Below are 71,938 nucleotides of genomic sequence, written 5' to 3'. Positions count from 1 at the left end.
AATGACTTATTAAAATAAAAAAGTTAAAGTAGACCCTTCGTGTCTTTTGACCCCTGCACGGCCACTGCTTTTCATAAGTATTTCGGTTAAAATACAAACACTATAATAAAACACGGTTCCGCCCCTGAATTAGTTTATGAGACAAATAATTATGGGACTTTTAGTATTTTCGAGCCGGTCGCCAATTACGGCCCATATTGTCAGGGATAACCGTTTTTGAGCACGCCACTTCTATTATTAACCTTTAAAATGTTCAGTGTTACATTTTAAGGGTCTTGAGCAAGTATAAGTAAAGTTTCACCCTTGCAATGCGGCTATGATTGCGGGAAAATAAATTTGTTTAAATTATTAGTACATTTTGGAAGAATATTGAGAATGGACAAACGGATAACATAGCCGTGGAGGCACGGAATATCTCAAAAATACATAAAAAGAACGGTTCAGAAGCAGATTCAATAAAAAAAGATCTTGGAAAAATTAATTTCAGTATTAGAACGAACTTGGCTACAAATTACATATATGAGTCTCGAGCTTTTGATATTGAAATATTGAAGAAATTAATACCTCCTCTTCTCTTTCTAAAATAATGTTGAAAATTAATTGAAATATAGTGTCACTCTTAATATCCAAGCTGTAAAGTAACACTTTTACTACCTAGGCATTAAACACATATATTTTCAATCAGAACAGATATGAGAGATAAGCGACAGTAAAAGTGTTTTACGGCCTAGGGCATAAACAATTTTTGTACAACTTAAACGCCATACTTAATTTCTATATGTTCCCCTTTACTAATTTTTTTATGTTAAATATTGGCACAACTGAAGATATCGAAAAACCTTAAAATGGTACTCTGCATAGTAGGAAGACGAAGATAAAGAACTAAGAGAATTTCTGAGCTGGCCAGTTTCGCATTCGCGGCCGCGACCTTCTCAAGGGTTTCGAGTTCCCCCTGGTTCTTCGGCCGGTCCGGGCCACCCGGGGCCCCTTTTGCCCCGCACACGTCCAGACTAACCACGACCCAGTGCAGTGACGGACTTGTGAATATACAATTCCAAGATATGCTAATCTAATAATTTTTTTTATAATTGGTAAGCATCAAATTATTAATGGGCTGTTAACTTTAAAGCAAGGTATTTTCCACAGAAATGAACAAACTGGCCAATACCGATTCTTCATTTCAATGAATTTATGGAAATTTGATTGTAATTCAAATTGACAGCACATTAATAATTTTTTCCCTATAGGGCGAACTTAATCATCCCTAGAATGGATCACAACTGTTACCTAAAAAATCTGTTACAGGTAAGTTTATCAGAATTTCAGTGTAATATGCCTGTAACATGAGCATTAAGTCAATATGAGTAATTTTCGTGGTGATTCTGAGATTAACCGGAAATAATTTGAAGTGATCTGAAGTAAATTGGGTTTTATTCGAAATTCATTCACGAATTTAAACTATCCTGATTAGTTACATAAATATAAAACTAAACTGATTTTTTTTCCCACACATTGAATAACTTGAATGTGATATGATCTGATTTTTTCCACAAATTCCGGAGTAACCTGACCCGCTGATTTTTACACAAAATTGGAAGCAAACTGGCAGACCTATTTTTTTCCACATATTTTAATTATATCAGAATTAATATGATATTTTTTTAGCCAGAATGCACTTATTTTGAGTTCGTATCAATTTTGGTCTTTCAATATCCTGTAACCTGAAACGTCCTCATACTGAGGCCTCTTTTTGCGCATTTTAAGTTCTTTTTTTAAGCATCAACAAACCAAGCTGCTCACTGCTCCACAAACCATCTCAATTAATTATTTGATTTACATCAAACATGCAAATTAAGCATTTGAAACAAGAAGCTAGCAGATCAGCTCCCGCTGCGTTGGAGTAGCAGTTCCGAATGGCCCGAAGCTAGAACGGAGCAGTGACCGTATCGGCCTCGTTGGCGCCAAAGCTACAATAATTTACCGACGATCTTCGAACAAATTTTACATGAATAGTGAACCAAATCAATGTGACTCAGATCAGGGAAGTGGGCTGGCTCATCCGTTCTAATTTGTAGCACCCGGAGCGATAGCTGATTGATATTTAAGAACGAACAAACGAAGGAGGCCTAACAGTACCCCACGTTGATCATAATTAAGGTCCGCCATTACCAAACGATACAATAACTACAAGAATTTTCCGGGGCGAGAATATACAGTTAGGAAGCGATATCAGAAGCTCGAAGAACTTAGAAGACCTGAGGCTCGGTTTCTTCCTCTTAACCAAATCACACATCACGATAATGATAGCTTATTTTGCACCGTTAGGTAGTTGCAGCATGATGAATATGCTGTAGTTTGTTGGTATCACGACAAAAACCACTTCGAAGTGTGACAAAGAAGCTGATACAGTCCTGATGCATCCCCTACACCAAAAATAAGTTCCAGACCGTGTTGCCAACCTTATGAGGTCAATTAATCACCGGTTTGACAGGACCGGCGGTCGAAGAAGTGGCACTGACCTGCTAGGAATAGCTACGCTTCGCAGAAGCCTTGGAAAGCATATAATTTTGAGAAAATGGCTTTGATTAGAGGTGGCTTCGCACCCATTGAAAAGCTCCCGATTTGCTCGCTTCTATAACTTGACTGAACCACGAATAACGCCCGCAGCTCGCTCTACAATTTCAAGTCAGCAATCACAAAAAATCGTGAGGAAATGTGCTCATTTTGCATTACAACCGGCAGCAAAAACTCCTGCTGCTGGAGCAGCAGCAATGCGAAAAAATCAGCAACTTACGGTTGCTTCGTTAGCACGCGAGTGGAAGAATGTGCGGAATAGTGAAGAATCGTGATTGGGCCTTATTTGCGTGGCCTGTCCGGTTCAGCTTCATGATAATTTGATTTTATATAACACTCAACTGCCCAATCAATTACTAAGACAAAGATTCCTGCAAAAACCAAAAGAATTTCAAAACTATAGTGCGAGTGTGCAAACTGCTTCGAAGTCGAGCATTATGAGGCAAAAACTCTAAATTGCGTTTACAAGTGATGTGAGGAATTTCTGTTGCTGCACTTATCGCAAGACAGTGTCGCATTACATTTGTGAAGATGGTTAATGGCTTTATTAAGACATTTCATTACAAGTTAAATATTTTGTAGAAGGATGTTGAATTGTGCACAGAATAGGTGAAAGGAATGATGCTTGCAGGAAAATAACTCTGCTGATTTTAGAAGCTGAGTAAAGGGGGACTTTCTTTTTTCTTTCTTCTTTAAAGTTACTGTCTCATCAATACTTATTTCGTTTTTTGGCCTTTTCTACGTTTCACGCGGTCGCAGAAGAAGTGTGTCAAATAATCTGCATTAACTATTGCTAAAGATATTTAATATTGATACAGTTATTTGCACAGCCTCCATCTATGAAAATTATTAGGATTCTTATTTAATTTAATTTTTTTTTGTATTGGCAACGTAACTACAGTAATGGATTTTATATTTTTTTACAATTTTAGGCGGCATTAGGCAATGCAGTGAAACTAATTTAACGATATCTATAACCGCATATTTCTGTAAAAAAACACGTAACGAATCGGGGAAGTCTCGTAATAAATTTACACTCCTGGCGTGGCCAATAAGAGCGCCTGCTACACTGCTACCGAGCAAAAATTAATGTAGCAAACCAGATTCAATGGATTTATCGCTTATACTGTACTAATTTGGCGTGGAAACGCATTTTTTTTCTTGCTTTAACAAGGTACCACCTACCTAGATTAATTTAACCAGATTTGTGTTTTGGACCCGCGTTTTCAACCCCCTTTGTCCCTCAGCGAACCCTTTGACGTCGCACGATACCAGACACAAATAAATCGCAGTTCTAAAAAACGAAAACTTATTTCCCTTTTGTTCATTATTTTCACGTTCCATAAAACAAATAAAGCCCATCACACTGCCCTTATGGGTTTTGCAAGATACGCTCAGAGCTATCACCCTTTCCATTAGTTTGTATGCTCAAAAATTATTTCAGATAGTAAGATCAAACGTTAAGTTATCGTTCATTTAAACACCAAGCAATCGTTGATGATAAACCCTTTCGACATCATAAGTAAGTCTCTTTGTTCTCGTCGTAGCCGATTTGCATAAGATTCGTTTAATGCGAAATCTGACAATGATACTGCCCCCTCACAATGCACTGCCCTCTTCTGTAAAGCACCTACCATCGCATACTCTGCATTATTAACAACTGTTTACCCCATCTTCATATAGAAGTGCTGATGGCAAACGGGAACAAAGAGCGGAGACGGCTTGACATTTTTTAATGATTAGTCCTTCTGTTTTGCTTCCCCGCTGTGCAGGAAAAGCTTCAAAGGGCAGAAAGTGTATAGCAAGGTACAAAGTATCAGGCAAGATTAAGTTCAGGTTTCGTCTGAAAATAGGTAGAGAAGAATGATGCTAAAAGGGGAAAAATGTGAATTAATAAGTAGGGATTTTAAAATTGTTTTAAAACATTTTAAAGGGTGTTTTTAGGGAAAAATCTCAAGTGTATTTCATGAAATTGACCAGAAATTTTTCGAACAAATATCCCCCATGTTCAGGAGTTCCTTCCATAGTCACCGTTTTGATTGCCTTGGAACATATGAAAGATAACGGTAGAAGCCAGTGCGTTCAATTGCGAATTTCCTCGTGACTATAAAAAAAATTCCAAAATTCGAAAAATCGCAATTTACCCTAGATGTTTTAAACCAGGCTAGGCCTTTCCGGTATGCGGTGAACGTCAAAAATTAACCTCTATAACCTGAGCGTGAAGCTCATTTGTTTAATAACGAACCGCGGAAGATTGATACACTTTAAATAGACTTGAAGATGACTAATGACCGTAATTCTTTGTCCCAGGGCTAAAGAGTGAACTGCTATAGAAAGGAGGAAGACCTGTCAGCCTGCTCGACAAAAACTGGGAGGAAGTTCGTCATATATCGTGGCGTTTATAGCTCGAAATGAGCGGCGGCTCTAATCTTCCTCGCATAATTCCATCCAGATTAATTATTTGTGCAATGGCGGCCATTTGTCCATGCCACCGGCTACCAACTAGAAAAGCGATGCCCCGGCAAAATGCATATTTAAGACTTTGTTATAATTGTGTACACTCGCCTCGGAGAGCCAATTACAGCAGATGATTTGTCGAATTAACCTATGCGAAGAAGGGTACCACTTGACAATGAGTTTTACTTATTTAACTCTTCTAATTGAATATCTGCTTTAATCTTGTTTGTTTATACAGGCAGTTCAATTAAGTCATCCCAATAGTGGGGCACCGATGATAGGTAATTGACAAAAACACACTAAAACTCCTGCAAACGACCCTTTAGCTCATTCTGCAGTATTTTTCCCAATTTATGGGAGTAACAAACGCTGTAGCTGCAGCGCTGTAAATTCGTCACGTATTGTTTTTATTCGAGCCTTCGATTATGTTTAATGCCCCAATAAATATTAGATATGCCTTGTTGTGTTGAGGACGATGCGACATCGGCCCCCGGTGACATATTTTATGCATTTTGGTCTAAAAATAGGACAAAACGACCAGAACGCCGGACCATTAACCAATTATTCTAATGGGACTCCGCAATTCGCTTTCGCATCAAACTGCAATCAGTTTGATTCTCTGATCCAATTTTGAGCCATCTGCCCCATGGCTCAAATGCTCATAAATCAAAACCGCGACAAACCCAGCAAAAACCCGAACCCTTCAATCTGATGATAAATGATTTCCTATTCGCAGTAGCAAGAACCTATTACTTTAGCCCGCTACTTCCCCTTAGAAATAAACAAAACAGCAACTGAAGAAAAATAGACGAAGAAGAAGGAGAGGGCAAAAAGAAGAATTGGCGATGCGTGAAGATAGTAGTGTAAGCGGAGTTGATTGGCTCTCAGGCCTGGTTCGAGCAATTAACATTGACCTTATTGCTAAGGCCGGACTTTCGCAAAAATATAACGAGGAGAACTCGCTTCTTCAACGAATAGCAAAGCCGCTTTACGGCCAAGAAGAGGGGGTGGAGGGGGCAGTGTGCTATGTGGCCAGCCTTGAAGACATACTCTGTTCTTTTAAAAAAGCAAAAAGTGCATTAACACCCTTAGAGAAGCCAAAGGCCGAACCTGTATGATTGAATGCACTTAAACTATAATTAATGCCACCACACGTAAGTTAGTAGTAGTGAGAAACCAAGAAAACAGGGAAGGGGTTGAAAAATTGCAGGTGTCGGTGACCTGCAACTACTTCCCTTTAGTCTCCTCTTACTTTTTCTACTCTCACTTTTGCCTCTGCTCTTCCAAGCTTCAACTTTAATCTTCCTCTCTCTCCATGTCAGATCTTAAGGAAGAGGCTATAGTGAACAAAAGCAGCATCAGCCTCTCACTGGCATCGCCCTCGCAGGAGATGCAGCGGCGATAATTTAGATTAAGCCGCCGCAGGATGAATGTATAGTATGTGCATGCAATATTTGACCTTGGCAGGCCATATAATGTATCTGAGGCAGCTGCAGCCAACACGCACCGGCCCTGCTCCCTCTGGGTTTGGGCAATGTGCGATTTATGTCCGCTCGAATATGGTCCCGATTTTTGCCAATCCCATCGCAAGTTTTGTGTCGGGCCTGCATTGGACGCAGTTTTCGAGATACAGAGAGAAAGAGATTGAGGATTTAATTAGTTCCTTTGGCGCAGGGAGCTTTACGTGCAAATCAGAAATGTGAAAATCGGGAATCAAAGGAATATTGAAATGGGAAAATTGCGCCTATTTGAGTTCGCGTTTTGGGAAAGCTCCAATTTGCAATTCTCTCAACTTGGGAGGATTGCAAATTGGAGTTTTGATGGGCCAGGAATGATTCTATACATTTCACCTCCAATAACTTCTAGGGTCAGAAAGCTCAACCATTATCTAGGTGCTGGAATCTGAATCTGGCAATTCAACTCGTATATGTATGTACAAGGTGTCCCATATTTGACTCTCAACATGGAGATCTCGGAAACCGTAAAAGAGAGAGAGAGTCGGTTAAATGAAAGCAAAGTTGTGTCTTTATGAGAGGAGTACTTTGCCTTTTTAATTATTTAAAAATTCCGATTACTTTCAGAGATATCCGAAAAAAAACGAAAATTGCTATTTCCTTTTTAGCCTTTTTCTGTCTTAAATTTTAGAGAAACGTAGAAATGGAGAACATTTTCTAAAGGCGCTCTTTCCCGCACCTCGACATGAAAATAGGTTTTCAGACATACGAAGTTTCGGTTTTTCAATGCCATCATCAACTTTTTTCAAATAGGAGCCTGTATCGATTCTGTATCTTCTACGGTTTCCGAGATCCCCATGTTTAGACTCGAATATGAGACACCGGTACATGTAGAAATTAAGAAACATTCCTATGAGCATAGGTCAGCAACTACTTCGTCAAACACTTTTTTTCTTACAATTTCTCTCTCCTTCAAGTATTATTAGAATACGTCAAAACTCCATCTTATTTTTCAGTTTTAGTACAGGAGGTCTGTCCACATCTAATATTAACGATGTGAAAATTTTATCCCGGCAGGGGAAAATATCTTGTCATTTTGTAATATACAACAGGGAAATTTGCATATAGTCAGGGTCGATGTGAATACATCATAAATGAACTTTAGAACATTTGTTGTTGAAATCGTATTATAAACGAAACGCCATTAACAAAAACCAACATCTGTTTTGAATTTGGAACATAATTATCTTCCAAACTCAATTAGACCACATTTCCTAATAATTAATAATATAATAATGTCATCCAAGCGTTCATTTCCAATTGTTGCCGGTGATCTTGAAAACACAGGAAACAGCGTTTCTTTGGAATTTGTAATTTTAGATCTGGTAGCCCCGGAGCACTGCAGCATCCGGTACCGCCGCTTCTTTGCCTCGGTCGACAATGTTAAATTGCCCCGCTACGACAAATGGGTATTTATGTCCCATTCGGTCGCAATGGCTTTATTAAACATAATTTAACAGTTTGTTTTTCAGTAGTAGTTGTAGGTACCCTCGGTACCAAGTTAATTATTATTAAGAATTACTTTAATTGAAACAAGTCTTCCCCTCATCGACGTGCTCGTGAACGACCCGACCTTGATAAACAAATAAAACAAGATCGGCAAAAGTACCCACGATGACGAAACGTAATTTGGAAGTAAACTTTGTGAGGCAGGTCATGGGCTCATGGGGCAATAAGAACAACCAGACTTGTTTATGAGGTGTTTTTAATTTCATTGCCGTCAACCAGGTCAGGCTTTAATCTCGAGATGAGGCGATATCTCGAATTTTGTTGTGTCTCTGCCTTTCATATTATTAAGTTATGCAAATTTTTAGATTCCTAAATGCTGCTAAAGTAGACAATGTTATAACACATAATATATTCTATAGAGGAAACCGTGTATAGGATCGTCCCCGTCTAATGGGCCATTTAACACATTCTACATGCAAAAGTACTATGATTTGACTAAATTTGATAATTTCCGATATACAGTTTCACTTATTTTTTTTGTTTTCAATACATATTGCTTGAATAGATATAGCTCTGACAGTTCTTGAGATATTTCCTTCCGAAGTGAACGGTCAGTGCCGTTCTACGAGAAAGTTGTAAAGGTATTAGTGGCTCTGACCTGGTAATTAATTCTGAAGTTTTTTAATGTGACTTTCGCAAAATTTCGGGATGTTCCATAGATTTTGCAAGGATTTTTTATATCTAAGTCAAAGAGATTTTCGATTAGTTCCCAAGCAATTCTGGACTGTTTCTATGCCTTCAGTGTTTCCCGCAGTTTCAGAAATGTGACTGGATATCTTAAGATTCAAGAAAAAGTCCAAATTTTCTATGGGCCTCGCAAGATATCTTGGAATGAAATTGTTTCATATGAACTGAATGTCTAAAGAGGTATTAGAGAATTTTTAAATCTTTCAAATTTTTCTAAATAACAGCATTTTATATGGGTTTGTGGGTTTCTGGCAAATTGGTTTTTATAAATTATCCAGGAGTGGATGATTTGGAAAATTTTGATATTATCTGAGCATTTTAAGGAATTTCTGTGGGCACCTCGGAAATTATGAATCGTTTCTCAAAGTTTCTTGAAATTCAAGGAAATTGTACAATTTCCTATGAATTTCCAGCAGGAATTCCTGCAATAAGTTTCTGATGTTAACTAAAAATAAATAACAAAATGAAAAAACTAAAAATAAAATTTATTTGTTATTCTCAGTAGTTTAATGTTAAAAAACTTTTATGTAAAAAAAGTCATGGTATAATTGTCTTTAAGGAAAGTATAAAAGTAACCGACCTGGGAAGTCTTTTTAAGGATTGGTGTTGGTACCTACTAATGGACATCGTATGGTTCAGCGTGCAATTTTGGTGAAACACTTTCAGTCTCGTAATTAAAAAACCTTCAACCTCGCAAAACCTGTTCTCGGCTGGTGATACCCAAATGCCGTGCGATTTAAAAAGTATTATACCTGCGGTACTGCAGGGTTATGGACTTCCCATGCATTGATTTTGCTTTTTTGTGGTATTGTATCTGATATATTAATATTTCGCATTCACTTTCGAACAATGAAAAGGCGTGGAACAACTATCGAGAATTTTCTAAGATGCCTGGATTATTAAGGCCCACCTGGAATCTAATATCTCAAAATTTGACCGGACCTACGTGAACAACTTGTTTTATTGGACCCAAGCTACAACTCTGTATGTACTAGAACCCCTGCTTGCCGACAACCACTCGCCGTCCTAAATTTCACCGTATCTTCATGTATAGTGTGTAGTAATTGTGATCATTCTGGATTGCAGCATGTTTTATATCAAGTTCGAACTAGTCAGTTCAACCCCTTATGTTTCAATTGCATTAACTGATGTATCCGGAAGTATTATTCATAAGTACACTTTTTGCTATAAATAAATGCAGAGTGTTTAGGTAAATATCTGATTAAATAACTGATAAATTCAACTCGGCCTTCCGGCACCAGTCTGGAAGTGTTCCAAGTAGTTTCGTGGTTAAAGTTTCTTCACTTTAGTTCGTTTTTCGTATCGTCTAATGTCTCATATTTTTATTCACTGATATCATAAACTACAACGTACAGCTCTAAATTTTACCCCCCTCCCCCCTTACTTTTTTACAAATTATTATTTTTTGAAAATTCAAAAGCACTCTTAAATAAGACAAAAAATGCTCTCTTTTGACATTTGTTTATTTTTTTAATCTTACTTACGTCACCGGTAGCACAAAATGGCCTATTTTTAAAAATTAAAACATGGGTCAAATGGCACCTCAAATCAAAGGTCTTTCAAAGTTACATTCAAGGGAGTATTGCGACTCAAAGTATATCAAATTGTTTTTGAGCAAAACGGGTATAAATTAGCTTAAAAATGCAATATAAACTCAGTTAAATAGTATGTATACAATGAAAAACCTATTTGTTAATAGGAAAGTGGTTTGTTTTGTGCTCACAAAGAGCCTGTGATTGTTTTTATTTATGACTTTAGTTTTTTATTAACAAAAACTTGTTTATGAGTCCAAAATGAAAAACAAACTAATTTCCTATCAACAAACATGTTTTTTCATTGTTTACGTACTATTATACTGAGTTCGTATTGTATTTTTTATTAAATTTATACCTGTTTTTCTCAAAAACTAATCAATGGATTTTGAATCGCAATATATCATTGAGTATAGTTTTGAAAGACCTTTAATTTGATGTGTCACTTGACTCATGTTTCAATTTTAAAAAATTGACCAGTTTACGCTACCGGTGACGTAAGCAACATTTTAAAAAATAATCAAACGTCAAAAGATAATTTTTTTTATCCCATTTAATACTTCTTTTGAATAAAGAAATAATAATAATTTGATAAAAAGTTAACAGGGAGGGGGGGCAATTAACAGCCTCACGGTATTTAATTGAATAGGCGTGGAAGGTACTTTTGAAAATCGCCATAGAAAGGAAATTAATATCAACGAGTGCACATTTCTTCTCCATCTCATTCAGTGACTTTTTCGAAAACTCGGATGATAACTTATTGACACGACAGTGGTTACGAGCGGTAGATTACTACCCTATGAGAAGACACTCTAGAGCATTTAAGCAATAAGCAATAAAAGTTTTCAAATTTACCGAATAAATCCCATGATTTAACAGCTTTCCAGAAGTCCTTCCGATAACTTCGATTGCGGCCTAGAAAATAAACACGAAACGGCGGTCATCAGATTTAATGCCGGCTGCTGGTAGTAGCCATTAGTGACCATGTGATTATTCAGATAGTTGCATTTTTGTTTGTTCGATGTGATTAGAATCTAAATAAGAACTTGTAAAATGAGATGGAAAGGTAGTAGCCCGTCGATCTTCCGAACTGACGTATGCTCCTATCGTTTTATTTGCGAATCGTTGCGTAATGCTCGTTGCGGTCTTCAGATTTCTTCCTTTTGAAATCGATTGCTTGAAATTGCTATCCCAATTAAACAAGACCAGAGGTATCTAAATGTTAGTAAAAGTGCGCACTGCAACGGATGGCGTTTAGGTTTCTATATAGTTAGGTCTATACAAGGTGTTTGGAAAAGTTAGTACGAAAAAGAAGGGGAATGTATAGCACCGTCACTGAGATATGGCCCTCCAAAGGGGTCCTATCATTTGTATATCTGTTAAAATAACTTTCTTTCTGATTAAGATAATGGAATAAAAATTGTAGGTAACAATCATATCATAAGAATTTTCCAATATCATAACTTTCATCAAAATCGATTATAAATAAGGGTACTTATTAATTACCCTTGACAGAAATTTTTTGATTTTTTTTATTCCTTTGAATTACCGAGCAAATAATATTATTTTTTAATGAATTAGATTTTTTAAAGAAAACATTTATCCACTTTTTTTTTCGAATTCTACGTAATTTAGTCAGAAATAATTATTTTTTTAATATAAATGGTTCAGAACAGTAACATTTTCACATAATAGGCATCTATCACGGTGACAGTTTCATTGTAGTGATTGTCACTTTCGTGTGGTACCATCTAAATTTTAACGTTCCTTCAGTTCCTTAGTTTTAATCTTCGTGCTTGACTTTGCACTACATTTGATTTTTTTACAACCATGGACCATGAAGCTTTTAGTAACTGTGAATATGAAATATGAAACATTTATTAACAATATGAAAGTGACAATCACTATAATAAAACTGCCACCATGAAAGATGCCTACTGTGTGAAAATGTTACTGTTCTGAGACATAGACCATTTAAAAAACTATTATTTCTGACTAAATTATACAGAATTCGAAAAAAAGTAGAGAAACTTTTTCTTTAAATAAGTCCAATTAATAAAAAAATAATATTTGTTTGGTAATTCAATGACATATAAAAATTCGAAAAAATTCTGTTAATGGTAGTTAGAAAACCACCCTTATTTATAATCGATTTTCATGAAATTTATGATAGTTAAAGTCCCTTATGGTATGATTATTATCTACAATTTTCATTCCATTATCTTGGTCAGAAAGAAAGTTATTTTAAAAAATATCCAAATGATAGGACCCCTTTGGAGGGCCACATCTCGGTAACAGTGCTCCGTCGGACTAATGTTTATAGGAATTTTTTTACTATTTTTGGCTCTACATTCACCTCTTTAAATTCAGCACCGACTGTTCCAAACACCCTGTATGTACGTATATATCCCCACATGGGCGTGGGACAGGCAAAGGGGTTTGGAAAGAGAGGGAAGGGGGGTTTGTTTGGGCAACTTCGCGACATATAGATCGATTTCCAAATGAAAGTTTAAAAAAGACAAAGAGCACTGGCATGCCGAATGTGCTTGTCGGGTTGTTAACGTTGCGCCCGCCAATAAGGGGCTGCGTTTTTATGCATTCGCCCCCTGTCTATCCCCCAACCCCCTCTCAAATTTTTCAGCCCCCTTTACCACCGCGCTGTTGCCATATGTATTTACGTAATGTATCATTTTTTGTCTCATTATTGATTCGATTGATTTGAGTTTGAGTTTCTGCCACCTGTCTATTAAGGGTTTTGACGTGGACTTCTGGGAAATAAAACGAGCGAGATAAACGCGCTAAATAATTAATGGTCAATTTCGTATACATGTGAAGGCGAATGATAAGGAAAAATAAAGTAGAGCAAATAATAATCACGTATCTGATCGTTGGACTTGATAAGCGGATTCTTTATCTTGAACAGGATATCTACATATCGAGCAGTAATAAAATGCAAATCCGGAGGATGTTGCTTTAAATTGAAATTGCGAATTATAACTAAAGGGGCGTGGTTTTATTGGAACTAATAACGTTTGATTAATTGGCGCAACTGTAATACGCAATAGGCATATTAAGGCTCAATTACACGCGAAACTATCACATATTCTAATCGTTATAAGTACTGAACGAATATTTCACATCAGGTAAACCAGACGTTGGCGAAGTAAAAACGTATGTAAAATTGGCGGGTACTCCTGCGGTACCGAACCAAAACAGGTTTGAGAGTTAATATTGTTGTGTCTGGGGAATTCAAGGGCGAGCAATTTAGCAATAATCGTTCAATAACAATAACTTTAGCCTTGAGTAAGGTCAGGTGATGGGACTGCAAAGATTTGTTGCAAAGCAACGAAAGAGTAAAGTTTCTACTGGGATTATTAGTAAGCTGCAATGTGCTAGGCACCATTGTGGCCGAATAGTTTCATCAACATGCGCATTGGATTATAAAACGTTCTGCAATATTTATCGGTTTTATACACGAGCTGCATTTCCATCGAATAAACTCACCTCTAATATGAATGTATGTAACAAACTGAAAATCGATGAGGAACGTATTTATTATGCAGAAACAGAAATGTCGCGCACAAAAGTTGAAAGGTTATTTTTCTTCATTTGCCTGGGACCTTGATGAATGAGATACCACAGGAAATGTGGTAGACCCAATGTGAGTTTCAACGGCTAAAAATTCCGTCGAGAAACAAAGACTTCTTGCCGCTATCGTGATGGCCTAGAAGCAACAGCTGAAATGAAGAGTTGAATAAAAGAATCTTGGAAACAGCCACAAATTCGCGGAAGGATCAAGATAAAATTTGGCATATTATGAAAATAATTAACATGGCGCCAAACAGGAATGAAAAAGAGTGGTAACTTGCGATGAGTAGAACATTCTTTTCCTACTGTTTTGTTCTTGTTTCATAATGAGCCAAGGAGACTGACGGAAAATAACTCTTATTAATTTTTTTCTCCTTCTTTTGTTTAAGAGTTTAAGTTTCGATATGGGTTTTAATGAGAAAGGAGTTATTATCAGGCTTTTCTCAAAACACTGAATGCTAATTCCTTTGTCATTAAAAATGTTGAACGAGAGATCGAAAGATGATGAAAGAAATAATGAGTATGACTGCGTGATTTCCTCCAACTTCTTGGCGCAACGAACGTTTTTGACAGATTTTTTTTCGCTGTTTCAATTTAACATTTCAAAAAGAGTCAAGAAAGCCACTGGAAAATTCCTCTTTACGTTTTGGGTTATTTATTAACAACACAGTATGCACACAGCCAAAATAAACGAAACTAATCTGAACTAATGTAAATTAATCCTCCACTTACATAAAACTAATAATAATTATTACTATCCGCAGAACAAAAGAACCGCTCAGTCCCTCCCCAACGTTTCTCCAAGACTCTCTACGTCCCCCTTTCTCATTACCGTCACATTGCGAAAACACTTCAGCTGCGAAAACATCACAACCATCAAAACAATTGTCAAGAAAAACGCCACGAAGAAAGGTACCATCCACCAGCATATCCCCATCTTGGGCCGACCACTAAGGTACAAATATCTGCCCACCTCGCCGCCCTCCAAACTTGTCTTCACCGTCACCGGATCAAAATTGCAATGGGGATGCAATATCCTCATGGTCAACGACTGATTCTCGGGTACTTTTAAGTGGAAGACGCCGTAAGGGTCAAGCTGCAAGTCGACTTCTAGGTGAGTATCCAGTAAGGCTTTAAGGGGGGATTCGTAACCGTGTTCGCACTCGATTTGGCCTGTTATCGTTAAGGCAGTTGGGGGATGGATGGGTTCTAGTAGGCGTACCACGGCAAGAAAGCTGGGGATGGCGAGGACGCCGAAGACGCCTTTGAGGAGTGGCATTTTGATTTTGAGTGATTATTATTTGACAATTTGAGACAAGCACCATTAAGTTAAATTTGGGTTAAGTTCTGTTGGGTTGTTGCACCAACGGTACCTGGCGAGAGCTTACCTTTGTAAAAGGTTTATTGTCTATAATTACATGACACTTTTGATCAATTCAATAAACTGAATTTCATCGTAAACTTTTGCCTGGTTTGCAAGTGTAAGTGTGAATAAATTTAACGGATCATGGAATTGATATACAGAGTGGCCATTATCTGTTGCATTATATGAGCGGCATTTTTATTAAAGATACAAACTCGGTCAAAAGAGTAAATTTTGGTAGAATTCATTGAAATTTTAGATTTCATTTTTTTTTGTATGTTCAGTAGTGGCACGTTAGTGCCTAAAAATCAAGGTCCAATTAATTTTACGATAGGAGATTTTGCATCGAAACAATAAAATAAAGGCAGCGCGTTAGCCGATTCCTTGGTCTCCACATAAATTACCTTTCCTGGTAACACTATTATGATACATGTTGGCCTTGCGAGCCGAAAAATTCAAAATCTAGGTAACTTTTCCAGGAGCCGACATAGCCCTCATCTAAATGTTAGACGAAGCAATTTCAGCATATTAATTTACATACACACAAACATAAATAAATCACTAAAGAAACTCCGCAAATCGGTATAATATGTAGGTACGAACAAGCTCTACTGGTTTGATTAAGTCGCCATTTTAGTTCAGGCATATGATAAAATATATACAGGAGGAAAAAGAAACAGGGCCCCGTTAGAGACACCGTTGTCAGTGGTTATTTAAATATATAAAACTTTATTAGACATTAATGACGATGAAATTATATTGCTGCGCCAGTATCCTGATTGATGCAGGTTCTTCGCAGGCCTTGGATTCGCTGTCTTCGGTTTAATAACCTGCAGTTAAGATGATAAAGTTGGTTGATAGGAGATGAGGGCACTATATACGGGCATATCCTATGATCATCATTTTCGTGCTCTTTTTGTGGAGAAAAATGTAAAATGCTCCTTATGATTTCGAATCTTTGGAATCTTCATATATGAGCGCTAATGATTAGGTCTCCTTTAATGCGTATCCATGATTAGAAATTCAGGTTGTAATTAGGAATGTGAACTTTAACTGATATTCGCAAGAAATAGTGAAATTTGAATGACTTATCTGGAACGATCCATAGCATTAATTCGTTACGTCCATCACTTCATTACTTGCACGGAATAGATTATTTAGAATTTTAGAGAGAGAAAAAGGTATATTTGTTACTTTGGAATATGTAATGTTGCGTTTAACAAAGTTGAGAATATTGCCTAAGGCATTTGGTGTCACGTCACTTGCAATATTAAAATATGCACCGAGATTATAGAATCTTGTGGCTAAATTTTGATAATGCATAGGGTGATAATTTGAAACCAAACCGCTCCTGACATATTAAAAGCAAAGCAAAAAAATTTGCCGAAACCCCTAATCGTCCAAAAGTAAAGTTCCAGAGAATTCAAAAATACAAAAAAAAAACGTTTTTATTTAGTTTTCTGAAATGTAAAACGAAATTCAATCTTCTAAATTCACTTTAATCAATTATTTTCAATGGTAAAAAAAGATGTGTATTAAAATTCTGTAATTACAACATGTGTAAGGTAAACAAGGGCCAACTACTCATGATTATAATGTATGTAGATGAATCTTTATCACGTACGGTGAAGGCTACGCGTGCGGTATCAACGGCACAAAAATGTATATTTGTTATATGACTTACTGCTGATATTATTTATTTCTCACTAAAGTATCACACATGCAAAACATTTTATAATGCCTCTTCTAAATTTTTTTTAAACGATGAAGCTATGTAACCAAAAATGTTGGACCATAAAGACGATACATAAATAGCGTACTTGGATTTCTCCTTCTTCAACCTCGTGCGTTATTTACTTATTATCGGCCTTGTAACATTAATGGGCAGTTAAGGCCATTCAGAACACTTAAACGTAGAAAATATGCACTGCTCCTGCGCAATAGCAATTTCACCTGCCACCGTAGCGAACCGAACTACCTACGTAACTACCCGATTTACGCCGAACGGCAGTGCCTATATCTGTTTGCATTCACGTCGTTTGAATTTAAATTAAATGGTGCTAGAAGGATTTGATCCATTTCAACCAAAAGTAGTTGAGAAGTACTTGTTTTCACGTCACATCTTGTACGTAGCGTTAACCGTCTAATAACTACACTTGTTCACGTAAAACGTCTTCCTTTCGCATGTGGTTCTGCTTATGATTGACACATGACGAATTGGGACATCAGCACCAGTGTACGATCGGTGCGACAATATGATGGACTTTTTCGATTATCCTTGATTTATTATGATGTTTGATTACATGTTAGATAGGCGCAGAAAGTTTTCGCCTCCCGTATTGCTGTACTGTGCGGATGCTCGAATTCGCTATATGTCAAGCCACATGAGGAAAAAACTTTGTATGTATTTGTATAAATTAGAGGACCCTATAATAGGATATGTCATAAACATCAACTGCCAATGTTATTTACGTCACGTGTAACGTTTATTTTATGATAATTGAAGTGTAATGCACAAATCGGACGAATTCTCTAATATGGACTCTGGAGTGTAGGATGATCTGATGAACGACATTGACATAATCTGGCAAAAAAAATCAATAACAAATACGACGAAACGTCTTATAGTTGACGAGATTCCTGGAAAACGAAATCCTCACACAAAGAGTTACTTATGCAATCAGTTAGGAGGAAATGCATAATATTTATAATTAATAATAATATTTATTTTTAATTAATATTTAATAAATAATTTTGTGTAAGGAGAAGGACTCATCGTGGCGACGAGCTACACAAAATAGTATTGCCTAATGAGTTTCATACATAATTTACGATGTCCGATGAAGAAACTGCAGGAGACAAGGCAGATATTTAAAGAAATTCAATCTGTAGAACAAACGGATGATCAAATACAAAAACCTCCGGAGTGCTTCGGAACTCATTTGTTCGATGTATTTTAAGTACAAACTTTTGTAGCACTCTAGAGGTTTCTTTTATTTGATCGCAGGTCACTTCGACTATTTTTGTCACTGGTTTCCATCAGAACTACTCTTCCTGCGAGTGCCGCCCCTGCTCTGGCCCCCGTTCCCGGGGGTATAGAGACAGGCACATTCATCATCATCATCCGCGTTGCATTGAGACAGGCCTCCCGGTCGAGCCCCCCGAGTCCCCGCGCGGATCCTGGACTTGATAACAGCAGCAGGACGTCTCGCTGCGTTGCCAAACCCCTATTAATGTATCGTGGCTTAGGGAAATGCGCAAATAATCAGAAATTTTATTTTTTCAGGATTTTTCTTTGGATTCCGGTATAGTGTCGTTTATCGGTTTTAGGGCAATGTGGTGCGAAAAAATCGGCAACATTGCCAAAGATATCTGCGAGATGCATTGGCGGCGTTGCCCAGCCAGCCACCCGCAGCCGCATCACGTCATCCATCGCTCACGGGATGCTGCACGGATGTCTGTCGGGAAAATAATTGATGAAGCCCTCGCCTGATGCAACTAGACAGGGGCGGGTAAGTGTCTTTGTTTTCGCTTTTGTTTTGACTTATTGTGGCGAAATCAGACAACTCAAAGAGTGTCGAATAGAGGGTACACGGACTAACATACATACGCGAAAAGAAAAACGGAATCGCTCACCACTCTCAACAGACCGCGAGCGTAACACAATTTAAAATGTTATACTTATTTTTATTATTAATTACGTTAAAGGTGCCTTCAGCTACTTAGAACACCTGTACTTGCATTATCTGTGAATCCCCGGGAATGTTCTCGTAAGCTTATACCGGGCCGTCTCCATAAGTAATCACATAGGTTCTCTATAGGTAGCATGCGAAGCATACGTAGCTACATGGATGTCTCCGTTATTTGCAGGCCTAGAGGAATACGATTTGACAGTACAGGAAATTGAACAGTCTCTGTTCCATGTTTATGACTTGAAGTTACAAAGAATCAAAGTTATAACCTTCCCGTTCAATCATAAATTGATAATCCTACACTACGCCTTGATGAAAGATTGATTATTAACGTCACTTTCTAAGACTGCCAGAAATTGAGGCAATGTCAAATTTTTCGCATGCGCACGCAAGTTTCTCCCAGGGAAGTGCTCTTTTGTTTTCAAGTGTCCTTTCCAGACATTTTAAAAATTGTTTTTATATCGAGTTGGCTTTGTAGTTCTCCTCTAGTGCATTTTGCCTAAATCAGCTGGGAAATACCTTTCCAAGGCACGTACCAAAGGTTTTTCTGCAAGTTTTAGGCGACCGCGTGACCCGCAAGAGGTTTCTACTCCGTTGAGACCTTTTTACACAACGAATGTAAATTTACACGTAAAAAATTCCCGCGATTATCGCAGTAGTTTTCGTCCTAACCGACGCTTACAAAGCGTTAAATTGGAAAAATAGGTTTATGAAACTTTTTCTCAACTACTTTAATGGATAATTGATATTAATTACAGTGCACGCTTCAATTGTTTTACCATATCTTGCGGCTTATTGCATTTTTTAGTCGCAGAATGATCTGTTTGCAGTGAAACAAACCAGTATTGACGTTTAAGATTGGTGAATATCGGTCGGTAAGGCAAACGGCAACAAGTTAACCAAAAACGAAATAAAATCTTGAAAGAAGAACAAGAAGAGTTGGGAACGGGTGTAGTAACGGGTCGGAAAAAAGTCCTTTATTTGCGAAAGTGAGTTTGAAAATAAAGGCAGCAAAACGTTTTCATTCATAAGGCCGATCGTGAGGCAAATAGACGACCTGAACGCGAGGCTGCTGCCGAACCAAAGTTTCGACTTTAAGTTGCTCTTGCCGCAAAAACAACAAGAAAATAAGGGGAGCCACTTGGTTGGAATAACAAATTTATGTTGTGTGAATTTTTTAGATATTATTTTTAGAAACTTTTTACATAAGGGCACAACTTTCCGTTCGTTAAAACGACTCTGTATCTTTAATAGTTTTCGATATTCTCGTGTTGAGAGTCGAATTTACGAGGTCACCCTGTACACGAAATTTTACGTTAAAGTCAATTATTCTGTCGTTTCTCTTGCCTTTGGTTCTTCTCCCGTATCTACAAAGGTTTTGCAATACCGGCAATCTCTTACAGAAATTTTCTATAGTACGTAGGTACTAAATCATAAAGAAGGTCATTACTTTATGTTTGTTTTAAAAAACAAGACCAGCCTTAATTGGAAAGTCAGAAAATACATCCCTGTAAAACGCATTTAGTTGAATATCTCGGTGACTAATTTAAGACAAACTGTGAGGTTGCCGAATCGTGACCTCCATAACTGGAGAAATTAATGGACGTAATATGTAGATACCTATATCTATCTATGAGAAAACTGGGATTTTGACAATGGTAATGTGGAAATGTAGGTTTATCAACCTGACCATTTTGGAAAATGAAGAATTTGAAGGCTACTGAGCCAAATTCTTCACTTTCAAAATATATCAGTTTGACCCTGCGAATCCAGCCTAATAAAATAAAAAAAGAACTTCAATAAATATGACTGTATTACACCAATAATAAATACTTTAAATCTGTAGTGTAAATAACGCTTCAAGAAACCTACAATTAAAATAATTAAAACACATATTAAAGCACATTAAGAAACATTCATAATTTACGCAAATTATAGGCAAGTTTAACACATCTTATAATTAAAACACTTTTTTTTCACACACACAATTTTCCTTCTAAAAAAGTATTCTCTCACCAAAATTTAGAATTCCTCTAAGATCTGAAGTTAATAAAATGCAACAACCAAAGGAACAAAATAATGTATAAACGACCAATAAATAACTAGACATCTGGCCTAAAACCTACTTAGTGTCCCTAAAAATAATAATTTAGTACAAAAATTGATATTCTCAACAGTTCACTGATTATACCAACTACCAAATGCAACTCTTGTTTTAATTGTTAACAGCTTTACCTACTACATTAGCTATAATTACTTCTTATTATATTTCTAGTCATATTCCCATTATAAAAATGAAGTACATCTAAATGCTATTAATTCAACATAAACGCAATATTCTAAAACTTATGGCACTCGAGATTTCAATAATCAAGTCCATGGGGATTTTTTTATTGGAAAAATAATTAAATACTTTCTTTACAATCAAAAAAGGCGCCTGAACTTGATTATTTGAGGATTTGTTAACGAAGTAACATATTTGTACTTGCAATAAACTTACAAAAACTTACAATCTCTGCCACTGCAGATTTGATAATAATAAAAAAATCACAGTATAAAAAACAAAAGTATCACAATAATAAGTACTACAGCTAAGATTATAATAACAGTCCATTGGCTGCGCTCTGGAATCAGACCATAATTCTTTATGTTGTATTTAAGACCAGAAATTGATTAAATCTTACCATTAGAGAGCTTCAGAACCTTGGCCATCTTCTTCATTGTTGTATCCAACCGAGACTCTGTATGCTCTAGTTCAGTTCCAAATTCATCCAACATTCTACAAAATCCAATTTTATTACTTCTACTTGCAACATACTGAAGTAGAAATCTAAAGCAAAATGTCAAAACTTTGTTTGGGGCTTTTGACACTTAGGAACCCATTTTTTTTAATATCTCAATAAAATAAAGTTGATTATCATAAGAATTATTACAAAGACAATTACTGAATGAAAAAAAGTTGTTGACCATATTTAAACATTTAATGAATTAAGTATCACATACAAGGTGTTTCCTATCTAATGGCAAAAAATTTAATGGTATCTTCCTTGGTTAAGAATAAGGGCACTTTCTTCTAGAAACATGGGGATCTTAAGGCTTTCATTTCTGACACAATATGTTCTATTGGACAAAGCTGTCAGATTTTATATTTTATGGTACCTACTTTAAATTTTAAATTCTTACCCTTGCTGCTCATCAAGTTCAATCCCAATATGACGAGATACTGTTTTCAAATTGCCCAAGCTCCCAGCAATAGCTTCCAACTGTTCATCTTGATTCTGCAGCTCATACATTTGCTGCCTTTGTAAAAACTGATGCTGGGGGCTCTCAACTTCATTCTCCAACTTAGAATACTTAGTTCCATGATGCATATTTGTAACTTTGACAGGACTGTTATTCTCTAAAAGTGGTTGCTTGGCAAATCTGTCCTTGTCTTTACCTCTGTTCATATTAATTTTGTCTTTCATTGACTGAATCTCATTTTTGGTTGAGACTATAAAGTATTTTCTTTTGGTCAGTTCTTTATTGTCAATTTTAAATTTTGAGGGGTTCTTTTCAACTATATCAATGGTATCCTCCAAGTCCTCGAGGTCCCACTCAATACTACGCAATGAGTTTTTTAGTTCAGTGTTGGTCCACTCAATCTCATCTTTTGTTATTAATTCAGGTTCACTTTGAAAGTCTGACCATCTGCGGTAGAGACCACGGGTTTTCTTCAAGGCTTTGAAAACTTCACTAAAAAATTAGCCCTATTTTTAGATAGGTCTTGGGTAAGATTTCAGTTCTACAACTATTACATACATGCATAAATTGCCGTAAATTAAGTAATACTGTGTAATATTAGGCTGCGTAGTAACAAAATACACACTTTTTCAGGCAAATAAAAAGAAAAATTGTCGGAAAACTGCATGCATAGGTGTGTAATCCATTGTCTTACTCTTTGACGACAAAAAATGGATCTTCCAGAGTCATTTGTAAAGCACTGTTGTGCGAGGTTTTCAGTTTTTGAGGAGAAAATTAGTGGATTTTTAGAATGTTTTTAAAGGGAAAATCATTGTTAAAACTTCTGTTTTGCTTTGTTTTGGAAAAGTGGAATATTGCAAATGGTGGCCGTGACCAAAGACTTTGACATTGACGTTTGCGTGGGCATTTAACCATTCATTGGATTAATCTCTACAAGGGTGATATCATTATTACATAACAAACATATTTTATAGTATACTAAGGGTTCAATTAAAACAAAATAGATGTTGGAAGGAGTTCCAGCTATCAAATGATTTATATACGCATCTACGTATCTCCACATTTTTTATTACGAAATTAAACAAATTACGCATATTATATTATCCTTGGCTCAAATGCATCGATATCTGTCTCATTCAATTGACAACGAAAGATGTCGCTGTCATGTCATTCATGTTCTCTCTCTCCCACTTATCGACGCCTCTTTTGCAAATGGCTGCCTGATTGCTGCTCACCTTTTTGCCGAACTTTCTAGTTATCGCGGTAAACCCGTCGATTTTCAGGAAAAGAGTTAAATTAAGGGTGAGTTCGTAATTATTGCTATGTATATTCACATCGTTTTACCTAATGTTAAGCCTGTATTGCATGTAGGAGTGTATTAAACCTTATCCTAACCTTAACATGTTGTGAGCTATACACGTGTTTTCAGTTCCCCAGTGTACTTTTATTTTATAGTTATCTGGGGAACTTCATTTAAAGTATATTGCTGAATATATTGGGAATGGAGAGAAAAGTGTTTAGCATGTGAAGCACATCTTTGCTTGCATGTGAATTGTTGCTCCTTGATTAAACTTAAAACCATCCTCAATATGATACCCCCAAAAATTGTTAATTAAGCTGCCAGTACTTATATCACAAATCAAAAATCGACCAGTACTTATATCAAGAACCAAAAATCGATTTTAGTCTTCTAACAATCTTATCCTAAAGTTCAAGGTATTTCATATCAATCTGCTCCTTTAAAAAGTGCTCCCAAGCCTTTAGTTATATTGGCATCCTAGCTTTCTCAAAAAGTACACTTACCTTGAGACTTACTTATATTTCATGTAAAGATAAAAAGCAAAAGCATTTATGATGATTTTTAGTTTACATTTCTGACACCTCTTGGCAGAAAACACTTTGTTGAGGCATAGATTGAACTGATTTTCCTAATTGTTGTTTATAAACATCCTTATAAAAAGAAAGTTACAACTTGGGTGTTTATTTATTTCAGGATCAACAATGTCTGATAACTGGGGTGATGATTCGGTGGTGGCTGGTGCTCCAAAAGTTGCCGAACTTCCTGAAATTAAATTATTCGCTAAATGGAGTTGTGATGATGTCCAAGTCTCCGACATGTCCTTGCAAGTAAGCATTTTTTCTTTCTGTATGATTTCATCAATAAATAAAAATTGTGATGATTTTCAAGCAAACTTTTTCTGACACCTCTTCAGAAATTTTCTTTGTTGAATTGCTCATTACTGATAATAACAACATGCTAAACTCTTTAATTTATATATACAAAAGGATTATTGTCAAGTATAAATATTGGTTCCAGGATTACATTGCAGTGAAAGAAAAAAATGCCAAATATCTGCCCCATTCTGCAGGTAGATATGCAGCTAAGCGTTTCCGCAAGGCCCAGTGCCCTATTGTCGAAAGGCTGACCAACTCTTTGATGATGCATGGAAGAAACAATGGCAAGAAACTGATGGCTGTGCGAATTGTCAAACATGCCTTTGAAATTATTCATTTACTGACTGGTGAAAACCCACTCCAGGTTAGTCTATATTCAACATTGTTATCAAATTTTAACAATAATTTATTTATGATGAAAATTTTATTTTATATTTATTTCTGACACCTCTTCAGACTATATCAATGGTGATAATCAATTCTGAATTTTGATTACTGATAACGGAATATACCAAAATATTGCAAATTTTATGATGAAGAATACTGATTAATTTCAGATTTTGGTGACTGCCATTATTAACTCTGGTCCCCGTGAAGATTCCACCCGTATTGGTAGGGCTGGTACAGTGAGGAGGCAAGCTGTAGATGTCTCCCCATTAAGGAGAGTGAACCAGGCTATCTGGTTGTTGTGTACTGGAGCTCGCGAGGCTGCTTTCAGAAACATCAAAACAATTGCTGAATGTTTAGCTGATGAACTCATAAATGCTGCTAAGGTAAGACATTTTATAATGACATAAGCATTTTTATGGCAGGTTTGCCCACTTATAGCATTGATAGAGAGTTTTTAGAGGTTTGTCTGAACAGTAATCTAAAGTCACCACTCTTCACCATTAGGACCTTTGGGAAAACAAATCTAGATTAGATTGATCCCTATCAGCTGAATTTCAATCACATTGGCCGACGAAATTAGTCCGTTTGTTTGAAGGTTAGGTGATAGGTATCAATATGATCTCATCAGATCACACCTGAAAATAATCAAATATAGGATCATTTCTTAAAAGGGCTTTTGTCAATAAAATGTTTTTTTAAGATGTTTTACTTAAAAATTCTGACACCTCTTGTCAGAACTGTTGATATATGAATATCTGGATTGATATATTTCAAAGTTTAAAAATAGTTTATATACTATTAAGAATAAGTGTCAATAAGAGTTGTGTTTGTTGCAGGGTTCTTCAAATTCTTACGCCATCAAAAAGAAGGATGAACTAGAAAGAGTAGCGAAATCTAACCGTTAAAAAAATATGTTTAACGATAGCTAAATTAAACCGTTAAAAATATATTTTTAACAGTTTAGATTGGCTGTATTTAATTACAGAAATAAACGTTTTTCAAAACAATCCGGCAAGTAAGTCTTGTGCTCCCGAAAACCTATGTTAAAACTTTTGTTAGTGACACCGACACCGATATGTTGGCTTCGAGGCCAATTGTCGGTATCGGACGATGCACGTACATTACAGGGGGTTTGTTAAACATGCGGAGCAACTTTAAGGGGATATTCCTTATGCCAAAATAAGGAAAATTGTACCTTAGTAACTTCGTTTTCGAAATAAAAGTTGTCAAGATTTGAATAAAAATAATTCGGTATTATTTTTTAAAAGAAAATTAAATAATTCATTCTTTTCGTCGGCGTGTTTAGTCCAAAAGTCCAGCTTCGTTTTTGAGATTAAAATTAAAAAAAGGTAAAGCTGACGGAAATAAAACATCTTAAATCATACAAACACGAATGTTTATTTTTCAATCGATTATTTTTTTTTGAAACGATGAGTAATCCTAAATTGAATTTTAAGCGTAACATCATCTTTTTGACCAAAAACCTAAATTGGCTCACATCATTTATTCACTTCCCTAACTTCATTCTTCTACCAGTCTTATATCAATTAACCATAAATTTTGTTTTGTTTAATTTTTAACCCTGTTTGTTTTCTCAGTATGGGGTTTTTACCCAATATTGTTTTCAGCCGTTTTTTTGAATACCTTTAACTTTCGGTGTGTTTTTTATTTAAAGTTAAGCAAGTTCCACTGTTTAGTTTCTTATTTGAAAACAATATTGGGTACTACCCAAACTGGAGATGGTCCTAGAGAAAGTTTTTGGTGACATGAACGTATAAAGTGGCGGATATCAGAATATTTAAAAGTTTTGGTTTGGGTATATGGACATAATAAGTCAAATATGACTAACTACCACCAATATTCTTATTGTCCTTATCCCAAACCAACACTAGTACGAACTATTTTTTTCTAATAGATGTGGCCTATATGACTAAATTTGATTAATTTTTAACTTGACGGTGTACAATGATAATTTCTTTAGAGCGCAAAGTATTTTATTTGATGCGTCTAAAATAGCCCAATTTAATGTATTATGGACAAATTTCTGTATGGTAACATGAGAGACATTGTGTGGATGTCCATGAAAAGTTTTATCCGGTTTCGTTTGCGTCTATCTACCCTACACAGATCCTACACGTACAATCACGATACGAAAAATGAATCACATTGAACAGTCAGTATTACGTAATAATATTTTTTGGGCAAAAAGTCCACAAAGATTATGTCTTACTTCACTACCAGCAATAAAAAAGTTTATTGGGGTCATATTCTAATCTTCACAAATAATCTAAAACATTGCACAAGATAATTTCCAGTTTGGCATGTGAGGCCCGTCTCTAATCGCTTTCTTTGAAAACATCTTTTAGGACGGATCCGCACGAAACAATAATTCTAAACTAAAAATCCCGTTACAACAATAACAATAATAAATTAGGTCCAAAATATTTGTCTAAATTAAAAAAACGGCGGTAAAAAACGCGTTCACACTCACACGAAACGAACGAAATGGGATAATTATGAAAATAAATAATGATACTAAGTATCTATACCCAGTCTGAAAGAGGCGATGTAATAATTCTGAAAAGAAATCGAAGATAGATCGAGTTAGGTAATTTGAATTTAATAGTTGACACTATACACGTTAAATTTACTATTTTGGAAGAAGTTTGTTTTAGGAGCGCAACTCAGAATGTATTCCTTATTTCAATTTGTGTCAAATTTCCAATACTCAGATTGTTGAGCCTGAGATGTCGTAATATTTACGCAATCTATAGGTAGGCATTTCCGCAGGACAGATACTAATGTCTAATCTCTGAGGTCTATGAAAAAATTAGTATGTTCTTAATTAAAGTTATCCTCAAGGTTTAAATAAACAAGACATCCATATTGCACTCGAGGTTTTACAAAGAAATTTATTGCGAATTCGGGCATCCGCACTGAGTGCGGTAGTTGGACCGGCGATAGTTACATGAACCTGTCAAACATATTACCGAACATTGTAAGGAAACAACGATAAACTTTCCTCTGTCGTTGTTTCCTTACGCACTGGTACGGATGTCCGAGCTACAAGTGAAAAAAAGTGTCGATGTCAAGAAGCATCTCCACATTTTTTTAGTGTTCATAAAAAACAATTTATTTGAATACACATTTAGTAATAATGAATATTTGGCTTGTTCCATATGTAGATTCCCTTAACAATAAATTACGGATAATTAGGTACGATTAATGATCCTTAAAGCTAATGAGCTAAACAGGTGAAAAACGTTTGTTTTAAGACTTCAGTCGTCGGGGTAATTCTATTATTGGTGACGGTGCAGATTGGTTGGTCCTTGATGCCCTAGTGGCGCATACGTAAGCGTCAAAACACTGAAAAAAAGATATGTTTAATGATAACTAGTGATGAGGGCTTTAATTTTATTAATTGAATGTTAGTTTAATCAGGAAGCGAATTTAAATAAGTAAATAGGGTGATCCAAAGTTGAAACTCACCTTTAGAATCTCGGGTTTCATAAGAGATAGAAATTAGATGAAATTGTGGCAAAGTTGAGTAATGAAAGTCATTTAAAAAAATGCCGTTTTGAGAATAGAAACATTTAGAAAGGTTTCGCAAAGCTATTCGGAAAAATACAAAAATTTGCAGAATCGTCTTTATCGTTAACGGTTCAGTTGCATTTTTTTTTTAACGCCAGACAACATTTTCCAAACTTTGAGTTTTAATTAAACAAAAATCGCATTTGAATATGTTTTCGCGTTTTCAAATAATGCGTCTTTAAAGTCACAATAAAAATTAGTAGTACGCAGTTGATTTAGACAGCAGCTTATTTCACATGTGTAATGGAAACTAACCTGAGTGTCCGACAGTAAGGACCTCTAGCGGCAACGAGCCTCGGCGCCTGGCCAGCAGGGCGTCGGGACTCTGACCGGGCGAAATCCGTCGGTGCAACTGCGCACAAAATCGCGCCAACACATCCGATCCACCTCCCCCCATTTCGCCGCCACCGCCATTTCCACTAACCGTCTCCGGGCCGCCACTACTGCGCCTGCGCAATGGTTTTTTGCCACGGCCGCGGCTTGCCTTAAAACCAAAAAATAATAGATCAAACATCAAGATTGCGAAGTATATGAATATCCCACATTCAGGAAAGATACAATAGGCACAGGTTTGCGCTAAAGCACGGTTTTTCTTTAATGTTAGTTTATTTAAATTACGATATTTAAGTACTTGAATTGTAACGTTTATAACGGATGAGGCAGACAGTACGAAATAGGACAGAAGGAAGTGGTGTTTCGTCGGTAGATGCAGAAAAATCGTAAGTATATTCATTAATATGCAAAGAACGTTGTAAGATAATAATTATAATATGTTTCAACTCGTCTTTCAATAAAGAATTCCCTCAATGCTGTATGAGGCTTATTACTTTTTACGTCTAAATTATCAGATTCTTTACACATTTATTTACATTATCCGTTAATGAGACAAAAATCATTGTTGACCAGTTATGTATTGCTTTTGATATAGAATGTGGAAATCACATTTCGCAACGTTTCAACAGTGGTGCCTATTACATTAATGAAACGCTACTAGTGGAAAAACATATCTCCACTTACCTTTCCATTAAGACTGGTATGACGGGTGAATTCGTACCGATTGACTACACCGCTAGGCGGTAAGTCGACTGGAGCCGAGGCTCTTCTTTGGTACTGCCAGAACGTCCGTGTCGTTTCGACGGGGGTGATGTTGATGATATGGCCCGAGGGTGATTCGTTTCCGTTGTCTTCGTCAAAGCTTCCTGTAAGTGTCATTTCAAGCATATTCTATTTTTAATTTGCATTCACAATTAAATAAAATATAATGCATTAGGAGATAATTTCAAATGAATATGGTTGTGCAGGGAAAGTGAGTTTTATGGGATGTAGAGGCGAAAATTAGGTTTCATTGGAAGATTTCTACAGTTTCATTAAGCGTTACATGACCAAAACTGTAGATAGTTTAATAGATAGAGATACATAGAGCATTTTGCGTCGGAATTTTACGTACTGAAATGACGAGCCACTTCGATCGGTACAGAACCTCGCCGTAAAGCTTGCACGTCCGCCACTGCTACCGAAAGTCCTCCGCCAGCAGAAGACACGAATTCGTCGGGTTTTGAGACGGGCAAGGACACCGGGGCGGAGCCCCTACGAGGCATACTCTGCAAGAAATCGCTCTTTGTTCTAATAACTCCAAACTCAATGATCAAAAGCACTTACAGCTGCTTGCAATTTCCTAGGATCCATATTTTCCTTTTCACAAGACGGGCCACTGTTTTCGGACAGTTTTGCACGTTTCTCTTTTTCTTTTTCCGATCCAGAGGCATCAGTCTCTCTCTTATTGTTATTGCTAAAAGAAGTTAAGTTTGATTTTAAGTCATCAAAACACTCAAAAGTTTCACCTATACGGCTTGGAATCGCTGGGTAAAAGCAAATCGAGAGGTCGGCTATTGTTGGGGCTCAGAACCGCTATTGCGGGAATCGTGTAGTTTTGTGATTGTTGAGTATTATCTCCGCGTGATATGTTTTCATGAGAACTATGCGAAGAACTCGATCTACTATCACCTAAAATATTAACCAGAAAACTTAAATATTTAGTAATAATCCCGGGAATGGTTAATTGCCTTCGTGAGCAGTTTCCGGGCAAGTGGTCATCTCCACAGTGGCACTCATGTAACGCATTCTCATGTAGGGCTGAGGAGGGGGGAATGTTTGTTGCCTCGTGAGGCACTTGGCAGTAGCCCCAACCGTTGCCTGGGCCGCACGCTCAGCGGCACTTTGCAGCACGGACGTCAGATGACGAATGGCAGTGGTGCTCGACATCGAAGCTATCGAAGGCTCCGGTAGTAGATTCTCGGCGCTAAGTGGACGTTCTGGGTTTTCTTCTACGGAGAAAGGGTAAATTAGTGTTACAAATGTTACTTTCCTACACGCAGGGCGCCAATTTGAAAAGTCGTCAAGAGCGTAAACATGACATAACATAACGATATTTAATTTCGTTCAAATTTCGCTAGAACCGCGTTAACCCTGTCCCTTGTACGCTGATGAGGACCTATCATGGACACCAACAAAGCTGCATTAGTGCCTAGCTCACATGCAGTTCTTTTGCATCAGCTTGTTTACTTGAGTTCAAGTTAAAATAATAATATTGATATGCTCTTGATCCTATAAAGAGCGAAATTTATAAGATTGAGTGCGCAAACTTGTATATTTGCGAGATTAGCTAAGTATTCTTGTTTGCTGTTAGATAAGTGTCAATACTAAAACTATCCAAGTAAACTATTATTATATTATCATCATTACTAGACTGAGACCGCTAATGAACGTACCTACTAACTAATTGCATTTCTCTTCTACGCTACCGTTCCCCTTTCCGTATAGTAAACTTTACGAGAGTTAATTACTATTTATTAATTAAAACATTTGATTAGGTTATTTTCCCTCGTACATTTTAAGAGACATTGGCTTTTAAGTTACGTTTTCTTCGTCGTAGACTGAAGGATTCTTAAAAAATACCGTTTATTTATTAGTATTGACTATTACTTTTATGCTTACGTCGTTTGAGTATTGTGTTAAATTTACAGGATGTTCCGAAAAAAGAAGTCAACAAACTCTTTTGGGACACGCTGTATGTGTTAAATGACCTTAAATTTATGCAGCATGTTTAGGAAATTCTCTGTTGAATATTGCAACTCTAAAGCCACACTCAAACAGAACAACCCTCATTTTACTCACAAAAACTATACAATTACTCGAGTGATGTCAGAGAACTACTGAAAAAACGAGTATTGCGAGAGTCCTACAAAGACCGAAACATTAACGCCACTCCCCCAATTCAATAATTTAAAAAACTACCTGAAGAATGATATGGGCTTCCACTACTTATAACCGACGACTGAGACCCATACTGCAGCAGTTCGTCTTCCTCTCTGAGTCCGCTGGAGGCTCTCGAATCCGTCTGAGGCGAAACCGGCGACCTTCCTTGAGAGGTTCTGATAATGGCTGAGGTGGGCAGACTTTCTCTTCTATAAATTGTACGAGGAAGCTGGGGCTGAAACGGTGGGTCAAAGATTCTCAGTAAATTGTCCTAAATTTAAGACGAACTGACATACCTGATGGCGTTGAGGAGAACCTCCAGAAGAGGGAATTTCCATATGAACGGGAACGGAATGTCGCCGAACTCCCAAGGATTCCAGCGTTGGCACGGCGAGTGATTGTCTTCGGGTTTCCCTGCAAAACGTCCTCTCTTAGATTAATATTCACTTACAGTCTTCAAATACTTACTTTGCCGTTGAAGGCACCGGAATAAAATCAAGTATACTAGTGCTATTTTCCGAGGACCTCTTCGTCGGTTCCTCTTCTTCACCCTCACTGGCGTCCGGCTCCGCATCGGACAACTCCGTCTGAGTCTCCTCGGCCTGTTCAGTGCGCTCCTGCTCTTCCCACCGCCTGCGGTTGGAGTCGAGCATTTCGATCATGTGTGTCGATAAAGGACTGCCCATGAAACGGTGCCATTCGGAGAACAGCGGGGTCACTACAAATCGGAAGAAACCTGCAAAATTGGTATTCATTTTATTATAACAGGCAGGCCAAATTCAATGCTTGCCTCAAGACTGGAATCTCCTGAACCGTAATAAGGAATTTTCTTTCTTTTTAATGATTGATAAAATAAGAAAATTCCAAATGGTTCCGGAGATCTGGAGAAACCGATATTTTATAAAACAGTTCTAATTTTCTTTTTACAAAATATCTTTAAATATCTATGCCAGCATGAAAATCTACATATTGCATCGACTTACTTCTGAAATAATCCCTAATCAGCGATAACGTTCCTACTTACCAACTTGTATTTTGGCCACTGACGTCGACTGTTGATCACATATCGAGGTGACCGGAAGGCCTAACTCCCTTTCAAACTCCCCCTGCCTGAAGAACTCATCGCACACTTTGATTGACCATTTGTGCGAAATGTCCCAGGGGCGGGTGGGGTTGGATATGTCAGCACATTTTAAGGCTATTTGCAGGATAAATTGTCGATTCTCCGATTCACGAAGGTCTAGAGTTCCCTCATCTATGTGCTTCTACAAAACCCGTAGTCAAACAGTGCAAAATAATTGTTGATTATAAAATTACTTTAAATTTCCTAAGAAATTCCTGCTGCCTGTTAATATCTGTGGCCAAAATGAGCTCTCTAATTTGATGTTCCAATTCGCTGCGATAGGGAAGCAACTGCTCAGCCACGCCGCTCTCCAATAGGCAGCCGATCGCTGACCGCCAATGATGATTCTCCAGTACCGACATATTCTGGAAAATTGCCTGAATTACACTATTGTCGACGGGAAAATACCAAGCACGGACCTGATACAAAATAGCAAGGTGATTCGAAGTTGTGATGAGAAAATGCTGATTGACACCAGGGTGGTCCAGATCGTGAGCCACGGCCCCGATAAGCGAAGCCATAATTTCAAGAGGAGTCAAATGTCGCCTTATCTGCTCCTCCTGAAGAAAACAGTGCATTGCTTGAGTTACGTCAGTCGCGTGAATCGAATTGTGATACGGATTAGTGCTGTGGTATCCCTCCTCTATAAGAGCTGAAAAGATGGCGATGAAAAAGAGAAACGCAGTTAAGTTTCAGTCACGTACTGAATAATTTCCAGACGCGCACGACATCCAACTGGAAATGCTCGAGTAAACCGTACCAGTGGAAAAGGTGTACGCACAGTACGGGCAGTGATCGGCCACCGGCCACGGTCTCCAGCGTAAAAGCGTTGAAAGCCCATGCGCTGCTACGGTCCAGAATTCGCTACAAAATGAAAAGAAGCATTTTGTGGAACGTTTTCCGTCTTATTTTTCATGATCATCGCATTTCCCAAATAGCAAAATGGTTTCATAATTCCCGGGGAACACAAACCTAGCACACCTGTCATAACTTTCTTCTTTCTTACGATCTCTCTTATGAAATTTGAGGAGATGAGTTTACTTGTGTTTACGGTCATTCGCCCACTATGAGTTTTTTTATGACCTTCAGTAACATCGCTTGAGTGTTCAGAAAGAATAGAAGCGCTTAGTTATTATCTCGGAAAATATCGACGCAATGAGGGCCTAATTAGGGATAGAACATCTAAACTGGATGTAACATCGACGATGAGGCACGTTAATAAGTATAAATAATTTTTTTTAACTAATTACATATTCCAGTACTCCTAATTCAAGGTTGGACCACCGAACATATATTTAACATAGAAACTTCTCTAAATGCTTGAATAAGTCCTTCAACGCCTCTGTCTCTTGTCTCCCTCGTCCAACTCATCACTGTTGGAAGCAGCGAAAGCAGCAACTTTATCTATTTTGGTCTGTCGTCAGACCAAAATAAGAGACGGAATTGTGGATGCACAACTCGGCTCAACTTTTAATCACTAAAACCGCGTGATCTTACCTGAACCAAGCCATGATGAATGTCATCAAGAATAGCGTGGTCCTGGGATAGTGAACGTGTACAAAGACGTTTGCGTCGTCTCTTGTGCATGGTCAAGAACTTCCCGGAACTTTGCGGCGTCGGAAGCGTGCACATCGCGTCCAGCAGGACCCAGTCCTCCTTGGAGAAGGCTCGCTGGAGCGGCGACAGCTCGACCGGCACTGAAACAACGCAAAACAAGCACTTAGTACCTCCGCATCGAAAAAATGAAGAGTTAAAGAAACAAGGCCAGAGAAGAAAGTGTGGATTCTCCATTACGTAAGTTGAGTGTGAAAATAGAAAGGCTGGTGCTCTCGTGCGAGACGAAGTGGATGCACAGTTGTGATTTGGAGAATAGTTGTGTTTGTAAAGAGTGCGTTTATAATATGCACTTAATTTCATTTTCAAGTGGATATTTTTTCTTGAAGCTTCTAGAAGTCGCGAATTGTAGATGAGGACGCAAGGCTGCAAGAACAAAGAAGCTTCAATTTTTTTAATGACGAAAGAAGTGATGATTTAAGCTGGTCCTTTATCCTTTTGTCGATGCGTCTGTTACAACCCTTGGGTCGTGGAACGTGAGAGAAACAAGTGTTTGAAGGGAAAAGGAAGTGGGACTGTCTTGTTTGAGCTCTGATTATGGGTTGAGCTTTTCAGAATTTCACTTTTTATTTGTTCTTTGAACTCGAGAGCCGTTTTTTTTCAATCATTCGCTTCGAAGAAACATGAACTTCGCCCACATTCGTGGTCTGATCCTCGCGAATCGGCAAGGTTAATGCACACATTCCCAATTCGGTTTAAAAAGTACTATCCCTACTAATTAGATAAATAATTATCATTCCGGTGACACAATCAGCCCATGGTTATCTCAACGTCGGATAGAGCATTACACAACATACATTAACACTTCTGATTAACGCGTTGATGTGGGTTAAGGCCGGCGACAACCTGTTAGTCCTGAATTCAGTAAATCCTTTGCGTGTCATCTTCGTGTCTATGCATGCACTAATACGGGATAAATTAGATGCTACCCGATTTAGTAACTTACGAAAGCTTATTTGGCCACTCAAATTAATTAAAACCTACAGATAAAGCAATGGCGCGAATTTTCTGCTGGATGTGACGCCTAATGGAGCATGCATAGTTTCCCGTGCAAAGATCAAACTACGAAAGCGGATTTTCCATTACGGTAGGTCAGTTCGGTTTAGCAGAAGCCGGCCGATAATGTGTTCATTTGAATTGATTATTGTCAAAACAAAGGCCCGCCTTCGTATTAAAGTTGCGTTTAAATGATGTTGGTAACTCGCGCGGTTTTTGTGAAGTGCACCTAAAACATTATAATTACTAATAACATTATGCACATTTAATTAACATACACGTTGCAGGAAAAATTCTCAAATTAATCTTTATTGAGCGCTGCGCCATGGGAGGTGTGATGCACAACAGGCTAAAAAATTAGTGGCGGATCTAGGAAGAAGTTTCCAATAAAAAAATTACAAAAAAAAGTGTCTACTTACAGAATTTTGGGATGGAATGTGTTGCCAAATATTGCGTCAGACAAAAACCACCTCATTACTTTTACAGGGATCGAAAATTCCAGCTCTGATTATTTTTATCTAAATGTGATCAAGAGATTATTCTGATATTTATTAAATACCCTCCTTTATGGTCGTACTACTCATGCTTCTATCTTCAACAAAACTCAACGAGGGTAAGTAAAAATATAGGCCTTGCAGTCCGCTTAAATCTAGAGCACTATATTTAACTTGGAAGATAATAGATATAACATTGATAATAGATAGAGTTATTAAATGGAAATATAAAATAATTGACAAAATTTAATTTAATGCAATTAATTTTAAACTGCCCGAATTGAATTATTGTTTATGTGAGATGTAAATATTGATGTGCTTTAACAGCGTAGATGCAAAATTGCTATTTATTCGAGTATCGAAGCATTAAATATGTATCTACTAAATGAATTTTTTCTTCAAATCACTGACGAGACCATGTAGAATTTTCAGCACCTGCAGAATAATTATTTACCTGTGGAGGGCTGCAAGAAGAAGATTACGCTCCCGGGCGAAGTGCAAGACCCGACGAAGCAGGGGGCCGTTATTATTTCGCGTGTGTAGTACGTATATACAACGTATTACACACAAACGATATTGTTTTAATCTTCTACATGCAAACAGAATAATATTATACCTAGTTATTTAATTAAAGGCGGTTCAAAAATTAGCATGCGTTAGTTTTATTTTACGGGCGTTATTGTAATATTACGGATGGTTACCGCGAGCGCCGGGCCGAAAAAAAACGCCGCCCCTGGTCGTTAACTCACTTATTGTTTCCGCCACGGAAAATAAGATGTAAAAAAACAGTTTTCATCCATTTGTGTGTAAAATGATTTTACACTCACTAACCAAAACTGTGTAAGTTTTTTATCCACTTATTTCGTATATCGATTGTAACTCACATTTTAAAACCAAATTTCATTTTTTGCTTTATTTCGTTAATTATCTGCTTTATTTTGTGGGTGTTTATGCTTTATTTCATTCTCTAACACAGTGACATTCAATACAATAGCCGCAAATCAGGTTTGTTCGCAAATTTCGATTTTATATTTTTATTACTTACACTTATTTACATTTACTTTTGCTAAACTTAAAGCCTTTAGACGAAGCAATTTTTAGCGATAATTCTTTCCTCTGCAACTTGTTCGCTCAAATTTCTCAATTGGAAATTGCACACAGTACGCCTATGTATGTAGTAGGACTCAATATATACTAGATCATAGGCGTGTCACATCCTTTTAAAATTACTAATTTTTTGAATTTATATCTCCCATTTTATTTTTTCTTTGACTGATCTTACTTTGAAAATTTTTGATGACCGCAATTTTAATTTAACCTGAACCAACCCTATCTTAAATGCATAAGATTTGAGAGGGTAGACTTACGGACACTGAACCAAAAAGCCCCTCAGTATTAAATAAATACAACTGACTCAGTAGATGTATGCCTGGTTGCATAATCGCCCAACCACTTCCTTGTGTTCATACACTGCTCATAAGTTGGCCATACCATCACACTTCATTTTGATTATACCCTGCTCGTGTATTGAAGTAACTCCTAACGTTTCACTGCATTTCAGACGGAAGCTGCCGGTTCTGGTCATGCTTCCGTTCGACTTCTTTTTAATTATTTATTATTGCTGCTATTTTAAGCGCACCGTTAAATGTCTACATAATATTATTTACATGGACTCTCATTGATAAACTGAAAAATATACAGACTCACAGTTATCGCATCGGGCAGCGCTAATCTTGTCTCTTGACCTCGTTTACTGAAGTCATAATATTCCAGTCATACCCCATGGAACCCGCACAACCACACAAACCCCCATTTTCTTACTGAAACCAGACACTTTGGTACTTCTTCTGATACATTGACTGACGGTTGAAGGTGGTACCCTTGCACTAACTTAAAAGTCAAGAACTAAGTACTGATACTGACCGACGTTTTACGAATTTTACCTTCTGCTCGTGGCGAACGTGCACCACATTCTCTTGAAACAAACTGGGTTTTAGGCCTACGTTAGACTAGGACGGACCGGAATCAGATTGCATCGAAAAAACTGACGTCACACAACGTGCAGTTTTCCACTTTCAATTTGAATTGACCGTTTGCCTTTAGTAAACGACTAGTAATCAGCACGAAGCTTTTACATAACGGTAATTAAGACCATGATTAGTTTTCTGGAGTTCGATGCAAATGTAATTCTTCACAGTGTTAGGCCCAAGTTGCAGAAAGGTTGTCGGCTTATGGTTATTTTTGATCATAAATAAAAGGGAGTTTCGTTTTGTTTTCTATATTTAGTGGGAAAAGAACCACACGTCTTTTTTTCGATTACACTCGGTACGCGTTGACGTCATTTCTTCAGTGGTCTTAAACGTCTTGACCTTAATGACAATCTAAGGTGGGGCTCAAACGTTCTCATATAAAAGATATTCCGGTCGACAGATTTTCACCGATTTTCGTTAGACAATCTGTGAAATCTGTGGATCACATTCGTTCTGTTCTGTATTATTGTTAAGAAGACTACTACTTAATATTGACAACATGACGACTTCCATTCCACAATTTTCTAATTTAATTACATCCTTTTTCCTGCATATTAAAGACATCATGCACTCATTATGAAACGTTTAATTATCAATGAAGCCTTGTCAAGTGCATACGCACGAAGCAAGTAAAAGAAATTGAACACTATCTATAAACAAGCAGTGAAAGAGAAACATGCATTCCAGTGCGAGAAATTTGTAGACTCGATGGTCAGATTTAAGGTTAGGTTTAACTCGAGGTTATGTTTAATTCTAGTTTAAGGCCCTAATTAAAATAGAGGGGTACTAAACCCCGAAATCGCATTTCGTTATTTCTCGGCTTGTATCTAACCTAGATCTGTAAAAATGGCCGTAAGTGGAGATATGAAAATAATGCAATTTTCTAATAGTGATTTCCTTAATTTGGAAATATGGCTAATTCTAACACAAATTTCGAAGCTAAGAAACCCTGCATATTTCAGAAAAAGATAGGCAAAAATGCAGAACCAGTCACTCATCCCCGCCTAATTTCATATACAAGTGTACACAATGTCACAAAACTCGGTATAACGGTTCACTAGATATGGGGTGCATTCATCAAGGCCTGTGTTACAAATTGTTTATTGCAATTAACTCTTTTTCGTTCGTGCGTTTTTTCCTATCAATGTTAGTTATCTTCGGTTTCATCTCCTGCATATAACAGGGGGCTTCATCTAAATCTAGAGTGATGAAATTAAGGAAACAAACTTCAGGGCAAACATACACAATTTGAAAGTTAGGCGGCCTTAAACTTTCAGAATAATGGGCAAACTTTAAATAAGTTTGCTTTTGGTTGCAATCAGGGAAATGCGCCCGGTAACTACGACACGTCGCAACTTTTCGTTTGTCTCATTAAATTATTATTGTTACTATCTCTCCTGCGAGAGTTCAAATTCAAAAACAAACTCACGGCGGGCTTGAGGACTCGCTTTTGAAGTTTCTGTGGTGTACCAGGGACGTTTGACACTTAACTTCCATCCAAGGTATTTAGAGCCGAAAAATCGGACATGACCCGGTATCTATCCAAGGTCTTTCTAAGATAAGACGCATATTGAATCGCTTCGACTCAATTTAGCCAATAAATGGTCAATGTAACCCGCTAATCAGTACATTCCTCAGACGTGCGGCTTAAGTAACGATGTTGATTTATTTATGCTGGTCAGTAGTAGCCATTGTAGTGGTAGTGATTTCAACCCCCTTGGTCAACTGGTACTGGAACGTATTTAAAAATCGAAGTTTGTCTAAGATTCCTGGCCCTGATGCATTTCCAGTCTTAGGAAGCACGCATTTACTGGGAAAAACTCCTTGTGGCAAGTATTACTACTAATATCTTTAATCATAAAAATATACATTTTTCTAGAATATTTAAAAGGGTTATTAGCCCTGCAAGGCAAATATGGCAACTTCTACAAGCTATGGACAGGCCCAACTCTTCGGCTGGTCATCAATAAACCCGAATACCTGGAGGACCTGCTCACCTCCAACTTAAATTTGTCGAAATCTAATGGCTATGATTTGTTCAAGCCTTGGCTAGGAGATGGGCTTTTGGTCAGCACAGGTATCCGACCCCTTTTTTACGATAGTAGGAATTATGTAATGGGTGACTGTTCCGAGTTCGACCATCGGAATCTCGGTTATTTGAAAACTTATGAAATCGGTGATATTAGGACAAAGTTGTGTGACCTACATCAATAAATAGTTATTTACCTAACAAGTGCGGAAAGTGTTACTTTACAGTACGCTGATCGCGAGCGAAGGAAGTGACTCTTAACGCACGAGCCATGGGAGAAGGCGGATATCGCGGGCGTGCGTTAAGAAACTTTTTTGCGAGTTATGTACACTATTTTTCCCATGACCATGGCCCGCATAAAAAAATTTAAAAAGCGGAAATTGAACCTATCACAGTGGAAATTCGACGCTATATCATCGTTACAGATCTGCGCATATTCACTTTCGTAACGGCTGATGCCTTTAATATTTTGTTGATTTAATCGTGACATATTTTCCTTAACTGCTTAATACTATAGCACATTACTATATATAATAATTCTTTTAGCCAGGGCACTTCATTGCGCAGTGTCCATTATTCAATTGTTTTTCCTAACACACGCGTTTGTTAGCAAAAACAATTGATTGAAAACAAAAAATTTCTAACACACATTTGCTTTCGCGTTTATCTATGTTGAACTAAATGAAATCATTAGCCATCGTATGTTGTCGAATTCAGAATAAAGAGAACGTTCAGAATCCGATTTAGAACGTTCAGGGTTGTATAAAAAATAAGTTTGCAATTGGACGAAACGCCTTGAATTAATTTATTCGACCATTGTTATTCAACAAAAAATGCCCGAACCAAAGAACAAGCCTTTATGTATAGTTTTCCGAAAAACAAATAAAAACAGGATATTTTCAGAATTAGTAGTTGTAATCAGTACCGGTCTTATAAGAAGTGAGGTTGGGCCACGGCCCAGGGCGGTAGACTTTCTTGGTCCACGGTTTTTATTGGGGGTAGGGGGGCGGTGATTAAAAATTTCGCCCAGGACGCCAGACTTGCTAAGGTCCGCCCTGGTAGTTATTTACCAAACTTCAAATAGCTGCATTATGAAATTATAATATAGGAGCGAAATGGAGAAAACGCAGGAAAATGATAACCCCAACATTCAACTTTAAGGTCCTTGAGGAGTTTATGCAAATATTTAACAGGCAAATTAATGTCCTGCTGGATAAAGTCTCGGAGGAGGTGCAGAGCTCTCCTGGAGAAACCATGGATATGTTCCAGTTTTTGAATCTCATGTCTTTGGACATAATTTGTGGTAACGTTTATAAGCACTTTGGACATTTTTTTAATAAATCCTCCCTGTAACATTTTTTCTAGAAACAGCTTTTGGAACCCCCATTGGAGCCCAGACGCACGAAAACCCAAAATACGTCAAAGCAGTGAAGGATTTCTTGGAAATTTTCGTTTTCCGCTTTTATTCTGGCTGGATGGGCCACCCTTTGCTGTTCAGGTTCACCGAGCCCTACAAAATCTACCACGACACTCTGGAAACTTTGCACAACTTCTGCGAGACCATCATCAAAAAAAGAAGGGCTGAATATGCGAAAAAAGGAAAAGTTAGTTTTAGTTAAGTCAATAAAGGGCATTTATTTAAAGATGCAAATTAGATGACAGAGCAAGGGGAGGATGGAATAAAAATCCGATCGGCCCTCCTGGACATGCTCCTGGAAGCCAGTGAGAACGGGATGAATTTGTCCGACAAAGATATATGCGATGAAGTGAACACTTTCATGTTCGAGGTAAGTAAATTTGGCAAACCCTGCGCTTCTAAAGGGAACAAAGGCGGACTGTTTTAGGGCCACGATACTTCAGCGACAGCGGAATGTTTCACACTATACGCCCTGGCACAAAATCCAACCTATCAAGACAAAGTGTACGAGGAATTATGCGAAGTGGTTGGCAAAGATCCCAAAACCGAGATAACCCTTTCCCAGATCAACGACCTCAAATACATGGATATTGTCGTCAAAGAGGCCCTCAGGATCTATCAACCTGTGCCTCTGATCGAAAGAAACATCGACGAGGAATGGGTTGTTGGTAAGCCGAAAGGAATAATTACGATATCATTTCGAGTGCGTCCTATTGTCGTCAAGCTGGATCGATAACAAGTCAAAACAAAGGCTCAAAAGGGGACAATGTAGGCAAAAGGGCATTGTAGTATTAAGATACCGACTGACGAAGGTAAACATTATTTGGGCCGTGTTTTTGTTGTCTCTAGAAGGTTAATGACTTTGAAGGGCTTTTCAGTAAATGAGATCCCTTTGTACGGTGAAAAAAAATATGAGGGAGTTTTGCTAAAATCGTAAAAAATTACCTCCTATTTAAATCACACTATTAAGAGTGTGTTTGGTTTGTTGGTCCCGTATGTGCTGCCTAGATACGAATTTTTTGAAATTTGTATAGGTAAATGCGCAACAAATATATGTATGTATTTATGAATTAGCGAATTTTACCTTCAATGTTCTGCACGATTATCAGCCGTCTAAAGATAATGACGCATCTAATGACGATGAAGATTCTTCTGGATGTCTTCATGGTGCTAATAAAATCGACCGCTGCTATTCTCATAGAACCGTTCATGAAACTTTCACACTATTATAACGTCGTATACGCGGCCACTGATAAAACTAATTATGAAAGCTCCTGAAATGAATGTTCCAGATTTTCTACCAATTCACTCTCCAAATTTCTTAAATCGAATCAAATCAAACTAGTACTTGTTTACTTTGGAACAAGCCGTCTCAGCAAAAGCATGTCATTTTCATAAAAATTAGGTAAATACAACTTTTGAACCAATTTTAAAGCAATAACAAGCAGCGTACTCTTGAATCATATCATTCAATATAAATTAGATACATGTAGTAATTTATGCTTTAATTATTAAGTACCCACAGGTATTTGCGATCGAACATGGTCTTACAATCGAATATGTGAATATTTCAGAGACGACCTTGTAAGTTCCAAATGAAAGCGACAATATAAACTTCAAGATAACGAGCTAGAAAAGGTTTGAAGAAAAATATTGCCCGAAAGCATCCTCACTTATTTTCGCAATATTTATTTTGTCCCTGGATAAAGGCAATTTCAAGACCTCAAAAGGAGTAAAGGATTGCTTTTCTGGCCCACCGGAGTGAAAAATTGGACAGGATGTTTTTGAACCAATCTTCTATACGGACGATTGCTGCCCGTTTTTTGGTCCTAAAAAAAGAACTTTAGGATCTAAGTAGAGCCACATCTTGGTGTTATACAAGCTCTCCATCATTCATGCCCAAGACATCTTATAAACATCTTAGACGCAAAGCACTCAAGAACTTCCCCCGTTTCAGATGGGATTAAAATCCCCAGGGGCACTACCGTTGCGGTGTTCCTCTATGGAATGGCCCACGACTCCTCGATATTCCCGGAACCCGAAAAATTCGATCCCGACAGATTTCTCCTGGAAAAAGTAAGTCAAAGGCACAACTTCGCTTACGTTCCGTTCAGCGCCGGGCCTCGGAACTGTATAGGTAAGTCCGGCTCTAAATAAGCTTGGTAAGTAGGTGAAAGGGGAAAGGGGCTGTTAAACTAGCCAGTGCCAGGTCATCATGCCTATTACCGGCGACTAACAGGAAAACAACTCATTCTTTTCCTCGCCCACTACAGAACTTTTTGTTTTTAAACATTCACCACGAATCAATAGTTTGTACGTGCTAATATCACTTCCACCCTTAAAAATTAAACGACGTGTTCACATTTGAATTCAATTGTGTCCGTACAGACACACGCCACTGAATTACGTGGGTGCTTTCCCCGATTAATATTCCACAGTTCCTGTAACTACCGAGCGAAGGGCTGAAACACGTAGGCCACCACTTCAAAATTAATAAGGGCATTTTCTTTATTATTAATTACGCAAATCAAGGTATTGATTATTTTCTAATAGTTTTTCTTTGTATTTCAGGTCAGCGGTATGCCATGTACTCGTTGAAGGCTTGTATTGCCAAGTTTTTGCTGAAGTTCCGAGTAGCGGAAGATCCAGATTTTAAGATACAAATCGGTACTTGTTCGGTTTTAAAGTCTATGAATGGGTACAAGATGAAGGTATTTCCTAGATAATTAAACACTCTGAGTTTGGTATGGTACTCAAGTTTCGGTTAGATTTCAGGAATATACGCAATGAAGTACCTATCAAGGTTGTTTAGTTTTCCAGTAGTATCTTTGCTGACGTTATTACAACACCAATAAATCATATTGTTAACACAATTATAACTAGAACTTAATTATTGTTATTATGCGACCTCATTAGACGCGGACTCATAATCATTAAGAGCAATGAAAATATCCAATTTCTAAGTAACGATCCAAAAAAATGATTTTGATTTAAATATGAGAATCTGGGCAATAGCCGCTAAAGGACGCTAACCTCCTTCACTTCGATTTCAAGTATATTTGCTTGCCTATCCCAAGCTATAAGGAACAATGCTCCGTTACGGCGTTAGTTAATTATTTTAATTTTAATCAATCTACTAGGGCCACTAAATCAATATATTGGCAACGTTACCTGCAAGATAGCTTCCATGCAAACCACGTAACTGACTAATACTTCTTTTCTTTAACGTTCTTTTCAATTAAACTTGAATTAATTGAATGATATATTCAGTGTTCCCCATTTATGAAAACATTTTTGGAATTGACTTAATTAAATAAGGAAAACGTCGCAGAATTCGCTTAAAGTCCTTGGAATAAAATCTCTCAGAAGAGATTCGAGCAGTCCTTAAGGACGTCCATCTCTAAGAAATCTTTGAGATTTTTAGTAACCGAAATTCCAAAAGTCCTTTAAAAACCACCAGTAAATTCCAGCATTGGTGGAATTTCGAAGAGCTACTTCATTAAGGAGTTTTTCCGGGAACTTTAAAAACTTTCCTCAATTGGAAGCATATTTCCAGACACCAAATTGAATCAATTGACTTTGGTAGGAAACTTATCCCCAGATGTTTCTAAGACTATGTAGAATCTATCAGAAAATTGCAATTTACCACGAAAAATCTCCAATCACCTTCAGTAACTAATTTTTTGCTACAAATCTAAGGACTTTATGGGAAAAGAAATCCCTCGTCAGATCAATTTTAGATAAAACTAACTGGAACACAAAAAAATATGGAAACACTCTCGTCCCTTTACTCTAAACGACCCATACCTGAGGGGCTTAGCCGGAAATCGGGGCACCGTAAAATGTGATTTTGGGGTAACGCGTCCCGAGCGTCGAAAGCAATTTGGATGTAAGGGCGCAGCACGTATTCCAGGTTGCCTAATTTCGTAATAACGTTCAACGCTGAGGTTACACAAAAGTCCGGAATCAATTTGTGGCGATATAGAAGAAAAATATAGCGAAATCAATATTTGAGTGTTTAAATTGGCAGGGGTCTCAATGGACCTCTTTTCAGTTTGACTTTCGCGCGGACAACTGAATGAAACGGGTTTGAAAAACCAATTACCACTCACCATTGATGGGAATGTAGGTAACGTTCCCTCCGTTGAAATCGATTGAAATACCATTTTCTCCCTGAAACAAAAAAAGGGAAATAAGTTTGATGCTTAATTATTGTTCACCAATGAGCTTATACAGGACGTTCCTAAATGGTCCGTGCAGAACTTCTTTTGCTCGTAACTTGCCTTATTTCAAACGTTAACGGTTTTTCAAAAACCTTACATCATTTTTTTTTTAGATTTTCTTGATATTGCTTCATTCGTAATAACGCTATTTCAGCAAAATCTCGTATTTAGCGGTTTTAGTTTTTAAGTTGCTGATCAAAGTATTCCGCAACACGTTTTATGGCGAGCAGGTGTTTTGAAGTACGAATTAATGAAAACACCTCGAAGAAATGAGTTTTTCTTCAAGAGATGTTTGGAGCTAAAACCAAAAAGTTGATTTCACAGTGAGTTTACTTGTTGACAAATAGGGCCGCACGTCTGTTTACGAACGATCAGCAAGGGCTTACAATCACTTGCCAGGAAGAGTTAACTCTTTCGAATTATTCAAAAGGTGTCTGCAAAACTCTAAAGAGTCTAGACTAAAAGCAAACGCTTCACAAGTGTGTTAAAGTTTCGTACATCGTGCCATAATACAGGGTGTCCCGAAATTAAGCCACCATACTTAAACAGCGTAAATTACGTCCAAAAATAACACCAAAACTTTATATAAACATATATCGAAAAACGCTTTTTTAACGATCTATGGCTCTTTAAAGACATAACTCTGATGATGGTTATTTTGACATATTTCCAAAACGGTGCAAGATAACTTTATGAAATTTGGTAAGATTTTATACTTTTTAAACCTTAATTGACTGATGCGGTTGAATGGAAAATATTTCGTCAGAGGCGTGCCGCACGGGGGGCGTCGGAGTTAAAAAATGCTACATTTTTTTTATGTGCCCGGTTTTTTAGCTGCTGATGCAAAATTATGAAACCACATATGTATCCAGAAAAAAAATGTACTCTTGGTTCATATTGATAGAACGCTCCATTTTCGAATAAAATTAATTTGAACATTACATTGCATGACAAATACAAATGATGCTTAAAACGATCATTTTCAACCATATCAAAACTATTAAACAATAATAAAAAAAAACAACAAGAAATTGAAATGACACATTTTTAGAGTAAGTTTTCAAATAAGTTACTGTTTTGTTGGATATACAGTCTAGACCGTCTTTTTATGCTCTGGGAGGCACGAAGAATTTGAAACAGATTTTCTTTTTTGAACGGTAACTTATTTGAAAACTTACTCTAAAAATGTGTCATTTCAATTTCTTGTTGTTTTTTTTTATTATTGTTTAATAGTTTTGATATGGTTGAAAATGATCGTTTTAAGCATCATTTGTATTTGTCATGCAATGTAATGTTCAAATTAATTTTATTCGAAAATGGAGCGTTCTATCAATGTGAACCAAGAGTACCTTTTTTTTCTGGACACATATGTGGTTTCATAATTTTGCATCAGCAGCTAAAAAACCGGGCACATAAAAAAAATGTAGCATTTTTTAACTCCGACGCCCCCGTGCGGCACGCCTCTGACGAAATATTTTCCATTCAACCGCATCAGTCAATTAAGGTTTAAAAAGTATAAAATCTTACCAAATTTCATAAAGTTATCTTGCACCGTTTTGGAAATATGTCAAAATAACCATCATCAGAGTTATGTCTTTAAAGAGCCATAGATCGTTAAAAAAGCGTTTTTCGATATGTTTATATAAAGTTTTGGTGTTATTTTTGGACGTAATTTACGCTGTTTAAGTATGGTGCCTTAATTTCGGGACACCCTGTATAAGAACATCCATGAACAGAATAATTGGTGGCAAACTTAAGAACCAGCTTCGCGATATTCCATACATATTTTACCTCTAATATCCCTAGAGATGCAATCATTTTCGTCCTACTTGAGACTCATTTGGAGGCTGGGGCGCTCAAGAGAATTAGAGGACAAAAATTTAATTAGGTCGTTTATATTCAGGACCATCAATTATATTTCGCAGGCATCCGTATAGGCCTAGCGAAATGAGCGGCCATTTTTCAAATCATCCCTTTTAATGCGTTGCATTTTCGTTATTTATTAGGTCATCGCGATTTTTTACGAGCACGCCCGTTAAAAATAAAATCTGAAAAACCGTTGTATTGGTCGCCTAATCCGAGCGATGTATACGACTTCTTAAGCAATTTCGCCGGGAAGAAGTGCATTAGCTAAACATAGAAATCTGTGCTAAACTCTGTTTATCCATTTCTGTATTCGTAGCTGGAAATTTGAATTTCAAATGGAACAGATATTCAATTTAGTGACGTCGCTTTACATGGAAAGAACACGGTGTTTCTTCGCCCTAAAATCGATCTGCAGAACTTTGGATTGGAACTAGCGGGTTAGCTTCGTTGCGACACACACAAGACTAATGAATTTCGGTAGTTTTATATAATTGGAACTTACGTCCGCGTGTATTGGCGCAAATAGAGCACGAACTTTAATTTAAAAACAAATCAAAACGAGTTTTCCTGTCAATTTGTTGGACTTTAGAAATTATAATATTTCAAAATTATTACACCATTAGTCAGTGAGCTTATCCTATAGTTTGATAAATTTGTTTACATGTCCCGGTTTGCTGTGACAAATGGATTAGGTATTGCGATGACGTCTGATGTAACTTAGGAAATTTTCCTATAATGTGCTCAACCTGCTAAATGTAACTTTGCAGAGAAGGGAGGCTGTTTAACAGCACTTCTACCTCTGACAATACTAAAACATATGTCTTAAATAGGATTCAGAAACCGAGTACTAAAGCCTTGCACGAAATGATTTTCAGGGTGTCCCACCTAAGAACGAACACCATGAGGATCTTGGAAACGGTAAGAGATACGCATAGAAAAAAATACCACTATTTAATTTTTTCAATTAATAAAATCGTCTGAAAGGGTGAGGTTTGCCTTCTTATACGTAGGTTGCATCCTGATTTTCTCCTACTCAAATTTATCAAATTTCCAAAGGTCTGGAAACCATTGTCTGGATCGTCCTTTGCTGGTCATCAGGAGGGATCAAGCGACTCATAATCCGCTGACTGGCCCGATCGAGATCGTCATTTCCGAAAAACTTCAAAGGTATTTCCCCTTTTCATAATTTTTATCAACTATTTAGCTACATGGTCTGTATTTACAATAAGAGTTCTGGCAATAACTTACTTATAAATTATTTACTGACGACTGAGTTTTTAGAAGTTCCAGGAAAGAAAATAATTCATTGCCCCACTCGTTGCAGGGAATTTGGTTCAGGTAAATTTTCATCTTTGGAGCAAATGCTGTTCTTCCCAACGTAACTCATTTGCACCAGTCATCAATGGTTTTTGGAAAACCCTATTTTCTAATAAGACCAATTTTCCTTCGTTGTGGAAGATGAAAAATAATGACTTTAAATACCGAGTAAATTTTTATAGCTGGAGCTATAAAGATGAAAATATAATGGTCCAGTTTATGGGGTTTTTATTTATATAGTCGGTCGGGTGACATAACGTTGCTGTTTTTCTTTATGTCTCGAAAATTCATCGCCAATAAATCGATTAAGAACTCGTAAAAGCAATTGACGTGTTATTTCAGAAACGAATAGATAATAACCTGACATTGTAAAAAATACAATTGAATATTATTTTATTAACAATAGTTATTTTGCTTTTTCCTTGAACAAAATTGCCACGCATTTATATTACAAGCAACACCTACACGCAAATGATAATAGTTATTAGTCTCGCATACGCGACAGCCGATTTAAATCCCTCTCAATAAAAACAAAAACAGTAATTTTCCTATTGTTGAAGCAAATTAAAAAAAATATTCTGCTAATGTAACCTCACGTGTGCATCACACTAACATCAGTCCCATTCCATTGAAGTAAGCATAAACAATAGCTTCAGCGCTCAGCTACACAAAGGTCTTCAATTTGCTTAACGTGACAAGACACAAAGACCCCTGACGTCATCTGGGGAGTTTAAAGAACTTCTTAAAGATAAAGTTACTGTCTCATTTCAGCGACTGTTGTTTATTTTAACCAGAATTACGAGATGCTGTCTCGCCCTTATCGCTTTTGATGAAAAGCATAAAAGCAAATCCCCGAAAGTTCGTAAAATGCTTTTTAAAGTATTCTCCGGCAACGGGTCCTCCGGGAGTTTCAGAAACTATTAAATTTTGTTTGCCATTGGAAGTTATTCGTCAACTTCCTGTTCTGGGTAATTCGAAGAGTCACTCAATCCAGCGTTTAGGGTACCTAATGTTTTCACCGGGGAATTGCTATTCTGACTCAAACTTTCGGTGTAGCCGACTTAATTAGACAAGTTGGTCTTTTTCCGGGAGTCCTGAAATTGGGACTGGGAGGTATTGATTACCCCGAATCCTATTTACTGATACAATACGTTTGTTTCTCAAAATGTTTGAGACATTGAAGAAACTTGGAATTTCTTGAAAGAGCAGCTTTGCAGCAAAAACCCTGAGGATAAGCTATACTATTTTGCCTGAGTAAATTCCATTACAGATAGCACGGAATCCTTTCCTACAAATTCTAAACTTATCTGAAAAAGAAAACGTGAGGAAAAGGGGAACACACGCTGAAGACGGTTGCTCTAGAGTTTCGATACAATACATGGTTTAGCACAAAACTAAGTGCAATCGAGGTCATATTTTCTTCTGGACAATCAGCTCGATTGCTCACATTGTTGCTACCCCCAAAATCAGTTTTCTTCATATACAATAAAATGTTTTCACAGTCGTCATTGCATAACCAGCTTTGCATCGGCTTGCCAACTGGAATCAAAACAACAATCCTTTCAATCGGATTTAATTCAATAAGATTACCATGTCAGCCTGCTAATTAACTCTGACACATTTGATAAACTGAACACATGTAATACATGACTCATGTTATTTATAATTCTCAAATCTGTTCGATGTTGCTGTTAATTAAAACATTTTTGATTGTCGAATTAGCAAGAGTTCGAGTAAGTTTCAACGGTGACAGCTCTGTTTTCAGCCCAACACACCAGGAATGTCCAATTAACTTCCCCACTTGTGAACTCAATTTGAAATTTCCTACTTTAAATTTCTCAAGTGTTTACTTTTCAGTATTAATTCATGATATATGTTATAGATAATGTTCCGGGTGATTAGATAAGATATCCCGCACCTGAAAAAAGTTCGGTTATAGTATGAAAGGCAAGAGTGTCTGCGTGGTCCACATGAGGTCGGTTCTGCATTATCTGCTTGATACAAGTTTTTATTATGTGGAATTTGGCACCACTTAAAAATGATAAGAAAACACGATTTTCCAATTTATTTATGCAACGTAGCACACAAAACTATGTAGAGCTCCCTTGAAGAGAAGGTTAATTCATTTTTTACTGTTTAAATATGTATAATATCGAGAGAAAACTTTCAAATAGGAAATATTCTCATTTCACAAAATAAATAAAACCTTGAAATGGTATATCCAGCAGAAATGGAGTAACCTCCGAGTTTTCTTAAAGAGACAACTTACTGAGAAAATGTTTCATGGCTCTCGGAATATTTCATCAGTTTCCCAGGAAAAAAGGTCCCAACGCGTAACTTTACCGATATGTTTGTATCAGGTGTCCACGATATTTGTATAATCTCCATTTCTTCGAAGTCCTTTAATAATACATGTCAAACCGAAGTTTGGAGGAGAGGTTAGCTTAGGGGTCATATTCTTGAACCCTGGGAGTAGAACGTTCCCTGGAAATTACGTAAAAGCAGTGCAGAAAATAAACAAAAACGCCACGCTTAATTGGATTGAGGGACGCATGTGCAAAGACCAAACCCCCACCACCCATTTAAAAGTGTATTAATACTGCATTACAACCGAATTAAAAATGATATTGAAAAACCTGCAAACGCGACGTATAATACTGTTATTTTACCTCAGACCATTTTATTTTTGAAATTGATGTGCTCACCACATCGGTATAAATGATTTAATGATTTTACGAAATTGAAGTGGTTGTAGATAAAGTATTGCATATAACGTGTGTGGTATTTGGTTATTACCGCCCTCGAGCGATTGCAAACTTCGCCTCATCGGCTCCGTTCGCCAAACCGCACTTATTAAAAACGATAAACATCAAAAAAACCTCAAATAGGCGTTAAAATAGCAGAGGTATATCTTGGATAAATGGTAAATAGAAAATGGCTTAATCAACGCCCTCCTTCGGTTCACCGCCTACTACGTAGCTTATTTTAATGATCACCCGTTATACTAAATAAAAATAGAAATATTATTTAACCCTAGAATGCTACCCATATTTTCTAGTACAGAAAAAGTGCCCTGGGGTTCCAGTTTACCCCAAACAATCCACACTTAGAATATAAATACACGAATCAAACCAACGAAGCCTGCGTCAAGACGGGATACCGGTGATATGAAACTACTGTGAAAGACAAATCGGCGTTATCAGTTAGCAAAAAATGGTAGAATCTTTTTTCCTTTCTGGGGTACAGGCAGGCCCCGGGTATCATTCTAGGGTTAATTCGCGCTTTCACGAAACTAGTCATTGTGATGACACCGGACAGCATCTTGTACGTGCATGGCTTCAGGAGAAATTCTTTAAAATTGAAAGAGAAAACCGAATACTAGCAAACCTGAACTATTTTATCTTTGTTAATGTAGGATATCGGCTTTAGAAAATAACACGATTATATAGTTTTATATGATCTATTATCTGCTAAGACCACTCGAAAAGCGAGTCCAAGACGCACTACTATACCATTTTCTATCACCCCTATATATAAACATCACCTTAAATCTCATACATAGTGTCTATCCTCCACTTTAAACCTAAATATAATAAATCTAAAGCTTTATCTTAGTTATAATATTGATTGAGTTTTTGTCGACTTTAATAGCTTTAATGTCCATAACTCAACAGTTAATTTCCAAAGACCTAGATATTACTTAACTTAGAAAAATTGAGAATTAGAGTTAGGTGGTAAAATCCACAAACTGAAGTGGCGCTTGGGCCCTCCATTACACTTTTTGTAAGATCCGAAAAAGTACCCGATGGGGCGTTTACAAAAGGAGCCTTCTCGCTGGTGATTGGTCTGCTGAGAGCATTTAAGGGTGGTGTCTGCGTTGGTGACCAAGGCTGTTTCTTAAAGTTAATAAATTCAAGTATCTCTATCGAGGAGCTCCGTTCTCACGAAGAAATATCATAGAAAGGAGTACTTTCGTAAATCTCCGTTGGATATACTGGACATCAGTGCGACATTAATATTGACAATACACCGGCGTTGCCTCGAGTTTTTGAGAGCGGATTTAATAAGAAATACTGACTACCTAGCGCTTAACTTTTGGGGTATCTAACGTGATGAATGCTCTGCAACGAAAGAGAAAGGAGATCGCAACCACACAAGTACATACTCGAGCGATGCAGAACTAACTTCGATAAAAAAAAGACTAAAATCATTCAGCACTGAATTAGGGGTCTTCATTGGATCTCCCTCAAGTCCTATTTCTTACGACATGTCATCAATGCTATCAGGCCATAATTTTAGTTGTTGTGTTTGTATTTTAACCAATGGGAACGGGATGGAAAGTTATTACAAATGAATCCAAAGCAGCCTTCCCGCTTGGCGTCTGGCAAAACACCCTCGAACACCCTTTTAAGCCAATACGTTACCCTAAAGAGGAGAAAGGGTCGTTTTGGGCGAATCCAATGTTGCAAAGAACCTTTCTATGTGCAGAGATCCCCCCGGAATGTTCCATTTCCATGATTTTCCATAAATACGGAGAGGAGCGGCGTTTACATGCCGGGATACTAGAATTGAATTAGTGCGACATACGTGTTAAAACGTGAAATCGTCGAATACGAGTATTCTCGTTCCCAATTTAACCATGTAAATTGAAAGGAACGACCGTCGTAAAGTTTATTTCTGTTGCCAAACCGATAGTAATTCCAAAGAAGCAAGAAACACGGACTTTTCGTAGTTGAGTTGGAGTTTCGTAGTAACGCGAGCATTAGCCAATAAATTAATTAACATGTACTTATGTTCGGCAATTTCGGCAGACTTGAAAGTTCAGTGGACCGGATGACGGTGGAAAGATGGGGGAGTTGAATATGAATATTCAGAGGGATAAAATATAAAACTGAATCACCATTTCTATGTGAGTCGGCCGCATCTCGTGCATTCAAATTAAAATTTTCACGTTTCCACACTAAACTAATTAGACCACCCTAAAGCCGGTGGTCGGTCCCTCGGGGTAATTAAATCACGGCAACGCTGCCTCTAGGGGTGTGACGCGCATAGATGTCGTGACGTCAGCGGAGTACGTAAGTGCGCGCGTTTGGCAACGCGCCAACCGGGTCGAGGGCCTTTCCGAGAAGCCGGTTTTCGGGAATCTGGATGATGGAAGTGCATTTGCTCAAATCCCTATATTTTTCCCTTGTAATATGATCTTTACTTTTTCGGGATTCTTTTCCCGATGCATTTTTGCTAACATTTTTACTGATTCCCTCGCAGCTCGCAGGAGAAATCTATTAGCAGCTTTCCACCGAAGCAAAGATCTATTAAATTTTCATCTCCTTTGGTTACGGTCGCTTCCATTTTCCCCGGAATTCGCAATGATAAACTCAGCCTGAAAACCGCGTTTAACATTCTTGACAACTCTGTGCAGATGTCGATTTTCCAGGAAAGGAAATTTCCGCGTCCAAAATGGTCTTTAATTCAGGAAATGTGGGGGTTTGCCAGGTGCCTCCTTGCAGCGTATATTTACAAGGCTCGATAAACAATTAAGAGAAATATCTTGGAAGCCGAAGCACGGTGGTGAGGTGCAAATTACAAACAGACACGATAATGTGTTCGCATTATCAGTAAAGCGAAGGGAACATTTCCATATTTAAGCCGTTGAACGATAAGTTTGATTAAAATTTGCCCGATATTTCTTTGGGTCCTTGACCTGTTTAGAATTTATTCCTCACTTTTTGCGAGGAAGATTTGCATTTTAGTTACTTCACCTTAAATGAGTTCATGCTGTTTTCCGGCATGAAGAGCCAAATCAAAACACTGAAGTTGTTTCTAACAATACCACGACCTCCACTTTCTTCTCTTCTGGATATAATTTCACTATTGTGTGTCTTTTGCACACGCATTTCCAGAATAATTCTAAAATCATTCTTAAGTGAAATTACTAAGAGGGTTTTTTATTTAACAGTTCAAAAAAATTACACCTTTCGGCACAAAGAGAGGTTGAATTAGTATTCGTAAACTTCCTTGAGTGTGGTTTTTAACAAGACTAAATGATACACAATAGGTAAAGGGTCATCATTAAAATAATAAATTCAAACAGATATTGAGATATATCAGTAACATGTTTTACATACATTCATTTCTTAGCTAATGTTAGCAATAGTTAAATGGTAAATAGCAAATGACTTAATCAACGTCCTCCGTTTACGGTTCACCACCAACTATGAGTTTTTTAAAATGATCGAACTCATCTGTTCAATTTGACACCAAGTTCTGATTATTTGCTATTTGAAAGACTTTTCACGAAACGACAATAGTTAGAACTTAAATAATAGTTATGAACATTGCAGACACGACGACAAAAGACACGGTACGCCTGTACTTACAGCTGGTACTTGTTCTTCCTCTTGGTGCTGCGCAGGTTGGAGCACCTCATAGGAGTCATCGGACGAACGTCTGCTTCCGGCGCCGCAGACGGCGCGTCGTAGGGCGCTTCTGAGCAGCGCCCAGCAGAGGCCGCAACGGCGACGCGCGGCGGGACCGCTACTGAGGCGTCTGCGTCCCGCCGCCGCACCGCCCGTCACCTGCCGGCCGCTCGCGCCATCCCCGCAGCACGCCACTGCGCGCGCCTACTGCGATCCCGTCCGGACTGCGCCACTTACGGCACGCCGGACGCCCACCCCCTACTTGGGGCTTACGGCCGCATGGTAAAGCTTGTTTACGGCCCGGGAACTGAAACCAAAGTTATTGCCTCGCTTAACCAAACATAACAACGTCAAGTATATGGTGAGTTGTCAACGTAAATAAGTGGCTTTTGTTATATGGGCCTCGTAAACCTGTAACGATCAATCTTGGGGCTTACGGTTTATGACTCGCAAATCTGACGGATTAAGCTTGCCCTAAATTTCGGGCCGAATTGATGGTTTTATGGACCCGGAGAATGTCGCGACAATGTGATTACTAGAGGCGGGAAGTGTAAACAAGTAAATAGGGGAGAACAAACTAATACATACCTGCGGAAAACTCCTAGGTTCCAATGCGTTATCTCGTTTCAACACAGCATCACTATTACTACTACTATAGCACAACTAACAGTCACATTTGTTTATACGGCCATTTCACATCGCACTTTACATTTAAAACCGGCACCGTGCATTTGGGATCTGAAAGAAAACAGAAAATAAATAAAATGTTGGCGGTGGACTATCGTAATATGAATGAGAGATTGCTGTTCATCTGATATTACGCTAACGATTACGTTAAATGACCCTTATGTGTGATGCTCAAATTCAACTCGCTTCATGCTCATATTTAACTCCGCTCAAAGTAGGAAAAAAATAACGGATAGTAGGGTTTTTGTACAATAAACTAATGATAAGAGCGCATTAAATTAAAATAACAGGAATAATAATTTTGATCGGAAAAAAAACTTTAAAGCGGAAAACTACATATTTTGCAATTATTGAAAATTACATATTTATTTTGCAAATAAAAGGAAAAAATTTCAATTGGAAATATAATCAAATATCTCATAAATCAATATTAATTGCCTTTTTTATGGGAAAACATGCTCCAGACAATCATTCTATATAAAACACAAAACATAATTAATCAATATTAAACAATCTTAACCAGCAAAAAACTTAACGAATCTTAATTTTCAGGCCAAATCATTAAGTTAATAATAGGTAGCGACGGTCCTCCTTCTGCTAAAACAATGATGAAGTTAAACTTAAAAAACTGGCAACCCTGCGATATAGTGAAAAACTATTTGTCACTTGTTATTTTATTATTAAAAAGCAAAAGAGAGACGTTGTTATTAACGTGATTGTCCGTGCAAAAACTCCCATAATGACTAATAAAACGCAGTGGTATGCACTAATTGACAAGTTATGACATATTTATACACATGGACCGTTATTATTAAATTAAAATAATTAAACGGCAGTTATTAAGCCGCCAGAAATTTAACGCACTTTATCGTTTCGGCACAACAGGTGCGTCAAGTTATCAACACATTTAGTCTCTATATTAATAACAATAATAACTATGATATTAATTAAAAGTATTCAGAGGTTAACTAAAATTAGACGTCTAATTTTATTAACAAATCTTTTCACTTATTATGCAATGTAGTTGGTTTATTTTCATCCAATGAACGCGGATCTGGCCTACCGGGAGGTCTCAGGTTAATTGTTTTTGTTTGTTGATGAGTTTCAGGTGTAAATATTTAATTATCTAATAAAAGCAGTATAATTATATTAATTACTGATCGAAAGCATATGTATTTTGTGTATAACTTTAAAGTTGACTCAAGCAATTTGATTTCCGATGTATATCACATGTATTTTCCGAGTTTTATCGGCCTTGTCGGAAAAGCGCTGGGTTATCAAAATCGTTGCTATTTATACATTTATTGAGGCTAACCCACGCATTCTGGCACCGCGATTTGTTAAACGGTTAATTTTACAAATTTTTTTGTCGTATATCGCCTGGAAATCCGATGATCGAGGATGAAATTTATCGCTCAGCATTTGAATATCTGTCCGAAATGTGACGCGTTTCCCACCGCTTTGCAATGGAAATTGAGAGTATGCATCATAAACTGGAAATCGTTATTTGAAAAAATTGATACTTGGCAATTGCTGTGCTATTATTGAAAGAGTTTGATGAAACATCGCCATGGCTTCCCAGACCTACTTACTTACTGTCTCTAGAACGTACGCAGCAAGGGAAGAGAAATATTGATACGGAAAGGTCTTTCATATAATATCGAAAAATGGTTCTCTTTTTATCGGGAAACAACCTGGAAAAGGGCATTATTCCCGGGGATCTTTTTTTCTGGGACACAGATTTCTGAGGGAATATATCAGCGTGTAAAGATCAAAATCTTACCGCCCCGAGAGCCAGATCCTGACTTATACGGCTTTCGAAAAGATATATGGACTTTCCTGCTGACGAAGATTATCTATCGGGACGCAAAAGGGTGTTATAACATCCCTCAGGGATTTGCGGGATATTTTCTAATAGAGCTTTGGAGGGCGTAGCCAAGATGAGAGGAAATTGTTTCTCTAGAATTACGTCCCGAAACCTTCAAACCGAGATAATGTTATTATTGTTATTAGCACCAACCAAAACAAAATTAAAGCAGGGCAAGGTTTACACATGCAAAGTTTATTGGCTCCAAAACCAGTGTAGCAGCGGCGCCAAAAAAGTTCAACATTATTATTAATACGGACGATTGGCGCCATTTTGCTGGCACTTCAAAACTTACATTAAGAAAAAAAACACTGGCGCTAGTCAACTGGCGCCAATGCATACGTGTAAACCCTGCTTAAGTACCTTTTTTATTGCGAAAACATTTCGATTGGAACCAGTTAATGTGTGGTTTTTGCATAATCAATCAATTATTGACGAATTTAATTTACTAAATGGACAATTTTATGACGAACAAAAGAGACCGGACTTTATTTTATGGTAATTGTAGAGTGGATTTGCGCCAAATTTAAGTTACGCACGTATGAAAATTTCAGATTTACGCGGCCTTGTACATGCCAATTCCAACCCCCTTTACTCTCGAGAGCACTCCAGAGATAACCTGTGCTTGTATCAATAATGTATTAAGCCATTAATTTACCGAAAAATTATCTACATGTGTCTGGAATAATCCATGTATGTTAACCCGGCATCAAAGTAAGCTTTTTATAGTCGGAAGTAAAATAAAAGGTTTCGACCCTATTAGGAGCAACAAAGAGGAAATGGCTACACTTACAAAGTCAGCCCCGGCGTGACGTGGGTCAGGAAATTTTGGCAAATTGACACCCATGTGGGTTTAATGCTTAACTGTATCTATATGTAGAGAAATGTGTCGACCATAGAGAATTGTCTGTGCCCCAGATACTGGATTACCTCTGCGACTTATGAATACGCAAAATAATATCAAAAGTATTGTCTGTGGTTAGAATAGTTAAAATACACCATCAAAATAGAAATGTAAATCACCAAAAATCACGTATGACCGAAAATAAGTTTGTCCTACATGTTGGCACAATAAAGTGTTAGGATTGTTTTATAAATGCTCTATTAGTCATATTAACATAATGTCCGCTGTTTTCCAGGAATTGTCGCCAGTAATTGCCTCCGATGTGTTGTTTAACTTGTGGCGATTTATTCAACTTTCCACAATTCCTTTTGTGTATTTTTCTCACTCGCGATTATTCTTGTTGCCTTCGTGTAGGCGCTTCTACTCGTAAGAATAAACTCAGGCATTTTTCGCGATATTTATACAAGTTATTTATAAATTGGTGTCAACAACAGGTAATCGATCGTACACACTTGATATCTCTTCTCCTGGTTTCAATGTGTATATCCGTCGACATAATATTTAATACGCGTTCAATCAATTATTATATCATGCTGATAGCTGTGCCAGCCAAAGATTATCATTTTCCCTCACGTGTGAGAGACACAGAAATGCGAATTAAAATTCAATGGTCACATTTGACCCAAATATCGCGGAATGCGACTTAGTCTTATCAGCCATTAGCCCATGGACGTGTAGAGGCATACCAATGTTCAAAGTACCACTTGCAATGGGTTCTAATTACGGTCACAAGTACCATTTAAACTATCAACGAAATTCCGGCCTCTTTGCGCGGTACCAATACCAATTGTACGCATGTCGCTTCTGAGCTGCTTGACATTAACGCACAATTAACGAACGGTTAACCAGCCTTAAAAAAACTGTTGAAAATTTGATTTAAGTGTTTGCGGCAGGTGTTGGAGTTGTCATAGCAAAACACAATCTTCACGATTGTGTAAGATCGGATTACGAGTTATGCAACAATATTTGCATGGTACCTAAAAAACTGGCATGTCACGATTTCGAAACAATACTAAACTGTCTTAAAAAAATAATAATAAAATACCTATTTACGGTTTACGAGTATGCGTTACCTCATCGTGTTTGCCATGAATTAACTTCAAGACAGATTGTTTATCCCAATATTTATATGGAAAAAAATCAGATAAAAATTTTTCTGTTTCATGTTTGACCAAGATTTTCAATTGGTGTTTGCTAACATTTGACAATGCGGAATGGAAAATTGACGGTATGGAGAAAAATTGCAGGAACCGTCCACCCTCAGCAAATCGATTTAGCATTTAAACATCCATGGGGAATAAATTTATGCAGGCAATACACATCTCGAAAACGCTCTGAGGTGCGCTCAAAGAGCACAATACTCTGCGCTCCATAATCGTGATGATTTTACGTAAATTATCGGCTCCAACACCCTGGAGCCAAACAGATGACAATCAGTGAAAATAAACGATAAATTTCGTAAAAACAAACAAACGAACCCAAAATAGCAGGTTGCCTCTAATTTACCGACTAAAATAGGAAAAAGTCGCAGCAGCGGCACTCTGTGCACACTTGATTTTGAGCATACACAAGCCACCCCCGTACCAGGCCAACCGACCAACAGGTTGATTAAATATGTATTAACCCCAAAAACTAACCTAGACAATAGTAAAATTAGAGATCCATGGCCAGCGAGTTTACGATGTTATCCCAACTTAATAACTTAAACACCTTGCACGCGAGCACGCACGTACCGTGTCTCGGCGGGCTGCGATGAAGGCGGTATCGTCGGCAAACCGAAGAACCGTGCCGACGGGTGGAGGTTTCTTTGAGTTAATCGCCGAACGGGCAATAAAAATCGCGAATCATATCAAAATTAGAAGTGAGAGGTGGCCCGGATCGTGGTGCAGAGGGCACCGATGAAGTTAGATACGTAACTGCCTCCTGCTCGAGCAGATCAGCCCGGGCGGCTAGGCCTGCTGACGGTGTTGCCGCTGCTTACTGGATTTCGAGCAAACTTGTAGTATGCACGGCATACTATTTTTTGTTTTGTTAAAAATGTGTGGCCAAAGCTAAAAATGTGCTATTTTAGCGGTTATTTTTTCGTGGACCTTTAATGTAAATTAATAATAATGAGCTGTGGCCATCCATTTCGTTCGTCACATACGAAACGTGTGGAATGGCACATTAAAATGCAAGTTTAATAAGGCATCTCTTTGTCGCACCGATTCAAGTTTGCGAAACGGCAAGCGAAACGACGAGTTTTCCATTGGACATTCGTGACAATAAATCTTACATTGTTTATGCTACTAATTCATAAATTGGGGATTGGAAGTTTTGATGGTTTCACTTTTATCATTAACTAGATTTTACAAAACTACCGCAAACTTATCTAGATCAAGCATGTGCGAGTTAAATCCGAAACGCGGAATGCAAGGCGCCTTAGATCACAACAACAAGGGTGACGTTTCAGAGAATTTTTTAACGAGTTGTGCTTTCTGCTTTTTCCCACAGCTCAAAAATAAAAATACAAATAAGAAATAAAAAGAATTATCCGACTGGGAATCGAAACCCCTATCTTCACAGCGGAAGGACACTGAAGCTATTAAGCTAACGTTTCCGTCTCATATAACAGATCCACGCGTGGATTACTTCCATAACAGCCGACTAAGCGGCGATTTTGACGTGTAATATGGACTAGGCGATGATTTTGACGTTTTGCTCGATGGTTTCCTTCCATAGATCTATAATAGTGCATTCAATGGAATTTATTAAAATTTCATGTTTACTTTAAGAGATCCCACGTCATGGAATTTCCTGCTTTCTGATTAGTCAGCACCTAGCGCGCTATAATTTTAACGCACAGCTAAAGGGTATTGCTCATTGCATTTTCTCATTTTCTAACTCTCTTTCAATTCGTGCTACTATGGACATTTCCGTAGGCAGCTGTGAGAACATATCATGAGCGTCACGAACGATGGAGGCAAACTGAGAACAGTAAGAAAAATTGGAGACCTCCTTTATCACCAACCAGTAAAACTTCCTTCCTCATTGCTTACTCTTGATACTTAACATGATACTTAATATGTGATCGTTAATAAACAGTAAGCAGTAAGCAAAAGTACTGCAGTAAGTCTCAGTGAGCGGTGAACCGTAAACGTAGGGCGTTGATTAATCCATTTGCTACTTACTATCAAACATCCGACTGACCACAAGGTAATAAATGAATTTATCCCAGACGTGCCTCTGATATTTCCGCGCTTACATGAAGGTTTTTTTAATGATCGCCCATTGCTATTGCCCAAGCGTATGCCCTTTAACAATATTGCGGAATAATAATGAAAATGAAATTCGTAACAAAGCTCGAAATTCTATCCTAGTGGGAATATTTTCTTTTATTTTACTTGGGAATAACGCCTCACGCCCAACTCGGGATTGTTGAAGTGGTGGCACTGCACACTATTCCCAATTAAGACTAACTGAGAATATCCTTCTCCCTTCATTAAGGGCTCGGACGAAATCCCTTATCAACGTTTCGGTAACCCGGTTCCCGTCTGCTGCTCAAACGCTCAATTCAATAAATCCCTGTTTTTCTCATACGTGTCTTCTTTACTTTTCCCTGCTTTCCCAGGTTTCAGATTTATTGTTTTAAGACTAAAACAAACTTTTTCGGCTTATTTGGCAACATCGCAGAGGTCTTGATGATAAAGGAAAAGCCGCTTACATATTATGTACAAACGCAGACCAGACGTCGCAGCCCGCCTGCTGCACTATATAGGGCATGTCCTGTAGTCCTGTAGTTGCAATTTAGTTACTTAACTGTTCCTGGGGTCTTTTACTTATTTATTTATTTACTTGTTCATGGGTCGGGCTACAGTTGTTTTGCTTTAGAAGTGGGATTTTTTAAAATTTGTTATCACAACCAAGGCTGTTGAAAGTTAAGTTCGCATTTAATCAGATTTTTCTGGCCGCTAGGTCAGGGTTGCTGCAACAATTGTTCAATGACTACCATAAATAATACGAGATGCAGCAAACAAGAAGCGTCTCGAAAACTGCCTCTATTGACGTTGAGGCTATTGTAGCAGTTTGAAACTGTTCAACCGACGTACTTAGCATTACTCTGCACTAATATGACATTCCAGAGACAACGATTCGCCCTTATAAAACCGGCTGCCCTTCATGGTGATAAAAGAGCTGTCTGCGAGATGCGACATGAATAGTCCCCACATAGATATGGTATTTCTATATAGTATGTTCTACGTATCGAAAATGTAATGGTAGAGCGACGTCTATCCATGGATATTACACAATATGTTACCCTCCGGAACAATAGTGCACCGTGGAGCAGGACGTAATCGAGCAACTTTCCATGTAACTCAAGCCGCTTATCGACAAACCAATATTTAACGTTCTGACGCTAATGGAACATAGCGCTTTAAACAAGAAATAAAAAAAGTGCTACTTTATATGTCACACGAAGAGCTGGCTAAGCTGGAAAGCAAATTTTCGAGTAAATCTTGGCCGGAGCCAACTTTTGCCCGCTTTTTAGCGACCATAAAGTTTATTAACGCAAGGATCAAAGTTCCGAAGTTACTTTAATCCAATTACCGACGACTTTAACTTCGCAAATCCGAATCGATTTTTATCTTTGGAATTACACGAACCGGCTTATATATTAGTAAAGAGAAACCTTACTTCCGAAATGGAAGTCGTAGAACTTTAGACGAATATAAGCGCCTAATCAAGTTGAGATAATTGCGAATGCGTCGGAATTCTCAGCCAAGCTTGATTGATGGGTCTCAAATCCAAACTCGAGGAAACGAAAGAAGAACCTTCGGCCTCTTGATGGAGCGTTGAAAAACACTCGAACATTCTCGGAACTGCTTGAAATTGGCGGTATCTTCACAAATTTTCGTTGCCAAAAAAATTTGAAACACTGTCAATAATTTCATGGTACTTTTGGTACTCGTCGGACGCATCAAGCATCCGTTCACTCTCCAGATTATCCAAAAATTCCCAACGGAATTTCTCACCTTTCGCCTCATTCCACACAGTCACGGTCACAGCCGCGGCTTCTAGAATTTGACCATTTGGTAGTAAATTATCAGGCGAGCCTGATTATTAGAATTGATTATTGACGTAATGACATTACCGCCCCCTCAGGGGGATTGCCCACACAGATTGAACATTTCAATGCCCATTACAGGACAAATATAATTACTCCTGCGGGGCAAATTTGCTTACGGTGCCTTCGTATTATCAACCCATCATGTTACTATCGGAAAAGTGTTGCACTATCGCATAGGCATAGAAAAAGCAGAGAATGAACCCGATGATCGAGTTTCCAACGTCGACCCTCCACCTCCATTCGACTCATTAATGACATTTCAACATTCTCTTTTAACTTCCAACAGTTTTAACGTGGCCTATATACAATTCGGCCCTCCTGGCTATTACGATCGTTTTAGAAATAAAATTCGCGATATTTATCCTGTGCAAACATCTAAAATTTCATTTAACCGAAATATTCGAAAATTAATCGATTTGATTGCCAAATCGTACACACCACGTAAATTTGAAAATTGAATATTCAAGCGATGTACCTACTCTCGATCGTGAACGGAATGGAATCCGTTATTTGTTTGTTTAACATTATGCGAGGATCGTGTAATTAATGTAAAATGCAAAATATTTATCACTCCCCGTAATTTTCGGTTATTGTTCAATGGACTGCGCCGTTATGGAACGTGTTCGAGTTTTGAACCGTACTGCTCTGCAAGTTTACGAAATATCGACGGTCACAGTTGGCAAAGCGTCAAAATATGTTCCTCTCCCTCCCCCATTCTTTCAGAAAATTTCCAAACTTTGAGAGAGCAGTTCTATATTATGCATGACCGATGAGGTTCTTACGCGAGTTTACGCGCCTCACGTGAGGATTAGAGATCTAGGGATTTCCAAACACTCCTAATTCCATGAAATCTACAAAAGTGCGCGTTGCAATACCGCACACACACAGATAATGCCAATAGCTCCTCGTCTGATTGAACCCTATAGTTAATAGGCCTATCAAAATAAAACACCGTGAACATCCGGTTTAGTAAATAGTATTTTTAACAATAACAAATACCAAATTATTGTTCAGTTTCCACAAAGTTTAATATTTTGGTAAGTGACAGGTGATCTCACGACAGCTATTTTTACACAGAGGCCAAAATTTACCTACCTGCCTACTTACTTCAAAGGTCTTCCCGAAGTTTCCAGTCCCAGACTAACTGAAACTAACCTGAATTGAACCCTCTTACCTGTTCCTGCCTCAACTTTGCTAAAACCACCTGAGCTCTGGGGACAAACAATATTCTGTTTGCGAAAGCAAAGCAAAGGTCTTCAACCCGTCTTAATACCTTTGGCAAACTCTAATTTAAATTCCGCCCCCTATTTAAGGAGATTCCCGAACCGAAACAATGCCGTTCCTTCCGAAAGTAATAAACCTGGAAACTGAGCTTTTTAATTTCGAGAAAAACAAATATTTCTTAATAATGTTTTATAGGGCTTAATGTAACTCTCGAGCTGTAATTAGGTTAGAAAAAATCAAATTTTAATCTAATTACCAAGAAAAAATATGACTGCTTACTTTGAGTTCTTTTCTACAGTTTAGAGACACAGGGCGTGATTTGTTAAATTTATCTCAATGAAAAAATCATTGAGCTGTTCAATGAGCAAAATTACGTTTGAATTTGCGACAGCAGTCAAGTCTTGGGCTTGGGGTTAATAGTTTGAGATTTGGAATGTACTCAAACAGGGGATTTAGGCGCAAATCCGGACCTGCAAAATTAGTCGCGCCGGATCAATATTCCCAGAGATCCGATGCCGATGCTGAGGTTGAACACTTGAAGCCTCTCATTTCTTTACTTTTTCATCTCGTTTCATCCCCGGGAAATTTTATGCTAAACTCTCCAGTTTTTCAATAAGGATGGTCAGGAAAATTATTAATTAGTTTTTTCTTACCTCTTTTAAGGGAAAAGACATTTTATTAGCATTTTAATAAGCTAAAAGCGTCTTTCATAATATTTTTCCTAGGTATTTGTATCTTCCTGATACATTTAAAAGGCGATACAAAAGATGTACAAAACCTATAGGATAGGAAAGAAATTAGCAACCGCAAACGAATGGTGGAATGTGAAACTTTGGAATTTTGGTCAGGAGCTGAAGTTATTTTCTATGAAGATGTTAATATTATATGTAACTTTAGGGAAACGACTAACTTAACATCGGATTAAAGCTTGCCGAAAAGTTATATTCAGGAAATAGGAAACTGGTTTGTGATTATTTAACCTTAAACTTCCACTTTAATTTATACATTCTGAAACTGAATACATGAAATTGAGATCTGACCTGTTTTCATATTACCTGCAAAATTCCAGTCTAGACTGAAATTTCAGGAATTTCCTGAAATTTAATTGTATCATATTTACGTACATGAAAGGCTCCCTTACATCTTCTCTCATCTTCGATACTTTTTGCGAAAGAAATTTGTTTGAGAGCGAATTAAATCCTGATGAATACAAAAAGAACATTCCAACGCATAGAAACTATTTTAAATCAATTGGTTCCTATGTTTTGGAATTGGAAAAGGACATGATCTGAATCAAAGTGTGCTCGAAACCCATTTAAGACCTATGAAAAATGGGACTGTTTTGAATTTAATGAATTCAGTGATTTCTTGAAATTCGACTAATTTCCATAAAGACGTCACTAGGGTTGATGCTTTTTATATGTTGTGAAAGGAACTCGCTTCAAACCGGATTAAAACTTGTTAAAAACTGCACCAATTCACCTGGTAAACACAGTTTATTCTGAAAAATTAGACGACAAATTTACTTAACTGATAGATTGAGTTTGAAAGTAAACTTTTGTCGAGCACGTTAGTGCAAGTGCCGAAACTAGCAGAACACAAATTTCACTCGGGCACTTTTGGCCGTATGCCCACTCTCATTCAAAATATTTCAAAATGGTGCCCCATCGCCATATTGAAACCAATAGTTGCCACTTTGATGAAATCAAATGGATGTCAAGTTAATAGGGAGAAAGGGGCTTTTAAATAAGACTGGCGTATCATATGGAAGGTATTAAAGTAAAAATATCAGTACCTGTGTATGTTCAAAATGATATAGCATTCGAACGGAATCGAGCACTTTTAGAACTGTGGATGCACTGTTCCAGAATCGCCCAGTATAACTTGACAGTACTTCGTTGCAGTTTTTCATTTCGTAAATGCCTCTTCGCTGGGTGGGGGCCTCTTGGGCGATCATTGCCAACTCTGTCATCCCGCCAGTACGGCTCTGGAACGTGATCTCTGGTTCCACTTTTCCTTTCATGCGTAAATAGTTTAGTTTCTGCTGGTCGAAGATTTAATTTGCGCATTTTGAATACTGCAGATCAATCTGACTTCACACAATAGTTAATTAATTAACGGAATAATAACTTTCTGCACCTCATCTAATTAATATTATTAGCAATTTGTTTGTTGCAATGCAACAATTAATATTCACTCCGTCAACACACCTCAACAATAAATCTATTATTTTTAACAACGGTGACTTTGATGATGTGGCATTTACCGCGGTACTGCCTAAGCCACCCATGAGCAGTACCATTTCATTTGTATCTTTTACAGGCCTTTGGGGAAAACTGTGCAAATTTGAAGTAATCGTACGATATTATTAAAATAAATTAAAGAATCTGTTGGCGACATCGTTTCGATACTTTACGAGCGTGTTGTTGCCAAAACTCGCCAACAAAGATGGTATCTCGTCACCCGTTATTAAAAATTGACGTCAGTGGCGACGTAAAATTCAAAATGAAACTCCACGAACAACTACTTATAAGTACTTTTCTTATGTAACATATTTATAGGAGTCGTCTTTTACGAGTTTTAGTCGAACAATCGTCGTAAATTACCCTGCAGATACCCCCTTAAAAGTATGTTGGAGCACTATTTGTTACGCATTTGATTCGAAGACGATCTACAGAGAAAAGTGAAAGGAATGTCAAGGATAGAGCGGAGCTAAATTGGCCGATGAAAAGTCAGATTTTCGCTATTTTTAATATGATCAAGCCATTATAAAATCACATTCCATAAGTTAAATATACCGTTTTTTTAACAAGCAACGGTTTTCAGCTCTTGTTATTTGCCAAACAACTTCTGGCAAAACATCTAAAACCTTTGTAGAATAATTCCAATACTCCGCTAATACCGGAAAATATCGATAACTTTCCGATCATCGGCCATTGCGGGTTTCCAATCGGCCGCTATCAGGAGAACAGCAAGGCACAGGACCAACCGATATTCCGGGATGTTTTCCAGGAAAAAACTGGAAAGCGAGAATCGAAGTTCAATAGGCAACGAGGCTGATACAAAGAGCTAGAAGCTCTAGAGTTGCTTAAATTGAATATTTCCATTGCTATGGGACGACTAACTTTGGTACTTCAGTTATTTTGGGATCTGTGATGGGACGTAGACTCGTCATAGCTAGGTATCTGCGGTTTATTATTGCGTCTAACTTAAAATGAGGAATGGAAGAGAGCCTCTAACAGAATATAAGAATAATTTTCGAATCTCAAATATTTTGTAATAAAAGAGTTCGCAACAGGGCTCGAAGGGCACAAGTACGTCCTCGTCGGAACTATGCGAGCTCTAATTACAGCTTTCGGCTTTGTAGCTCGCAATGTGGAGTGTTCTCCAAGCTTTGACTCTTTCAGAGAACAGGGGACAAACGATAGGGAAATAATTTGAAGAATTTTTCGAATTTTTAATCTAGATTTAGTGTTTGTGAGGTAAAAATATTGTGGCAAAATTTTTCGGTAAACGGGGCCAAAATGTATGGTGTTTGTGTTGGTATGGTAACTTTTTCTACAAACCCTTGTGTACGTCACAAAGCGCAATATAGATAGCAGTGAAAGATGCTCAAAAACTCAACTTCGGGTTCAGACGAGGTTGAGCGACTGGCCAAGTCGGCAGACTTTCCTGATTGGAAGATTTTCGTGAGAAAAGGGGATGGTGATTAAAAATTTTGCCAAGGCGCCAGACTTGCTAAGGCCGGCCCTGTTCATATTGTCGATCTAGGCTAATTTTTAGATGCATCGGATGGCGCACATCATCTCTTTGACTAAAGTAAAATTTTAGGGTTTTCTTGAATTTTTGCGGGACTTTTAGGAAGAAAACACTATATTTAATAGCGATTTTGAAAGGATTTTTACGGCCAATCTTATAAATCATCCGAGGATTTTTTAAGTTTGTCAGAAGTGTTCTAGAAATTATGGTTTTCCTGAAGTTTTTTGAAATATTTCAGTTAAAATTTTAGTGCAACTTACAAAAGAAACCTTTCTTATACCAACGGAAGCACAAGATTAATTCAGAACGATAATAATATAATCTAAAGAGTAATTCAAAAGATCTGGAAGTTCTAAAACGACTGCTGTCTAACTCTGTGGGGATTTCAAAGGTGTTTTTTATGTAAATTTTATTTTAACCGCCCTCTTTCTGGTTTTAAGTGTTTTAGGATTGGATGAAAGGTGTCAGTAAAAAGAAATAAAAGAAGGGTATTCTCTACGAAAACACTGACCATCATATGACTCATTACCTCTGCTTCATTGTCATTCGAGTAAATAGAAATTAAGAGAGGAAAATTTGTGACGTCATGGTCAGCGTCGTAGATTTTACTGCAATTCAACATTTATAGTTAATTTATTTAAATAATCGGTATTGAATTTACAGATTGCAAATAGTCCCAAGAGCACTACGATAATAGATAAAAAAATAATGTTTTTAGAATAACAAATAGCTTTATACCAACTAAACATTGTCCTGGTTTCAATCATTCCACCACACTGTAAGCTTCTCTTTATCATCACACACGGCATTCAAAAAGTTGATGCGCAAAAGTCCTGCGTACAAATTCTGATCAAAGTCACATTTACTGAAGTCCCTTTTCCCCTCTTTAACCAGTTTGCTCAACTTATCAAGGTCTGACATTCTCATCTCCTTCTTTTTCCTCAAGTCTCCCATCATCGACCTTCCAGAAGCATTGCGTTTCACTTTTAGTTTACTATGGTTGTGTTTTCCGATTTTCTGCACCACGTTTTCGTCAAAGGACGTGACCACTTTCACACGACATCCAGGCACACTGCACAAAAACACACTTCCTCCTTTGGATTTCAAATAATAATGATTGTACATCACACCATCCACTTTAATAAACTCAGTTTTAGAAGACGAAGAACACGTTGTGCTGCTAGCCATGTTACTAGACAAAAGTGATTAGGTGAACTGAGGGGTAGGTATAAATACGGAGGTAGTACTGAATTTTTATGACTATAGGTAAAATAGCAATTCTGCCAGACCTTGAGCTTGAGTTTTATGACTACACCCTGCCAATAAACCTTTTTATTTGCAACAACACCGAAACGTTCTAGAATATTTAAATTCTAAATATCCATTAGGCCCGAGTTCAGACCGATTCGCACATGCTCTTGAAGTGAGAAGGTACACCCTTCTTAACCGTTTTGTTTGAATACTTAGAAAAATATGTGCAAATCCAACGGTTTTATAGAATTTCTGGTCCATAAGGATAATGTGCTAGACAAAGAATTTCTGTTCAAATTATAAGTTTTTGAACTTAAGGTATTTCTCATACTAATTTGAGTGCCAAATTTCCGAATTTTTTAATGTACGGGATGTAACATGTCGTCACGGAGATATTTCAGAGAGCGATAATACTCTGCAAAACAATTTAAAAATACTAATAGAGCCATGGCCAAAAACACACCATTTTCGATATACAAAATGGCAAAGTTTGACATTTTTTCTCCTGTTTATTATTGTTTTTTCTACTCTTTCTTCCTAAGTTTTGAAGACAGCAATAGGTTTGGGGCCGAACCGTTAACAAAGGCATTCGTCCGAGCCCTTACTAAAAGGTGAATGTTATGCTCAATTAGTTTTAACTAAGAACAGATTGTAATTACATGGCAATAACCACACCTACTGTTGTACGAGGCGTCACTCCCAAAAATCAAAAGAAATAAACAATTAGTCTCAAAAATAGGGGGAAAACTGATTTTGCAAAAAAAATTATTTGTTATTTTTGCCTCATGTGTTTTTTTTTTTTTTATATTAGTCGATCTCTCGGCAAACCCAAAAACGATGCCATAATCTACATATTTTCCTTTATCGATTTAATATTTTTGTATTTGAAAACGCATTCATGTGTGATTTTAAAAATATAAATATTATTATACTTATTTCTCATCATTTTTGAAACATTTAATATTCTTCGTACCTAATTATGGAACTAACTATAGGTACTATACATTAACTCCAAGGTGAACTCTATTATTATGTCTAAATTGAGAATATTATGGAATTCTATAACATCGTTAAAAATTTGGGCCCTTTTGGGTCTTAACTGAATATTGTCATAAAGTCTGTTTGACCCATTAGATTGGTTCAATGGCAGGTAGTAGCGTTATCAGTAGTACCGTTATCACGTTTTCTCGATCGGCTACCTGTGCCTATCCTTGCCATGATAGTATGTCATAATAAACACCCTTGATGGGTACAAAATTATCGATTTATAACTTAAAATTATGCCCAAAATCTATAGAAACCTAAATCCCCTATGGTTTTTTAATTTAAAGGAGAAATTCGTATACGTGACACATAAACTGAAATGCTTTTTCAACAGGTAGCTGAGTCAATATAAACTCGCTGAACGGGGGGTCGACGACCCGAAGATAAAAACCGCCAATCAGCTACCAAATTCGAAACCGTTTCCCCCTCAAGTTTCGCTTGGGGCTGTGGATATCCGCAACAAAAAAAAACAATGACTCACCTGAATTTCGGGTTGAAGTTGTTGGGAAGGCCTTCTGGGAAGCACGGCGATCCATTTTTCGTTTTTCTTGAAAACGGCACTACAGAGAAAGGGCAGCATAATCAAAAATCAAAACCCGGGGGTAACGCGGTCGAATCATTTATAAAAATGGCCGAAGGCAGGTCAACAGAGAACAGAAAAACGCCGAATACGACAAGATGGCGAAAAACAAATGCTGCATTCGGTTTCCGCCATTTCACCGGCACGGCACACTACGATTTTTTGTTTATAATGTACACTGTGCCTATCCGCGTTGCCGTGCAGCGACGCCAGGGGGCGGCACCGTGCAGGAACACTGCAGGAAAGTTGAAATTATGTTTTGCTGCTTTTCCCCTGTTTCCTGTTTCGTTTTGCTTGCTTCTGATCGATAATAAGTGAACATATACTGGAGGTATTGAGAGATTAGTGTTAGAGAACAGAATATATACGGAAAAGTTTAAATGCATGCAAGGTAAAAGG

At 37.5% G+C, this 71,938-nt stretch overlaps 4 protein-coding genes and 1 long non-coding RNA gene across 8 annotated transcripts; 2 read left to right on the top strand and 3 right to left on the bottom strand.

The window, feature by feature from the left end:
- Positions 1 to 20,732: 20,732 nt before the first annotated feature.
- Positions 20,733 to 23,060, bottom strand: Syx6 (Syntaxin 6). The gene is made up of 4 exons (XM_066399935.1): positions 22,875 to 23,060; positions 22,121 to 22,672; positions 21,622 to 21,716; positions 20,733 to 21,561 (listed from the first exon to the last, which is right to left on the bottom strand). Exons 1-4 carry the CDS (start codon positions 22,907 to 22,909, stop codon positions 21,485 to 21,487), a joined length of 759 nt encoding a protein of 252 aa, XP_066256032.1. The 5' UTR covers positions 22,910 to 23,060; the 3' UTR covers positions 20,733 to 21,484.
- A 281-nt stretch (positions 23,061 to 23,341) lies between these two features.
- LOC136415380 (small ribosomal subunit protein uS7) lies at positions 23,342 to 25,752 on the top strand. The gene is made up of 5 exons (XM_066399936.1): positions 23,342 to 23,482; positions 24,174 to 24,307; positions 24,498 to 24,719; positions 24,913 to 25,128; positions 25,582 to 25,752. The coding sequence occupies exons 2-5, from the start codon at positions 24,182 to 24,184 to the stop codon at positions 25,648 to 25,650; spliced, it is 633 nt and encodes a 210-aa protein (XP_066256033.1). The 5' UTR covers positions 23,342 to 23,482; positions 24,174 to 24,181; the 3' UTR covers positions 25,651 to 25,752.
- Positions 25,753 to 26,124: 372 nt separating this feature from the next.
- LOC136415367 (uncharacterized) lies at positions 26,125 to 71,700 on the bottom strand. 4 transcript variants are annotated; one of them, XR_010752607.1, is made up of 18 exons: positions 71,441 to 71,700; positions 45,407 to 45,467; positions 34,212 to 34,411; positions 33,419 to 33,578; positions 33,134 to 33,366; positions 32,909 to 33,079; positions 32,616 to 32,856; positions 32,060 to 32,327; positions 31,888 to 32,005; positions 31,631 to 31,826; positions 30,400 to 30,660; positions 30,178 to 30,340; positions 29,996 to 30,125; positions 29,784 to 29,937; positions 29,354 to 29,535; positions 28,592 to 28,820; positions 27,754 to 28,111; positions 26,125 to 27,719 (listed from the first exon to the last, which is right to left on the bottom strand). XR_010752607.1 is itself a non-coding variant. In XM_066399915.1 (17 exons), the coding sequence occupies exons 1-17, from the start codon at positions 71,537 to 71,539 to the stop codon at positions 28,104 to 28,106; spliced, it is 2,874 nt and encodes a 957-aa protein (XP_066256012.1). In that variant the 5' UTR covers positions 71,540 to 71,700; the 3' UTR covers positions 26,125 to 28,103. The 4 variants fall into 4 exon arrangements, 3 of the variants coding, with proteins under 3 accessions (XP_066256012.1, XP_066256013.1, XP_066256015.1); XM_066399915.1 differs by having other exon boundaries at positions 26,125 to 28,111; XM_066399916.1 differs by lacking the exons at positions 45,407 to 45,467; positions 71,441 to 71,700 and adding an exon at positions 42,379 to 42,485 and having other exon boundaries at positions 26,125 to 28,111.
- On the top strand, positions 39,438 to 44,306 carry LOC136415373 (cytochrome P450 4d2-like). Its single transcript, XM_066399930.1, has 8 exons — positions 39,438 to 39,677; positions 39,728 to 39,925; positions 40,986 to 41,180; positions 41,243 to 41,481; positions 41,533 to 41,664; positions 41,722 to 41,962; positions 43,252 to 43,431; positions 43,866 to 44,306. Exons 1-8 carry the CDS (start codon positions 39,506 to 39,508, stop codon positions 44,018 to 44,020), a joined length of 1,512 nt encoding a protein of 503 aa, XP_066256027.1. The 5' UTR covers positions 39,438 to 39,505; the 3' UTR covers positions 44,021 to 44,306.
- On the bottom strand, positions 55,186 to 60,477 carry LOC136415383 (uncharacterized). The gene is made up of 3 exons (XR_010752608.1): positions 60,212 to 60,477; positions 55,705 to 55,854; positions 55,186 to 55,423 (listed from the first exon to the last, which is right to left on the bottom strand). It is a non-coding gene; the product is annotated as an uncharacterized lncRNA (long non-coding RNA).
- Positions 71,701 to 71,938: the final 238 nt, after the last annotated feature.

The sequence above is a fragment of the Euwallacea similis genome, chromosome 20 (assembly GCF_039881205.1).
Source record: "Euwallacea similis isolate ESF13 chromosome 20, ESF131.1, whole genome shotgun sequence".
NCBI lineage: Eukaryota > Metazoa > Arthropoda > Insecta > Coleoptera > Curculionidae > Euwallacea > Euwallacea similis.
The sequence above is the reverse complement of the archived record's forward strand: the minus strand, read 5'-3'. Positions and strand labels throughout refer to the sequence as shown.

Coding starts and splice junctions, on each gene's coding strand:
- Syx6 (XM_066399935.1), bottom strand. CDS start 22,909: ATGACTCTGGAAGATCCATTTTTTGTCGTCAAAGA. Junction 21,717..22,120: donor GAACTTGATGAGCAGCAAGG/GTAAGAATTTAA, acceptor TGGATTTTGTAG/AATGTTGGATGAATTTGGAA. Junction 21,562..21,621: donor GGTTCTGAAGCTCTCTAATG/GTAAGATTTAAT, acceptor GTCTGATTCCAG/AGCGCAGCCAATGGACTGTT.
- LOC136415380 (XM_066399936.1), top strand. CDS start 24,182: ATGTCTGATAACTGGGGTGATGATTCGGTGGTGGCTGGTGCTCCAAAA. Junction 24,720..24,912: donor CTGGTGAAAACCCACTCCAG/GTTAGTCTATAT, acceptor GATTAATTTCAG/ATTTTGGTGACTGCCATTAT. Junction 25,129..25,581: donor AACTCATAAATGCTGCTAAG/GTAAGACATTTT, acceptor TGTTTGTTGCAG/GGTTCTTCAAATTCTTACGC.
- LOC136415373 (XM_066399930.1), top strand. CDS start 39,506: ATGTTGATTTATTTATGCTGGTCAGTAGTAGCCATTGTAGTGGTAGTG. Junction 39,926..40,985: donor TGGGCTTTTGGTCAGCACAG/GTATCCGACCCC, acceptor ATTATAATATAG/GAGCGAAATGGAGAAAACGC. Junction 41,665..41,721: donor TGAACACTTTCATGTTCGAG/GTAAGTAAATTT, acceptor GGACTGTTTTAG/GGCCACGATACTTCAGCGAC.
- LOC136415367 (XM_066399915.1), bottom strand. CDS start 71,539: ATGCTGCCCTTTCTCTGTAGTGCCGTTTTCAAGAAAAACGAAAAATGG. Junction 34,412..45,406: donor TACCTACATTCCCATCAATG/GTGAGTGGTAAT, acceptor GCGTTGTTTCAG/TGCCGGTCGAGCTGTCGCCG. Junction 32,328..32,615: donor AGTGGCCAAAATACAAGTTG/GTAAGTAGGAAC, acceptor CCAATTTTGCAG/GTTTCTTCCGATTTGTAGTG.